The sequence below is a fragment of the Malania oleifera genome, chromosome 4 (genome assembly GCF_029873635.1).
Source record: "Malania oleifera isolate guangnan ecotype guangnan chromosome 4, ASM2987363v1, whole genome shotgun sequence".
NCBI lineage: Eukaryota > Viridiplantae > Streptophyta > Magnoliopsida > Santalales > Ximeniaceae > Malania > Malania oleifera.
The window spans coordinates 14591281-14663369 of NC_080420.1; the positions used below are offsets into that span (position 1 = coordinate 14591281).

The 72089-nt window shown below is 35.7% G+C and overlaps 2 protein-coding genes and 1 long non-coding RNA gene across 8 annotated transcripts; 1 reads left to right on the forward strand and 2 right to left on the reverse strand.

The window, feature by feature from the left end:
- Window positions 1–3936: 3936 nt before the first annotated feature.
- Window positions 3937–11951, forward strand: LOC131152751 (protein SUPPRESSOR OF K(+) TRANSPORT GROWTH DEFECT 1-like). Of its 3 annotated transcripts, XM_058104604.1 has the most exons (8): window positions 3937–5293; window positions 6573–6678; window positions 8543–8741; window positions 10084–10152; window positions 10293–10367; window positions 10503–10601; window positions 10722–10877; window positions 11279–11951. In XM_058104604.1, exons 1-8 carry the CDS (start codon window positions 4813–4815, stop codon window positions 11786–11788), a joined length of 1695 nt encoding a protein of 564 aa, XP_057960587.1. In that variant the 5' UTR covers window positions 3937–4812; the 3' UTR covers window positions 11789–11951. The 3 variants fall into 3 exon arrangements, 1 of the variants encoding a protein (XP_057960587.1); XR_009136094.1 differs by lacking the exons at window positions 10722–10877; window positions 11279–11951 and having other exon boundaries at window positions 3943–5293; window positions 8543–8737; window positions 10503–10564; XR_009136095.1 differs by lacking the exons at window positions 8543–8741; window positions 10722–10877; window positions 11279–11951 and having other exon boundaries at window positions 3943–5293; window positions 10503–10564.
- A 2338-nt stretch (window positions 11952–14289) lies between these two features.
- On the reverse strand, window positions 14290–36007 carry LOC131152752 (nifU-like protein 4, mitochondrial). 4 transcript variants are annotated; one of them, XM_058104608.1, is made up of 7 exons: window positions 35899–36007; window positions 35296–35649; window positions 34548–34709; window positions 30973–31148; window positions 16112–16215; window positions 15900–16011; window positions 14290–14558 (listed from the first exon to the last, which is right to left on the reverse strand). In XM_058104608.1, exons 2-7 carry the CDS (start codon window positions 35516–35518, stop codon window positions 14487–14489), a joined length of 849 nt encoding a protein of 282 aa, XP_057960591.1. In that variant the 5' UTR covers window positions 35519–35649; window positions 35899–36007; the 3' UTR covers window positions 14290–14486. The 4 variants fall into 4 exon arrangements, with proteins under 4 accessions (XP_057960591.1, XP_057960590.1, XP_057960589.1 ...); XM_058104607.1 differs by lacking the exon at window positions 35899–36007 and adding an exon at window positions 35775–35791; XM_058104606.1 differs by having other exon boundaries at window positions 14290–16011; window positions 35899–35999.
- Window positions 36008–40293: 4286 nt separating this feature from the next.
- Window positions 40294–41056, reverse strand: LOC131152753 (uncharacterized). Its single transcript, XR_009136096.1, has 2 exons — window positions 40976–41056; window positions 40294–40888 (listed from the first exon to the last, which is right to left on the reverse strand). It is a non-coding gene; the product is annotated as an uncharacterized LOC131152753 (long non-coding RNA).
- Between the last annotated feature and the right edge of the window lie 31033 nt (window positions 41057–72089).

The window sequence follows — 72089 nt, forward strand, 5'->3', positions numbered from 1 at the left end:
CAAGTAAACCTCAAAAAAAAAAAAAAAAAAAAGAAGAGGAAAGTTCTGAAGAATATTGTAACCTCCTTATAACCTCTTCTCTTTGTAGTTTGAATTTTGTTTTTTTGGAAAAAAAAATTTTTTCCTGCAAACTTTGCATGCTCTTCTCCTTAATTTTCTCTTTTTGCTTGAGTGTGTTGGTGTGTGAATTCCCATGATAGGATACATTTTAATCTGATACTTCGGCCTTACTCATAATTCTAAAGGGGCAATTAATTTAATACAATTATCTCAAGTTTGCTCGGTAAATTATTAAGACTTTTTGAGTTCGTATGCGTGTTATTATGTTCAATGTACTTGCTTTTGTCATTGTGTTTATCAAACTACTCTATAATAAATCTTACAATGGACCATATGGCTATATTTGTTTATTCTTTTGTGAATTTTGAGGTGAGAGAGGTTTCTATCCATGTAGGGTCTTTTATGTATTAAAAGACAAGATAAATAATAAAATACAAAATTGAACATTAATTTAATGATGGATTTCGAGAGTTATGTATGTGCATGACTTTGACAATCTTGATATAAAAGGGATTTATGTCCATCAATGACGCTAACTCTATGTGTGGTGAGGTTTTGAATTTGGATCTGCATTGGATTTGGATAAAATGTAATACAAAATTATATTAAAATTTATCCAAATTCATTAAAACTCACATCCAAATTTCGAAATCTATGCTCCCAAATGTAGAGTAAACATTTTTAATATTGATGAGTCTGGGAGCTATGCTTGTGCATGCTTATGTGATTCCTAATCTGATAATTTTTTTATGCATAGTTTTCAATATTTAAAAATATACATATATAATAAATAAAAAAAATCTGAGTATTGGTGCATTAAATTCAAAGGTTAATCAAGTATCATTCATGAAATGACTATATGTGGAATGCTCAGGCCTTCCTATTTCCTAAATTTAATTTGGTTTTGCATATCATGACTTATTAATTTCTTGGAATTAGGCATAACTAGTAGACTGATTAACTCGTAATAATTAATTAATGATTTATTTACGTCTAAGATAGTGTTAAACTTAATGAGCTAATCACCAATGCTGGTAATACTAGTAATGCTGGTAATGCTAAACTTAGTGAAAGGCAGGTCAGTGATCCAAGTATAGAGCATGAGTTATGAAGATTTGCTATCTGTGATATAATAATTTTGTAATAAATGTCTGTAACAAATTATTCATCAACAGAAAATTATTTTATTTTTAGCTTTCTGCTAGCCAGTCCTTATATATAGACGGCTGGACATATGTAATTGTAACTTTGCTAATTCTTTAGCTTCATTCATAATCGGAAAGGTATTCTGTTTTCTTTACAGTAAATGACAACTCTATTGACTTCAGAAACCACCTCCATCAAGCCGTGGCTTTCAGACCTATGATAGGGTTCTAAAATTCTTTGCTTTTGGAAGGCCTACGCATGAACATATAATATATCTATATAATAATTTGAATGGACGCCCCTTGTTATTCCTAGTTAGCCCACCCACGGATTAATTCTCATCTCCTACAGTCCTACTCCTTTGTACATAAATTGTGAAGTCTCTGGACTTGTCCAATCGTCCCCATTTGATTTCCTTCTCTCCTCTCCAATTATAATGAGAAAAGTCATTAACTTCTCTTTCTGCACATCCCAATTACTATTCTGGATATGGGCTTGGGGTGGACTCACTTCTTACCCATAATAATACTAATAATAATAATAATGACTAGTCCCCATGGGCATGGCACGGTAGACAAATATCAGCACGTAAGAAGGCGTATCGAAAATTCAATTTTAGGTAAATACACTCACAGAACTAGCGGTACCTATGGATGGTGAGAATTTATTCTGTAAGTCAGCGGAAACCGTGGATGGTGAGAGTTCGCTCTGTGAGCTAGGGAAAACCGTGGATGGTGAGAATTCGCTTTGTAAGCTAGCGGAGACCGTAGATGGTAATAGAAATGTGTCTCGGGAGTCGGGTTGGCCGAACGTCCAACTGATGCACGAAAACTGTGTTCGCATGCCGGACCTTACCTGATCAGCGAGACTTAGGAGGAGGACGTTAATCCGTAGGTTTGGTGTCGCATCAGGGAGTCCGAAGGGCTTGTTGGTTGTTAGAGTTCCTATGTAATAATAATAATAATGATAATAATAATAACTAAACGAATATATTTGGAGAGTGCCATTTTCTTCGCTTCCTCCCATGGAAAAATTATTGACAAAAATATGCTTGTATACAAATATTCCAAAGTTGGTAATATATGGAAAGCAAAAGGAATATCTTTGACTTACCTTTATTTGGAACATTAGCTTTGGAAAGGCCAACCAAGTGTCTTGTAAGATATTGCTTAGATTTAAAGCATAAACTAGCCAAATGGTGCTTGAAACCGCATGCTTAATTATGGAAATGACAATTATTAGCTCATGCCTTACGTGAACTAATGATCTTCAAAAATAACTTGATGATGATCTGGGAATAATTCTAAATATATTATATCATGTCAAATAGTGTGTTAACTCCCTTTATAAGGTGTCTCAAATCACTCATCTTAAGCACACAATACTTGTAAAGTATACAACTAGCCTATCTTTCTTCGATATTTATGTCAAGCCAAGCAAGGGCAGCACGGCAGGCTGTGGAAGCGGCGCCGCCACCACCCCTCCTCCGGCAAGAAAGAAGGTCTAGCTTGGAGGGGAGGTTAGAAACCATTAAGGAAGAGAACGAGTCAACGTCAAGGCACGAGCACCCTTGTTATTGCAATGGTTCGACACCGCCCATTGCCTTAAAAGCGACGTCGTTTGGGGATGACCATAGCCGAAGATGAACTCCGTCAACAATGATTCAGTGAGAAAAATTAATCGAAGTTACGTTTAAAATTTAGAGTTTGGATTTTGAAGTTGAATCAAACAGAAATTCAAGCAAAAGGTTCAAATTTCATGTTATCAGGTTTAAGTTTGGTATTGATTTGGTGTATTGTGTATGGCTATACGTACCTAGCCTCGATTCATATGTACTAATAATAAGTTGTAAAAGGTTTTTTTTTTTTTATTATGGGAAGAAGGTAATTATATTACTTACAAGGGAAGAAGCTTTCTTTCTTTCTGGGCTTATTTTTTATTTTGGCAAAGATTAAATAAACTAATAATAAGTTGGATTCATTTCCCTATTTTTCCCTTTCAAATAACATGCTATTAGTTGAAGTAATCTTTTCACTACAGCAAAAATTAGCAGTTCTAAAACAAGGATAAATATATTACATCACTATAGATATTATGCACAATATACCATTCTAGTGGTATCATAACTATGTTTAAATTCAAAGAAGTTACTTTATTTTTTTTCGAAGATAAAGAGAAAAATTTAAACTGTACAGAATTGATCGTCAAATTTATATTAAGGGTGCAATGATTAATGGAATATTGAAGATAGCTATAAATAACCTTATTTTAACTTGTAAAATTTTTGTTATAAATATATTTCAAGATTCTAATTAATTCATGCACGCACGTTTGACCATTCTAGACATATTCTCGTATCAATTTTAATGATCTTTAAACATTTTCAATAACCAACTCATCCTTTATCAGATATGACTCATGTAAAAAATATATATATATATATATTTTAAATAAAATTTTTTACATGTAGAAATGTTTGAAATAGGATGAGTTATTATTTTAACTTAAAAATAAAAAAATTCATATTAAGGCTTGTTTAAGTTTTTTTATTTTCAGGAATTTCATCAAAATTGAAATTAAATTTTAAATGATAGGGCTCTTATTGTTAAACTTGAGTGGATTAAAATGTAATTTAATAAAATTTTAGGGACGTGTTGTGCAATCTACCCATTAGTTTGAAGGTCAAGTGAAATCGTCTTTAAGATATACGAGTTCCTTATTCTTCTCGCTGTAACCGCCTTTGCAGCGCGTGATTGTGAGGATTGTTAAGACCCGGCCGAGAATTTCCAAGTCCGCATGTTTGCAAGAACTCAATGGGATTGTCTTCATCTTTACCTCCTGCGAGAAATTCTATCTCATGACATCGTGTTTTTTGCGCTGTAAGACATTACCACTCTTTAAGGTCGCCCGCAGAACGGTTGACGACTCTCCTCAGTATCTCCACCAACTTCTATCTGTGTGGCGTGTGTTCAGAGTTTTGAATCTTTTATGCAGGAGACAAACCAATTGCAGCTCCCGTCTCTTTTGATCTCAACTTCAGACGCCAATCCAAGGTCTATTCCCGTTATCCCTGAAATACTGTTTTTCCTTTGGGGGATTCTGTAGAGATTAGAGTTATTTTCGCAACTAGATAGCTTCATCAATCTCAGGGAACCATAGAAAAGGGCGTTCGGAAAACTGGGTACTATTGAGCTTTATGTATTCAAAACTACCCTGAAGTTTCAAGAAGTTGTTTTGTTGACTTAGCGCACGGATGTGTTCTATTTGAGTTATCAAGCAAAGAAAAAGTGATTCAATTGATTTGAACGGATTCTGGGTTGTTCCATTTGGTTGAATTGAGGGAGGCTTTGATGGTTTATGGTATGTACGTATTGTCAAATATGGAAAAATTATCGCAGTGATATGTTCTGGATGTTGGGACTTTTGTTTCTGTTTGAACCAACGAGAGTTTAGTGTTTGATTGTCTTCAAAATATATTCAATCTTGCAAGCAGTGGTAACAACGTGCTTTGAGTATTGGGTTTATGTAGCTGATTGACTAAGGAGTTTCGGTGTTTCAAAAAGGAAATTCGAAGCTTGATTTCTGTATGTTTTGTGTAATCGGAAAATGTCTTGCAATTATAAGGAGCATGCTGTAGTGTACGTGAAGCGGGCAATTAAGGAAGATGCTGCGGGCAATTACGGTAAGGCTTTGCCACTGTATGTGAAAGCATTAGAGAACTTCAGAATCCATTTGAGGTGTGAGAAGAATCCAAAGATTAAGAAGGCAATTACTCTTAAATTTATGGACTACTTGAGGAGGGCTGAGGAAATCCGGGCTGTTCTTAATGATAAAGGGCATAGGCCTGCCTCAAACAGGAATCCCACTGTTGCCACAAGGACAAAGTTCGTAGCCAAGACGAAGGATGGAGAAAAAAGGGAAGGCAAAGAGTATCCGAAGGAAACTAAGGACAAGGCTGAGCTTAATTCTGTAATTATTAAGGAAAAGCCAAATGTGAACTGGAGTGATGTTGCTGGGCTTGAGAGTGTCAAGCAAGTTCTTCAGGAGGCTGTTATCTTGCCTGTCATGTTCCCACAATTTTTTACAGGTTAGTTCCTTGATTAATGGTTGACTTCTGGCCTATAGCATCTGAATTTTGTTTCTGTGGTTGAACAAAATGTTAGTTAGCGGTGGAATGTGGAGAACATGAAAGTACTGTGTCATTCAATTTGCAACTTAAATGCAAGCAGTGTCTTTAATTTGTTTCCTTGAAGTTCTATATCTGTATCTTAACGTTGTGATTATTTTCTAATTAACATTTGTTTACACTTAACATGTGAGTGATTTTTGTGATCTGCTTATAGCCAAAATAAGTAGGGCTGTGCTAGAAAAGACATTGGATGTACATACACACATAGGCCCACATAATTAATGTCTAAATATAGTGGTAATTTATTTTTGGCTACATATTTTGTGCTGTTGGCAAACAAACTGAACTTGGATGGAAACCAAAATTAAAGACATTGCTAAGCTGCAGCAGTGGTGCAATTGTAAGGTGGAAACTGAGATGTTGGAAACATGAAAATGAGCATCTGCTAAAAATCTAGTGTGCTTTCCTTGAATTGTGGTCGTATAATTAGCTGGAGTGTTGCTGTGCAGGCTTTTCTGCAAAGATTATGCGATTGAATGACATTAAGTTCATGGGAGAGCTTCACCCTGGTGCTGGTGAATGAGAAATGGTTTAATGTTTTGTAACCTGACAAGCTTCTCTTCTAATTGAAAAAACCTTTACCAGGATACTTCAATTTCTGTTTTATCTCCAACAAAATCAACAACATTTATATCTCAAGTTTCATTGCAGGAGGGTTGGTGATCCTCAATCTTAGTTTCCATTATGTACTTTGCCTTTGGCCCTTGTACATACTGTCATCTGTTACTAGGTGCTATCGTGATGATTTTACAAGTCCTTTTTTTTTGCTGTGAGGGCATTTATGTGAAGGGAAGAAACTGGAAATTGCTATTGGTGCAGACAGATGGTTTTAAAACTACTGGTCAACCCATGGGATGCATGGTATGAACGATCTACAAGTGTTATAAACCTGTCCTGCAGTAATCTTTCATTCAAAAAGGAGTTGGCCATCTTGGTAGGAACAGATTTTTTCTTTGGAGTGATAAAAATATGATCTAAGAACCAGGTGTGGTAAGTGTTCTATAGGTTGTGACTGAATAAATTTGAAGGGGAAAAAGAAAAACCAATATGCATTGTCATGCCCTTCTCAATTTTACTCCCATGTGCAACTGTTCATTGAGAGCATTTTCTAAAATTAGGAATGTTATTATTCCATAGTGTCATCTGCAGTTTTATATGGTCCCTTATTCTTGTTCAGGGAAGAGGCGGCCATGGAGTGCTTTTTTATTATATGGTCCACCTGGAACTGGAAAGTCATACTTAGCCAAGGCTGTAGCTACAGAATCAGACTCTACCTTCTTCAGGTAACATGTCCATTAACAAAACAAATGATCTTCTTTTAATGACGTATCTTGCTCTTCACTGCACGTGTGGTGCAGCAATTTCTTTGGTTTGATTCTTGTTCTGGGAAGAGGTATTGCTGTATTGTTGTATACTACAACAGTTTATGGGGTTTGATAAGATTTGGTTATATTTGGGTTGTAGGCTCATAGACGCTGTCTTCCATGTGATATCTTATTCTAGTCAATTGGTTTTTTTTTTTTTCCTGGGTGTTTTTTGTCCTTATTTTGCACTATAATTTTCCTTTTTGCATTTATGTGTCTAATGCCTTATTTTTTTCCCTGTTGCAACATAAATGTTAATATAGAAGAAAATATCTGCTTGCATTCTATTTCAGGAGGCAATGGTAGTTCCCAATACTCATGCTTGATCAATATAACTTGTGCATCCTGCAACAAACTTTAGAAAAGATTCCATTCAATTGGAATGGAACCTTTTTATAAAGTTTTTTGTGGGATGCACAAGTTATACCCACAAATTGATCAAGCATGAGAATTGGGAACTCTATCTAATGTGAATGGAGAGGTCTTGATAAGGATATAACATAAGGGCGCTCACTTTGTAGTCTTTTCATTTTCTCTCTATACTTCATAAATAACCTTCGGAGGTTCTATTGTTTATGCCTCAACCCATTGTCCTGTTCTTTTTATGAAGGCCTGTGCCTCAATCAACTGACCTTTCATTGCTTGTGATTCTAGGTCTTCAGTGCACATGTCCCAGCCATCTTGAAGTTACAATTTGTTCTTTATTGACACTGCCCCTAATCTCTCACATTTGTAATCCTTTGTTTATTCTCTTGTAGTATCACTCTTCCATCATAACGTCTCATTTATAACAGTTCTTTGAATATGCTCTTTCTTAATTGCCCAACATCGTCATGTCTAGTCTTACTATTGCGTCATATAATTTCCCTTCCAGCTTAATTGGTATTTGATAACCACATTACTATTAGAGTGCTTCTTCGTTTTAACTCTGGCCTCTCTTGCTTTGAGCATATCCTTCTAAATCTCTAAGTAACAAAATAGTCATATTTAATATCATTTTATCATTCCTTGCCTACTAAATTTACGTATCTTTTTATATTCAATCTTAGTTATACTTTTCCTACAGACTTTAAGATTTTCCTCCTAAATTCTAGTTTGGTATTGACACCTACTCTAATATAATCAATTAGTATTATATCATTAGCTAATAACATTGGCTGCATGTCGTTCTTATCTTTAATATCTGATAACTAAATAACTTCACATGTAACTAATGTGAAGGATAAATAACTTAATGGCTTACCCTGGATGCACGCCACATCATTACTGAAGATGTGGTCCTCTGCTCAAGTTGTTCTCACACTAGTTACTACTACACGATACATGAGCAGGACTGCATCTACAGGGCCCAGTATGAGTTGATTTCTCATTTCACCTTAGTTGTCAAGTTTTGAGATTCACTTCTTATTTCATAGTTCTATTTATATGGTCTTGTAAAGCAGTGACAATGATATTGAGTCTATACCTCATGCAATACATCATTTCTTAAGCAGCATACAACAACAACAACAAAACCAAGCCTTAGTCCCACTAAGTGGGTTCGGCTATATGAATCCTTTTCCGCCAATATTTCTTAAGCAGCATAATTAAAAAAAATCATTTTCTTCAGTAGCCTGCTGTGCTTCCAATGATATCTAGTTGCAGATTTGTACACATCCCTCCATATTTTCCTCCTCTTAGAAATATTATTTGTTGATTTTAGAGTTAGGCTCATTTGTTTATTGTCCCTCATGTGGGTATCATTGATGAACAAATTGACAAATGCTGAATGCTGTTTTTACAGTGTTTCTTCATCAGACCTCGTTTCAAAATGGATGGGTGAAAGTGAAAAGCTAATTTCCAGTCTTTTTCAAATGGCTCGTGAAAATGCCCCTTCCATCATTTTTATTGATGAGATAGATTCTTTATGTGGCCAACGAGGTGAAGGCAATGAGAGTGAAGCATCCCGACGAATCAAAACAGAACTTCTTGTACAAATGCAGGTTCTTCTTATTCAGAGAAACTGGTTCAGAACACTCTATTTTTATTTACATAGACCCAAACAGTGTAATCATTATTAAAAATGACCTCTACTGTTGAGTTATTGTAGAGTTCTGTTGTATCTTCGAGAAAATGTTCTCCATAGTAAGATAGTTTTAGAATCCATTGAAAAACATATTTAATTAGATCGCTGAGTGTTTTAATCTTTTTGCAAATTACAACCCGGTAACATTGAAATTATGCAATTTAATGTTTTGTTTTTCAAACTCTGGTTCTGCTGTTCACTGTTTGTCATTTTTGCTCCTCTCTTAATTAAGATACTAAGTTTCTTGTTTCGCCGTACATATTTTATGCCATTCATTCCTAATAAATTCTTATCTAAGAGCAGTATATTCATTGTGGACATATTTGGCTTTTATCTGTTTTTCTCATACCAAATGTTTTTCTCTTGCCAATTATAGAGTAGTCTATATTTAAGGGCAACTGAATTGTTCATGAAAGCTGGTATAGTGCATTACCATGTTCTTGTAGGTCTCAAAATTTCTCTCTAAATGTGCTAAAAAAACTTCTCGGAAAGTGAAAACTCAAAAAAAAAGAAAAAAATCTAAGTATAGGTTGGCCAAGTTTCAAGGTATCCAATAAGGAGCAGAACTTGAATGCATATATGTGCTGCCAAATTCAACCATCAACTGAGCTTTGCAGCTGAGCTGGCTGGCATTTTTCCGTGTTTCTTGATTTAGATTTGTTTATGAGCCAATATGGCTGTCTCAAAGGTTCCATTTATTGGCACTTACAGCCTTTGTATAGTGGTTAGGCTCTTAATACTCCAAAGTACAGTGAACCTGCCTTGTTTGATAAGCTCTTAATTGGTGCTGAATCACCTCTAACTGAAAACTTTTGAGTTGTTGATTTGCTAAGAGGTCAATTCTGGGGCTCTGTTCCTCTATAAAAACTGAAAATTCTACAATGCTCTATATCCTCTCACTTATACCAAATCCTATCTGACATTCATATTTTAGCACAAGATAAATAATTCAGTATTCAGATGGTAGTGTTCTAGTTATATATTCAAACCTGGTTCACATATTTATAACTGCATTCAGAATTTGGCACAACATTTAATTTTATGAATGTTCCCTAGATATGTTCCCTAGATGACCTAAATTTCTCCTATCCTTATATTCTCAGTTGGATTTTCTCTTTCCTTTGTTTTTTATTGTTTTTCCCCCATCTAGGAAATTCTCAAGCTTTGTCTTTTTCTGAGAACTTTTATGTAAAGATTGATCAGTTCTTACTATTCTTTGTTCTAATTTTAACTGATGACTTTTCTCATTTACATTTCAGGGTGTTGGGAACAATGATCAGAAAGTTCTTGTTCTTGCGGCAACAAATACTCCCTATGCCTTAGATCAGGTGAAGAATCTGACCCATTGGATCTTGTAGAGTTTTTTATGGCCAATGTGAATAGTTAGTAGGAACTTACATTAAGTTGTTGGAAGAGCTAGTTGTTTCTGCATTTTGACACTAATGCAGAACAACCAAACAATTTACAGGCTATCAGACGGCGATTTGACAAGAGAATCTACATTCCTCTCCCAGATATGAAGGCAAGGCAGCACATGTTCAAGGTGCGATGGCTTTTAAATGACTCTTTTGATAATTACTGCAAGATGTCCCAGCTCTGAGCTTCATTGTCTTAGTCTTTTAGATATTTCTAAAACTTGGGCATTTGCTTGACACACTGACTTAATGGATATGAGCAGGTACATCTTGGAGATACTCCTCACAACTTGACTGATGGTGATTTTGAAGACTTAGCCTGCAAAACAAAAGGGTTCTCAGGATCAGATGTATCTGTTTGTGTAAGTTCAAGGGTTAAAATGAGATGCTCCTTCAATATCTTTTCTAGTACTTTTTCTAATAGCATGCCATACTTTTGAGTAATATGGGTGAGTGGTTACCTATTGCTTCTCATTTGACAGGTAAATGAAGTGCTATTTGAGCCTGTTCGTAAAACCAAAGATGCTATGTTTTTCATGAAGGATTCTAATGGAATGTGGGTTCCATGTGGACCTAATCAAAGAGGAGCTATTCAGATTACCATGCAGGAGCTTGATGCGCAAGGTCTCGCTTCAAAGGTATGCATGGAATGGAGTAGTATAGTACTTTGGAATGTGTTAAAATCCAGGATGTGATGCCAGAAAAGAACCCCATATTCAAGAAAATAGTGGGTTGTGCGCTGAGTTCAACTTGCATAGGGAGTTGTTCTGGAAAATAGTCTAGATGTTCTGCAATAATGATTGCAGGCAGAGAAAGGGAGATACAACATAACGATAACATTTTGTACCAAAACAAATGATTATTTAGAGGAGAGATTGTTCCTGATTCGCAAACATTTAGCAGGAGCCTCCTCTTGCTTGAATTTTTGAATGGGTCATTCCTGAATTCCAAGCATTTTGACAACAGCAGCATCTTTCTTTCTTTCATTTTCTTGATATTTAATTGGAAGTATTCTTATTGGTGTTTTACAACTTGGCAGGTCCTCCCACCGCCCGTGGCAAGAACTGATTTTGATAAGGTGCTTGCCAGACAGAAGCCAACTGTAAGCAAAGCAGACCTGGAGATTCATGAGAAATTCACCAAAGAGTTTGGGGAGAAGGCGGGCTGCTCCTCTGAATTGCCTGACCAGGAGGTTCATCAGATATCCAGCGAGGTGTTTGGGAAGAAGGCTGGCTGCTTTTCTGAATTGGCTTACTTGGAGATTCATGAGGGATTCACGAAGGAGTTTGGTGAGACATCTGATTGTTTTTCTGAATCGGCTGACCTGGAGGGTCTCGAGAGATTCACAAATGAGTTGGGTAAGACAGATTACTGCAATTTAGAATCAGAACCCGAGGTTTGCGAGAGATTCAAAAAGGAATTCAGTGAGAGGGCTGGCTGCTTGTCAGAATCAGAACATACAAATGATTATGGGAAAACAAGATTAATTTTGAATGCAGGGATTGCTATTTGTATTCTTATATCATCCATACCATTTTTCCTTCGATAAATATCCCTTCTGCGTTCTTGAGGTCATCCCCCCCCCCCCACCCAAACTCCTTTGGCCTTCTTACAGAGTAAAAAAGTTCTCACTTTTATTATCAGAACAGATGCTGTACCATATATGGCTATAGTTTTGCGCCTAATAATAGTTGATGCTTGTTTTCACTTAATGATAGTTTATAATGTTCATGAATATATTGTGCGTGTCAAAACCACTTAATTTTCTGTGCATAGAAGTTGCTAATGACTTCCCTCCACATTCTGAACAATGTGTGTTCTGAGATAGACTGTCGGATGTGAACTCTTATGGTGGGACTGATAAAGGAGCAAAGAAGAAATGCTCCCTGAAGGTCTAGGATTCAATCTACGAACCGTGTAAATGTTTGGGGGTCCTGGGGTTCCAACAGGCTCTTATTTCCGAGCTTTGTTGGCAAGCCCTTTCAAATGCTCCCAAGCTGTGGTTTGATCAGCAGTTAATGGGAAGTGTTGCTCTGAATTGTGCGTCAGTTTTGTTCCAAAAAGTTACTCATTGATTTGGAAAGGCATAGTTAATCCTAGTGATACAATTCTATGAACGTATGGGCTCAGCGGTCCATCTCAAGCATTAATGGTTCCATAGTAGAAATAAACATGAGTTTTGAATCAACAGACAGAGTTTGTTTAGTAGTGTAAAATAACTTTTTATTTTTATTTGAAGATTTTAAAATAATTATAGAAAATACAACTTGTTTTTTTAATTTTTTTTTTTTTCAAAAAAATTATACAAAAATAATGTGGAATCATGAATTTTGGGACTTGAATTTGGATTTTTGTAAATTTGAAAGAAAATACATAAATCACGCAAATCAAAGTTAAGATCCAAATTATATGCTTCCATACTTAAAGTAAAGAGTTAGAAATCAAGAAAATGATGAAAATATGTTTTTGTAATTATGTGAAAAGTTAGAAACCGAAACTAGAAACTATATTCACAAGCAAATGGTATCAAAAAAACTTTTATTATTGTCGATATGTTTGATAGAAATGCAGAAAAAACTAAAAAAAAGTAGTCAATCTGTTTTTTAATTTAAAATAAAAAATAAAAAAATAAAAATTAATTTCAATAACTAAAGAGTCCCTCAATTACTCCATGATCTCCAAGCACAAATCATTGAGTGAATTTAGAAGATTTATATTCTCCAATCACAAGGTCGTCGAACTGCAATGGTTTCTCCCAATAAAAGTCGAATGTTCTCATGTTCGGATTCTATTTTTTGGAACGAATTCTGTAAAGCTTAAAATATGTTTGAAGTCAACTTCAACTTTTAAAGTTGAATTTGTATAATTTAAATAAAATTTAATCAATTTAATATAAATTTACATTAATCTAAATTGGGTGCATTTTCAAAGCTCCCAAACATACATTAGACTGTTTAAAATTGTCTTGTGAAGGGTGGTTTGAAAGGCTGTTCCCCTTGGATGCACAGAGGGTTATACTTGACTTTTCGGACAGTCACATCCCTAATCAAAAAACAATGGTGAGACACTTTGAACATTACAGCCTCTCAATTTTAAAAAAGTGGATGATACTTTCACCAACGAAACTAGAACAGTGTATGAAATTGACCGTCCACACGTGCATTTTCTTCGGACGCGTTGAAGAAATGGAACAATCAGAGCAGACGGACTTCTTAAATTTCGGAATTAATGTCATGAGATGATTCAATTCATGGAGCAACCCAAAGAAATGAAAACAAAAAATCGAGTAATAAGGCAGGCAGAAACGAGTGAGAAATTAGAAGGACAGGCAAATGCTGCTCAGACGGCAAACTGTGCTGCGCAGAACAATGGAAAAATAATACAATTCCATTTGATTTGCGAATCGTCTAATCTATGATTTTAAAAACTTACCAAAACACATGCCGTTATAAACCAAATGGCAACAAATAATTTTTTTTAATCAATTCACAACATTGAACTGAATATGAATAGACCTTTTTATAATCAAAATTAAAAATAATCATCGTTTACCTGTTTAATGTTGTGGCTTAAAAAATCCTTTCAAACTGTGTATTCATCTCATAATATGTTTTATAAGCTCTCAAATACCTATATTATGACTATTTCTTCATGAACCAAAAACTATCCAACCAACCTAACAGGGCAAATAGCTGCAAACCCAAAAACAAGCAGGAAACTGAATTAAAATAAGTGTAAAAGGACTAACTTTCTATTGAGATTTAACAAAAAGGCATAAACCTCAAAAAGTTTCAAAAATCTCAAAGATTTTATAAACCTCTCCTCAAATTTGTCAAAAATAAATTTAATGCAGTTACAATTTTTTTAAGAGATATAAAGATCTAAAAAGATCAAATGTCAAGAGAAGTTTGTGGAATGCTTGAGAGATCTTAGGAAGGTGACGGAGGTCTATAGAATATCTAAAATCTCAAAACAGGTGCGTGTCTTTTTTTAAATCCTCAACAGAGCTCAGTTTCTTTTGCCCTGAAAACAATGTACCAGCCATAAATGTAGTGAGTAAAACTATCTATACCGATGAATTCTTCCTCTTGCATGTAAAATTGCAATTAGCTTACAAAGATGATTAATCATAAAACTTTACAAATACAAAATTTATACAATTCTATTTGCTTCTGTACAAGACGCACCAAAGGCCTGGTGGATCCTTTTATTTTTATCATTATGCCTTGCAAGAAAAACGAACAAAACTAATCAATCATCTGCCCAGTTAAAGCAGCCTCTTCATCTTCAGCATCTAGTTCTTGCTCTACACCTTTGACCTGCAAATGTAACCAAAGCAAATAGTGAAAAAATACAGGAACATGAGTTGTCACATCATAGATGGCGACTGTTGATAATTGATCTAATGCATAGTCTTTACGCTAGGAAGTGGAACACAGGCTTGGATATTTGCCATCTTGGCAACTTGGCACAAAGAAGCATAACAGATTGGAAAAGTTAAGGAGGCAAGTTTCGGACTCTAAACATAAAGGCCGCTTGGTGTCCCAACAGGACCCAAACCTGTCTGGTATTAAGCATGAGAATCCAAAATTTGATGGGAAACTAACATTTGGGGCTATTTTAGGTGGATAACCAAAGTTTAGAGTTTCTCCACCTGTTTGTGGCCCAAAAGAAACATATGATGCAGATAAAAGATTAATGGGACAGGGAAAGGACAAATTTGAGCCTTTATTAACAAAATGCCAACCAACAAATGGCTTAACATCTATTTGACAGATTACATGATCAACAAGGATGCAACGTAGTAACAAAGATGCAAAATGGAGGAAACAATGACGAGATGCCCAAGCATTCCAAGTTCCAACACTAGTGAATCAAGAATGATGCATCTTCCTGTAGTATGATCATCAATACAGCTGAATTCCCATAAAAACATAAAAGCATAAGAAAGGGAGCTGAAAACAGAAGTAACTTAAACAAATGCCACTAACAAAATCTTGGGCATATGCAGCCCAACAGTTACAACAGGAGTCAAAATTGACCATATTGTTGTATAGGAGGTACATTCTGACAAAAGTTGAGCTAACCAAATATTAACTCAATAATAGTTTTGCTCAAGTTCTATCCAATAGCTTCTTTATTGATCCACGAATAGATGACAATGGATCAAAAAACTAGAACCCTAAACCTAGCCAATACTAAGTAGATCCTCTAATGAAGGCTAACAAAATGACTCCTGCCCACACTGCAGCAATTTTTCAGGTAATATATTCCAAATGTTGAGTTGGTTTTTGCTTGCTTATGGGCTTTGGGAGTAGCCAATGCATTCACAGTTCCCTATCAGCATGTACTTGACGAGAGAAGTGTCAAAAAATAAATGCATAAATAAATAAAGTAAAACAATGAATAAACCCCATTTCTGGGAGATATACCAATAAACCATGCTCACATGACCAATATCACCATGTGCTTGATAAGAGGGGTGTCATAAAAAAATAAAACAATGAACAAAGCCCATATTTAGGAGATGTACCAATAAACCATGCTCACATGACCAATATACATGAGTTTTTTCAGGCCTCAATTTTTCTCTTCAATGTACCAGGTCCCAGACAGCAATGATAAATAAGCTCTAATAAATCCAGATAAATTGCTGTTACCTCAGGTACATAATGCATCAACATATTCTCAATGCCAGACTTCAAAGTGACAGATGAACTAGGGCAGCCACTACAGGCCCCTTGCATTCTTAGTTTGACTATTCCACTATCCCTGAAAAAATCAAACACACAAGACCCAATCAGGGGTAAAAATAGATTATTTACCCTCTCTACATTTAACAAATACTTCTCAAGATATGAACAAGACGCACGGATCAAATCCCCGGTACTCAATGTCCCCACCATCATCTTGCACTGCTGGTCGGATACGAGTTTCCAACAGTTCTTTTATCATAGCAACAGTTTCTGAATCATCCTGCATGGGCAAGCATGAAAAACAGTAGAATCGACAGGATATAGGACCATGAAATAACACGCAAAAAACAGGGGAAAAAGAAAACAACTTCCATAAAATCCTTGGTGTTTGCTGTTCCAATTGCTTAATTTCAGTTTTTACTTCTAGCTCTCTTTACTTATCCAATTTCTTCCTTTTAGATGATAGCATAAGACATCAATGCAATTTCTATTGAGAGTCATAGCAAATCCTAACAATATGAATAGCATAAATCTCATCATTTTCATCTTAATATTAGTCACATTATTTACTATTGCATATTAGCAATGAAGTACCAGTATTCGCTCCAAAAATGCACCTTGCTACAAAATATCCAGATTCATATATTACAATAAAATGTACAACAACAACAACAAAACCAAGCCTTAGTCCCACTAAGCGGGGTCGGCTATATGAATCCTTTTCTGTCAATTTATGCGATCATGGACCATTTCTTTTGATAGATTCAAAGATATTAAATCCTTACTCACTATCTCCTCCCAAGTTATTTTAGGTCTACCCCTACCCCTTCTACTGCCCCCCACAGTAACTAAGTCACTCTTCCTCACAGGTGCACTATAAGGCCTACGTTGCAAGTATCCATACCATCTGAGTCGTCCTTCCCTTATCTTATCTTCTATAGGAGCTACACCTAACTTACCACGAATATGTTCATTCCTTAATTTATCTTTCAATGTTATACCACTCATCCATCTAAGCATCCTCATCTCGGCAACTTTTACTTTTTTGGATATTATATTTCTTTGTCACCCAACATTCTGATCCATATAGCATAGCTGGTCTTATAGCTGTCCTATAAAACTTCCCTTTCAATTTTAAGGGTATTCTACGATCACATAGAACACTTGAAGAACTTCTCCATTTTACCCAACCTGCTTTAACTCTATGCATTACATCATCTTCAATTTCTCCTTCAGCTTGCATAATAGATCCAAGGTATCGAAATCTACAAGTGCTATATATTTCTTTATCATCAAGTTTAACTTTGTCTCCAATATTCCTCCTATCATTACTAAAATTACATTTCATATATTCTGTTTTATTTTTACTTATCTTAAAGCCTCTACATTCCAAAGCTTCTCTCCATAATTCTAAGTCAGCCTCTACTCCATCCTTAGTTTCGTCAATTAATACAATATCATCTGCAAACAACATACACCATGGAACCTCCTTTTGAATACTCTTAGTCAATTGGTCCATCACTAAAGCAAAAAGATAAGGACTCAAAGCAGATCCTTGATGTACACCTATGGTAATTGGAAATTCTCTAATTTCTCCATCTATAGTCTTTACACTAGTCATTACTCCATCGTACATATCCTTAATGACATCGGTATACCTACAACATACACCCTTTTTTTCTAAAACCCACCATAGAACTTCCCTAGGTATCCTATCATATGCTTTCTCAAGGTCAATAAATATCATATGCAAGTCCCTCTTCTTTTCCCTAAACCTTTCCATTAATCTTCTTAAAAGATAAATAGCTTCTGTGGTAGATCTCCCAGGCATAAAACCAAATTGATTTTCTGAGATCTTCGTTTCTAACCTTAATCTTTGTTCAACTACTATTTCCCATAGTTTCATCGTATGACTCATAAGTTTAATTCCACGATAGTTATTACAATTTTGAATATCTCCTTTATTTTTGTATATAGGTATTAAAGTGCTTTTCCTCTATTCATCTGGCATTTTCTTAGTTTTTACAATTGTATTAAATAAATTAGTTAACCATATAATTCCGTTATCACCCAAGCATTTCCAAACTTCAATTGGGATGTTATCTGGTCCCATAGCTTTCCCATTTTTCATCTTTTTTAGTGCAAACTTAACTTCGTTAATTCTAATTTTTCGAATAAATCTTATATTTTTAGTCTTTTCCTTATTTGACAATTCTAAATTTAAGTCTTCTATTTGGTTTTCGTTAAACAACATACTAAAGTAACTTCGCCATCTTTCTTTAATATCTTCGTCCTTAACCAAGACAATATCATCCTCACTTTTTATACATTTTACCTTTCCTAAGTCCTTGTTCTTCCTTTCTCTAACTTTAGCAAGTTTAAATATATCTCTTTCCCCTTCTTTTGTACCTAATCTATCATACAAACTATTAAATGATCTATATTTAGCTTCACTAACGGCCCTTTTTGCATCTTTTCTTACCTCCTTATATTTTTCAAAGTTATCGCTGTTTCTACATTTTTGCCACGTTTTATACCAAATTCTTTTTCTCTTTATGATTTTTTGTACATCTTTATCCCACCACCAACTTTCTTTGCTATATGAGAATCTTCCGCTTAATTCGCCTAAAATCTCTTTTGCTATCTTTTTAATAGAGCTAGCTAATCTATTCCAAAGAGTATTTGAATCTATCCCATCCTCTAAGGTCCAATCCCCATCTTTGATCATTTTATCTTTAAATTTTATTATATTTTCTCCTTTTAGGTTCCACCATCTAGTTCTCCTACACTGGTTTATTTTATCCTTTTTCTTCCATTTTTTAATGCATATATCTAACACTAAGACTCTATGTTGTATGGTTAGACTTTCACCTCGAATAACTTTACAATCCTTGCATGATACACGATCTACCCTCCTAGTTAAAAAAAATGTATTTGACTTCTATTTTGTCCACTTTTAAAGGTTATTAAGTGTTCTCTCTTCTTAAAGTAAGTATTCATTATACTAAAATCATATGACATAGCAAAGTCTAAGATCATCTCCCCAGACTCATTTTTGTCTCCATATCCATATCCTCTATGTATCCTTTCATAATTTTTATTATCTCTTCCAACGTGTCCATTCAGATCTCCTCCTATAAATATTTTCTCAGTCCCTGGTATGCCTTGTATAATACTATCCATATCTTCCCAAAATTATCTCTTAAGATTTTCTGCTAAGCCAACTTGAGGAGCATAAGCACTAATGATATTTATTATCTCTTGTCCTAATACCATTTTGATTTTTATAATTCTATCCCTTACTCTAGTTACATCCACAACGCTATCTTTTAAGTTTTTGTCTATAATAATGTCTACTCCATTCTTATATTTTTCTTTTCCAATGTACCAAAGTTTAAAACCTGATTTATCGATTTCTCTAACTTTCTCCCCCACCCACTTAGTTTCTTGAAGGCAAATTATATTAATTCTTCTTCTAATCATTGTATCCACAATTTCCATGCTTTTACCCGTAAGTGTCCCTATATTCCAAGTTGCTAATCTAATCCTAGTTTCCTGAACTAACGTCTTTACCTGCCCAAGTCCAGAATGATGCAGGAACCCTCGCATATTTGACACCGTACCCGGGCGCCGACATGGCGCGTCGCTTCGGGGCGACGACCTAGCCCACCCTCACCCACTTTTCGCTACACCCGAGTGGTTCAAGTGCAACGCGTCGCTCGTAGGGGACACCCCAGCAAATATTCGGTAAGGATTCATATCATAGTGATCTGACAAATTTTACACTGGCTGTCAGCTACCTAACGTAACCCTTCTCCTTAACCCGGGCTTGGGACCGGCTGTGTGTGAAAAAATTAGGACATTTAAGTGCATCATAGGCGGAGTATATTACAATAAAATGTACAATGCATTAATTGCTTAAAACATAACTATTAACACAAGTTATGTATGCCTAGAAGAAAACAAGAATGTTAAAACATTATAGCTGTATAATGTGATTGGCAGCAGCAGAAGGAAAAATATCTACACCAAAATGGAAGTTAATAAGACAATAGGAATAGTCGTAACATAAGTTTGGCTAGCATAAGGAATGTGAAGTAGGTGTATTCAAAGTTGCTTGGACATCAAGAAAGAAAATAAAGACTCAAATCAAGATCTAGTTTTCAATGAAAAGACGCAAGATTCATTCGTTAAATTTAAAAAATGACAAAAAAGTATGATTCAGTTGATGAAGTCTTACCATAGACTAAGGAAACCCATGAAGAATGGTTAAAGAGAAGCCAGGAAAAAATAGGGCCAGGTACATGGGCGAGAACTTGATAGCAGTAAATGTAAATATTGCAACTTGAAAGTAGCACCAACCAACGTGGCATTGAATGCATGGATTATATTAGGGATGTGGCTCATATTCAGAGCAGATCACATGTACCGAAGAAAGCTACGTGAAGTGAGGGACAACTACATGAGAAGAGATTTCAAGCAATACACAAAAGGACTCTCGGCACAAAACCGTCAACGGTTTCCGTCAGCACAGATTACGTGATTTGAATTCGGGGGCTTGTAGATTGGGCTTATCTGGAGGCTTTTCCTCCGAAGGGTTGCTACAGATGTAGTTTAGATATACTAGAACACTTATGTATGTATTAGATTGTTATATAAACATCATTATGTAACCCTAGATAAGATTAAGCTTCAAAGTTGTAAGCTTTGACATTGTTCATAGTGAAAACTAAGGTTGCTTCTCCCGTGGACGTATGCTATTGCCGAACCACATAAATCTTGTGTGTTCTAGTTGTGTTTTGATTCTTCTTAGTCTTGTTTGATTGCTTCTTAAATATATTTCATCATCAAGTGTTTGCAATGGTGGTTGTTGGTTCGTTCATGATTGATTGTGTGCTTCCGCTGCATATGTTCAAGTTGAATGGGAACTAGAATTTAAGTTGATTGGGAACTAGAATTCAAGTTGAACAGGAACTAGAATCAACAAGTGGTATCAGAGCATTTGTGTGTCACAGCAATTGGAATCTAAATTGAATACTTGTTGCTTGTTTCGTGGGAATCGGATCAACGAGTGGTATCAAAGCTATTGGTTCTACAATGGCTGGGGTCTCTTCGATTAAATTCGATGTGAACAACTTCGACGGAATTGGTAATTTCGGGCTTTGGTAACGAAAGGTTAAAGATCTACTAGTGCAATAAGGGGTGGTGAAGGCTTTGAACAAAAAGAAGCCGGACAACATGAACGAAGCAAGTTGGAAGGAGCTTGAAGCAAAGGCGGTTTCCACGATCCGACATTGTTTAGCCGATGACATTATGTACAACATCATGGATGAGGAATCGCCGGCTAAGATATGGTTGAAGCTTAAAGCCGGTACATGTCCAAGTCGCTTACGAACAAATTGTATCTTAAGCAAAACCTTTATGGGCTTAAGATGGTGGAGGGTTCGAACCTTCCTCAGTACATCAACACTTTTAATCAAATCATTAGCGATCTAAAGCACGTCGATGTGAAGTTCGAGGAAGAGGATAAGGCATTGATGCTACTAAATTCCCTACTAACGTCTCCTACATACGAAAACCTGGTTATGACACTAACTTGGAGAAAAGAAACCTTGGAGTTGGAGGACATCACGAGTGCGTTGCTAGGGTTCCACTAAAGGAAGAAGGCTAGTGACGAGGGTTCACATGTTGAAGGGCTCATGGCAAAGGAGAATCGGGATCGTGGGAGGAGCAGTTCCCGGAGTGGATCGAGCGGCCAAAGGGCTCGGTCTAAGTCCAGGAAGAAGAAGGACGTGCGGTGTTTTAAGTGCGGCAAAAGAGGGCACATAAAACTCGAGTGTCTGACGACGAATGCAGTTGAAAAAAGAGACTTTGAGAGCAGTGACGGTGATATGCTCTCAATTTCATAGAGGTCGGATGAGTTCGCAAATTCTTGGATTTCAGACTCTGCATGTTTGTATCATATGATGCCAGATAAGGACTGGTTCACTACGTACAGATTGATCAGTTCTGGTTCCATTCTGATGGAGAACGATGTTGCATGCAAAGTGGTCAGGATGGGAAATATCACAATCAAGATGTACGATGGTGTAGTGCGGACGTTGTGTGATTTGAGGCACATACCAAAGTTAAGGAAGAATCTGGTTTCATTAGACACATTGGATTGTAACGGATTCAGTTACAAGTATGAAGGTGGGGTAAGGAAGGTGAGCAAGGGAGTTTTGATAGTGATGAAGGGGAAGAGAGTGTCAGGTAATATTTACACACTGCTGGGTACGACGGTTGTAGGTGGAGCTACAGCCGTAGAGTCTGAGTCTGACAGTACATTTTTGTGGCATTTGCATCTATGGCATATGGGAAAGCGTGGGATGCAAGAACTTCACACAGAACCAGGTTCAGTTCATGACAGTCACGCATAAGACAGAAGGAGTACTAGACTACATTCATTCTGAGGTTTGGGGACCGGTGAGAATGACATCATGAGGGGGACATGTGTACTTCATGAATTTTATCGACGACTACTCACGAAAGGTCTAGGGGTATCTCATGCGGCACAAGTTAGAGATGTTTGTCAGGTGTAACTTGTGATTGAGGTGGAGTACCAGACCAGGAGAGAGTTTCTCAGGTCAGATATTGTTTCTAAGTACGCTAGTGTTCAGGAAGTTTTGTGAGCAGGGCATGGTGTATGCAAGGCTTGCAAAGGACTTCTTGGTGAAGTAAGTGAGTATGGTGTGTTTCTCTGTTAATCGATCGCCAAAGGAATCACTAGATAGGAGAGTTGCAGGAGAGGCTTGGGCTGGTTATGCGGTAAACGTTGGAGGTTTAGCCATGCACGTTTCTAGTGAGGTGGGATCTAGGCTTGGTGTGATGTCTAGACGGTGCATCTTTCTGGTATGTAAGAAAGATGAGTTCAAGCTAGGTGATCCAATGGCAAACAAGGTGACGACTGGTGGAGACATGATTTTAGGTGTTAAAGCCCTGGGGCGGCGTACTCAGGTAGATGAAACAGAGAAACAAAGAAACAGATGCCAAAAAATCGCAGTAGCAATGAGCGTGCGATTCAAGTGTAGTTAGAGACTCAGGGAAGACATGCAGGGAGTCCTACCTGAGAGATCAACCAGCGGTACAGGTGGAGTCAAAAGCTCAGGGTGGAGATGACACAGGGAGTTCTAACTCGGATGACCAGCAACCACATCAGAGCATAGTTGTAGAATGACCCAGACGCTTCGTCAGGCCACCCCCAAGATACGGTTTTGATGATCTGGTGTCTTATGCGCTTATCACCAATATCGGGGATCCTACTACCTATCAGGAGGTGATGCATAGTCAGGAGAAAGGTAGCTAGATAGGCACTATGGTGGAGGATATAGAGTTGTTGCATAAGAACCAAACGTGGGACTTGGTGGAGCTTCCATCTTGGAAGTGGGCAATTGGATGCAAGTGGGTATACATGAAAAAGGAAGTAGTTTCAAAAAAGAAAAGAAAGAAATATAAGGTTCACTTGGTAGCGAAGGGGTACAAGCAAAGGAAGGGGTACTTGCAGAGGAAGAGAGTAGATTATGATGAAATCTTCTCTCCTGTGGTTAGGCACACTTTCATCAGGGTAGTGTTGGGGTTGGTGGTACGAGCAGATAGACGTAAAGACAGCATTTCTCCATGGTGACCTGGAGGAGCTAATTTACATAACACAACCAAAAGGGTTCAACTAACTTGGACAAGAGCATTTAGTCTGCAAACTGAACAAGTTAATGTAAGAGCTAAAACAATCTCTGAGGTAGTGGTATGAGAGTTTTGACACCTATATGACCCAGATCGGCTATAGGAGATGTGAGTACAATTGTTGCATCTATGTGAGGAAACTTGAAGACAGGTCTCTTATTTTTCTGCTGCTATACGTAAACGATATGTTGATTGCTGCTAAAAACATGACCAAGCAAATCTGTTGAAAATTCTGTTGAGAATGGAAGTTTACATGAAGGTTTTGAGTGCTACCAAGAGTGTTCTTGGGTTGGAAATTCGCAAGAGTAAAGTTATAGGGAGATTGGGATTATCTCAGGATAACTTTGTAGCTGCGGGGAGATTAGTGTTATCTCAGGATGGCTGTGTGAACAAAATTACATGGAAATTGTGGTTATCTCAGGGTGGTTTTGGGGATTAGGTGTTGGTGAGGTTTAGCATGGTTAATGTTATACCTGTCATTGGTACACTGTTGGCGAATCTCCGCTCAGTACTCGAAGACAAACGGCGATGTTCGAGTTGTGTCAAATGTTTCCTATGCCAGTACAGTTGAGTACATTGGAGGGCAACGGAGGGTTCCGTCAGTTGTGAGGTTTTCAGATGGAGACTACATAGGGGACTTGGATGACAGGAGGCTTGCAACGAGGTACATTGTGGGAAGGCCTAATTGTTGGAAGTCTGGGGTACAGTCTCAAGGTGCACTAGTTACAACTGGATCGGAGTTCTTGGCAAAGGCTAAGGTTGCCAAGGTCGCATTGTGGTTTAGAGGATCATTCAAGGAGTTAGGTGTTCAGCTAGGTGCAGTTTCTGTTACCACAATCAAGTTCAAGCGTTATCTTGGACTTGGTTTATGTCTCCAAGTGTTAGAGGAGAGGCAGGTCTTGATCTACAAGGTCGGGTGGAGCAATGGTTATGCTTTCAGATTTTCAAGATGGTAAATATTCGCCAAGGTGGAGATTGTTAGGGATGTGACTCATATTAGGAGCGGATCACATGTACTGGAGAAAGCTATGTGAAGCTAGGGACAACTACATGAGAAGAGGTTTCAGGCAATACGCAGAAGGACTCTCACTCAGCACAAAACTGTCAACGATTTCCGTCGGCGCAGATTACGTGATTTGAATTCGGGGGCTTGTAGATTGGGCTTTTCTGGAGGCTTTTCCTCCTGAGGTTTGCTACAGATGTAGTTTAGATATACTAAAACACTTCTGTATGCATTAGATTGTTATATAAACATCATTATATAATCCTAGATATGATTAAGCTTTAAAGTTGTAAGCTTTGACATTGTTCATAGTGAAAACTGAGGTTGCTACTCCCATGGACATAGGTTATTGCCGAACGACGTAAATCTTGTGTGTTTTAGTTGTGTTTTGATTCTTCTTATTCTTGTTTGATTGCTTCTTAGGTATATTTCATCATCGAGTGTTTGCATTGGTGGTTGTTGGTTCGTTCGTGATTGATTGTGTGCTTCTGCTGCATGTGTTCAAGTTGAACGGGAACTAGAATTTAAGTTGATTGGAAACTAGAATTCAAGTTGAACATGAACTAGAATTCAAGTTGAACAGGAACTAGAATCAACAAGTGGTATCAGAGCATTTGTGTGTCACAGCAATTGAAATCTAAATCGGAAACTTGTTGCTCGTTTCATGGGGAATCAGATCAACAGATTACATAAATAAAAACCTCTAAAGGTTAGCAAAGACAAAAGAGTACAACAAATACAAGGCAACTAAAGGCTAAAAGTGTAAAGAAATGCAAATAATTCGGTTCATTTAAAGATATTGTGGTGTGTATCCAACAAATATATACTGATATGACAAAAACAAGTACTAAGCAATTAATTGCTTAATTTATTAATAAGAAATGCAAATCATAGGGTTCATATAAAGATAGTGGTAGATGTCTAAGAAATATACTGATATGACTAAGTTATAAGCAAATCTCATATCACTCATAATCATCGTCATTAGAGTTTGTTTTAAGTAGTGGTAGCGGGCAGCAAAGGTAACAGGGGAAGTGGGAGTAGCAAATGTTATATAATGGGAAAAGGGAGTAATGGTTGTGAATTATTTTCTACTTTCAAGCATACACAAACTTAGCTATACTAGCATATTTGCATGCTTCAAGCCTTTTAATCCTTCCTAAAATGATTTTTAATGTATTTTGGATTCTTAATTCAGCTCAATTCACTACTTAGTACGGGTAACAAATTTTACATTGGTTTCAAAATGTTATTGATAGAAAAATTACACACACACACACACACACACACACACACACACACACATATATATATATATATATATATATATATTCACTTCTCATTAATCAAGAGTGTGATAAATAAATTAATGAAACAAAATAAAATAGCTTATAATATAATGTGTACTTTTTTTTTTATATTCATTAGATGACGATAAAATGTACAAGCAAGAGAGGGTACGTCTCCTTAATAAAGTTTGATAATCCTCAGGAAAACCAAAAAAAAAAATTGCAAAAATAAACAATGACAAAAGAAACCTAAGACGCCCTAAGAAGAGTCATTAAAACATACAATATATTAAATCATCAATTTATTAAACAAGTTTGGTCATTCTATTAGTTATAAGTCATTAAAATCTAATAAAAATTTAGACCAACAAGTTATTCTTGTAATGTAAGATTTAAGATTACAATAGAGGTCCAGAGGATCATAAACCATCCTTCAAGAATATTTTGGGCCTTCATGTTTTTGAGAAGGTTTCTAGGCTAAGATTAATATGTTTAAGAGCGGTATTGTAGCTATCAATATGGCTGTTGAGATTGTTGGGAGCTATCTGTGGAGGTGGGGTGTAGTGTTTTGGGTTGGCCATTGTCCTATCTTGGAGTTCCTTTGATGGTGACCCTAGGTCTGCTAGTTTTTGGGATCCTATTGTGGAAAGCGTTTCTAAAAGATTGGATGGGTGGAAAGGTGCTCTTTTTTCTCTTGGTGGTAGAATTACTCTTCAGGCCTGCCTTTCTAGTGTCCCTTTATATTTCCTTTTGATTTTTAAGATTCTGATGAGGGCTGCTAATAAGATTGAGAAGATGAGGGATTTTTTTGTGGTTGGGGGTAGGGGGTAGTAGGGATCATCTGGTTAATTAGGGAGTGGTGGGTAAGTCTATAGGAGGATGGTTTGGGTATAGGAAATTTGGTGTCTAAAAACAGAGCCCTTTTGGCTAAATGACTTTGGCAATTTCTGCTAGAGAATTCCTCTCTGTGCTATTCGGTTGTTAAAAGTATGGATTAGATGAGAATGGGTGGGATACTAATTTGAGATTTAGATGTTCTTCAGAGAGTCCATGGAAAGCTATCTCTCAGAGGTATTCCCTCTTCATTCCCCATAAATTCTTGGTAGATAAGAGGTAGTAATATCTGGTTTTGGAAAGATCCTTGGTTGGGGAATGTAGTTTTGTCCACCTCTTTTCCACTTAGAATGTTTCAAGGCTTAAAGGACTGATCCAAGAAGAGCAAACAAAAAATAAGATACTAAAAATATAGTAATAGTAGAGTAACAAGAAATTTGGTCCACTCTAGGAAGTACTCCTTAAATAAGAGTAGGAAATGTGTCTTCCCAATCAGTGATAAACAGAAACCTATCAATTATAGTAGTCACTGATCTAGTAACCTCACCAAACCAAGTAAATCAGGCATTTAAGAGTGGGAATATCTCTCATATGACACTCCCTAATAAAATAATCAAAACCCGTCATACTAGAGGTAATTCTAGAGCTTCCCAATTTCTCATTAGTAGATCTTATGACATTAAAATTAACCCCCCAAAACAATGGGGAGAGCACAACCTGTAGACCGCAACTAATTCCTTCCACAAAAATCTCCTCAAACTGGGGATATTCAGTCCATAAACCAAGGTAAACCACAAAACACCCTGCTTTGCAATTCAATTTCAAGAAAGCATTCTGCTGAAGTTACCCTCTTATAATGAAGCAAGGGTCACGTTTTTTGAAAAATAAGTAGAAGACATGAATGCATTACAAAATAAGTATAGGGAGAAATAGGAAAAGAATAGCTATACATTGATGTCAGATGGGCGGTCCAGTGGAATGGGGTAGTCAATAATTTATTGCTTAATAGCCAAATGCCACTTCAAAAAGGAAAATAAAAACATAAATAAATAAATAAATAAATAAATAACTGTAGGCACTTCTTTATTTCAAAGAATACTCAATAGTTGTTTGGGTTGCTTGATTCCATGGCTAATGAGCATAGTTGTTAGTTAAGATTTGCGATTCAATTCATATGATTCGATTTAATTCCACACAAAATTGACACGAATCTAACTATCAAATCTAAAAACAACTAAATTGTTGCTAAATCCATTGATTCACCTCGTGATCTATCAAAACGATTTGAATCTATTGATTCACATGATTCTAGACCTATCTTGTCCTGATTCACACAATTCTAGACGTATCATAATCTGATTCACACGATTCTAGACCTAGACAGACCAGACTAGTTTAAAACCTCTTTTTTTATTTATGTTTTTTTTATTTACACAACTATCTTCCATTCATTGTCGACATCAGTTTTGTGCTAAAAAAAGAGGAGAAAATAAAACTTTAGGTCTTATGTTGCCTCCACAAAAACATTCTTTACTCTTGGAGTATAGTGTTCTATCATTGAGAAGAAGGGGCAGAACACCAATCGACTAGGTGACACTCATGATTTGTTGTGTTGTTGTTCAATTATTATCTTTTAAATGTTAATTTTTATATTTTTCATTCAAGAAAGAATGTGCATGAAATATTATTTTTTGTAATTGCTGATAAACGCCAAACGTTCAGTTTTTTTATCATTTTTTCCTGATTCCTTTCTTTAAACAGCATAAGATTCAATTTTTTAATTAATATTTCTCGACTCATTCCCGTACTTTTCATTTATTTAGGGAAAACATATACATGAAATAGCATTTTTTTTTATTGCCAAAATTTCAATGTATGATGCTATTTGATTGTTGCTCATATATATGTATGCCATTTATAATTGATTTTGGAAACTTGTACCCAATCTTGTGGTTTGATTCCATTCTCATTCTTGATTCCCAACATTGAGATGTCAATTCATGATTTGAATCTCAATTTGACAACTATGCTAATGAGCTAAAAAGAAGTAAAATATACTTCAAATTGTCATAGATAGTGCTTACTGCTTCAAGCCTATGTCATTGTTTGTGAGAGGCTGATATGCAAAAGACAAAGTCTCTATCTTGGTCCCATGTGCAGTCTATTGTATTGACTGATGTTACAACACAGAGCTGCTAGGGCATAAAATGAAATCAAGATATGGAACAATTCTTGAGTTGATAATTATGCCTGTTAACACCCAGCCCTCTCTTTCTTCTAACAACATTCCTATGCTTTCAACTATTGTCCATAGAAACTACAAGGTAGTAGGGTTAATTGCTCCTTTTACGTATATTATTAAGCTATAAAATAGTTTTCCTCCATCACTCCCTTCCACTCCTCCACCACTTTACTGGCCACATTTAACTCCATCACAACTTCACCCTCACACTCACATTCTTCACCCTTAGCACCACCACTTTTCATGAAGCCATCCAACTGTTTGGTGCAAATATTGCATGCACAAATTATGATAGTTTGTGTCATTTTTTTGTCAATCACATTAGCCTTCTTTCCAAGGACAAGCTCTTTAAGGACTTTAAAGATGCTCACAACAATGTCCAATTCCCCTGCTATAACTGTGGCCAACCACAAGGAGAAAGCAAAGTGTCAGGAGCACATGTGCAATGCTAGTTGCAGGAAGAAAGGAAGAAAAGCACCTAAAACTAGGGAAAGGCACTTGTAGCCTGTAGGTTTGTTTTGTTTATTAGCGTAGTCTACCCAGGAAGGCCCATTATCAATTTTTTCTCACACCTGCAGGGGAAAGAAGGGGGGAGGGGGGCATCCTCCTTTTTGTCTTTTATCCACTATCATTGTTATGCACTTAGTGTCATTTCTTCATATTGACACCCTTTTTGTATGTGCTGTCATGTTGTGTAGAATTTTTAAAATGGGCTAAAATTGTTTCAAACATTAGTAGGGAAAAAACTATCATACCACTTGCCAGGCTTCTTTTTTCCTGTCCATAAAAATCATTTGAGAATCCACACTTAAGAAAGACAAAGATCAGATAGCAAATAAATCACTTCAACCTAAGGCTGAAGGAGATCCCATACATTCCAATGGAACATCCTACAATGAAGCATGTTGAGATATGGGTGACCCGTCCTGTGATGAATTTCTAGTCCTTCTGTCTATAATGAGAGCAGTATTACCATCATCCTCACACTTCAAGCAGCAGTGTTGAAGCATACATGGTGATGGAGTACATTCAAATAGGCATATTACTAAGGTTAGGTATAGGTCAAAATGGATTGTGTCAAATGGTGTACTTACATATAAGGTTTTTAAACTATGTACTACAGCTTGATATACATTGTTGGCCCACAACCTAACAACTTAAGCTTTTAGGTAAAGTGGAAATCTAACATGGTACCAAAGCCAATTACCAAGAGGTCCTGGGTTCTGGTCTTGTTGTTCATTCCCTACAATGGGTGTTATTTATCCTTTGTTTATCTGTCCACGTGCTGTTTGGATGGACATGCAGGAGAGTGTCACAACTTGATATACATTGTTGGCACACAACCTAACAGCTTAACCTTTTAGGTAAAGTGGTAGTCTAACACTATGCTTGCAGCAAAATTTACAAATGAGTCAGGCTTCCTATCACAATAATCCAAAAGTGTATCTCATTTTGAAAAGATACAAGCAAATGGTAAAGCAACATAGAATAGCCTACTCTTTTTTTGAAGCAATACAAAATTTGAACTTTATATCATTTTACAAAGGACAAAAGACACTTATCTCCCTTGAGGTTTAACAAAAAGACAAGGACCTCCACTGAGGTTTTAAAATCCTATTGACCTTCCCTGAGATTTCCAAAATATCACAAACCTCTCCTGAGCTTTGCCAAAAGGCACAAACCTCCCCTCAAAAGACTTGTCTTATTGCAAAATACAATGAGAGAATTTGTATCTTTTTGACAAACTTCCAGAAAGGTCATTGGAATTCTTTAAATCTCAGGGGAGGTCCTTGGAATTTTGAAACCTTAGAGGAGGTTAATGTCTTTTTGCCAAACCCCAGGGAGGTCAGCTTCTTTTTGTCAAACCTCAAGGGAGGTCAGTTTCTTTTACGCTTTTATACGCAAGCTTCAACAAATTGCATATGCACAATCTAAAGTTTGAATAAACACCTCATGAATAGCTGTGTCCATGGAAGCTGCAGCATTTGAATCTAGAAACAGTGGCTTCCCTGAAGAATAGAAGTCCATGATTGCCGCAAAAACTTCAGGCTTTAGCAAATCCCAAGAAGCATCTTCTGACTTTGTTATAGTTATAAAATCTGACCCAAAGAAAACACGGCTAATTCCTGTGTCAACAAGAGGAGGGAAGGTTCTGAGTTTAGGAGAAAAAAAAAATGCAAAAATAATATTGAAAAGTTCTAAATCCAGACTGATAATTAGCAGCCCAAATAATAATTTTCAAAAAAGCATGAAAAATTCTAACCTAGATTGATAATTAGCATCAGGCATAATAGTTAGTAAAACGGATACAAAAAGAGATCCTCTTAACCAAAATGAAAAAAATATATATAAAAAGCCAGCCTATCCCACTGGATATAAAAAAACATCACTCCTGTAAGGCCACCAGCACACATCAGAGTGAGGGCTAAATAATGATATTTTCCCACAATAAAGAGGAATTCAGCTTTTCCCCTGTAAAGATACAAGCATTTTCTTCCAGCTATAAACCCCACAGAACTGTGAAAACTGCACATCCCCACAAAGCACCTGCATCCTTCCTTCTACCAAAAACAGAAAAGAAATTGACCAAAAAATTCTCCATCAAGTCTAGACAAACCCAACATTCTCCCAAAAGACCAAACAGCTTTTTCCAAATATTCCAAGAAAAAGGCACAGCGCAAAAACAGATGAAAATCTGTTTCTAATCTATAAAATGTAATTAATTTTTTTAAAGTCTCCTACTCTGCAACAGGTTGTAGATGTTAACTTATAAAGAACCAACCAAATAAAAGCCTTGATTTTTTAAGGAACTTTGGCCTTCCAAATAGTTTTATGGAGCAGATTGGACATATTAGCTCTAGTCCAAAGATCAAATAAAAATTTGCAAGAATAAACCCCCAAAGAATATAAAGACCAAGAAAAATTATCCCTCCAAAAGGAAGGAGGAAAATTCTCAAAACAATAGTAACATAGAAGAAAGCTCATCCACCTCCCTATCGTTTATAGTTCTACAAAAGTGGAAGACCAAACAAGATATATTAACATCAAAAATCAAAAATCAAAAAAGAAGAAATAACATCATTAAGCCTCAAAGTCAAGCAATAAAGACGGGGAAAAGATATGGACAAAGCTGTATTACCCACCCAGATATCCTCCCAAAACTAAATTTGAGAACCATTAGCCAGATCAGATTTAGCATGAGGAATGAAAAGGAGGTAAACATGAGAAATGCACCTCCATGGGCTTTTTGAAGAAGTTTAGTTCCCAAATTAGCGTCTGCACCCATCCACATGCAACACAAATTTACTTTAGTAAATATATGCCAAAGACAGGATCCCTATAAAGGAAACCACCATAACAATGTAGCTATAAGAACAGTGCTCAGACACCAACTTTACCAAGACCCAAACCCCCATCCGACTTAGACCTAAAGGTCCTATACACAATCTCCCACTAACCAAATGATCCATCTTCTCACCAACCCCAGGCCAAAGGAAAACTCTCATGATTTTCTGAAGCTTGGTAGCTATCCCCACCAGAATCCTAAAAATAGACAAATAATAATGAGGAATACTAGCAAGAGAAGCCTGCATTAATTACAATAATGTGACCCCGGGGGAAAAAACTCACTTTTCCACCCATCTTAGACAGCCTTTCCACTACCTACTGAAAAACCCACCCATTGACCTAGGATTACCACTAAAGGAAGGGTGTACAAAAAGAAAGAAAAACAAAAAAACAATAAAAAAAACAAAACAAAACAAAACCTGGACCAAAACCAAACTATTATATATTTTGCTTTGGTTCTTGGTTTTGGACTTTGATTTTTTTTTAAATTGGTTATTGATGCACATCAAGGCCCTACTTTAAGCCTTTATTTTTTCACTTTAATGGTTGATGAACTCATTAGGAGTATCCAAAATGAGCTCCCATAGTATATGTTGTTTGCAGATGATATTGTTTTGATTGTTGAAAGTAGAAGTGAAGACCACGTAGTATATCCCCAAATCTTCAAAGGATTGCAACCCATCCCTTATGGCAACCAAAGGAGAACACAGGGCTGATTGAATAGGGATACTCATTTTTGAAAAGTTATTGTTGAGTTGTTTCACTAGTTCCTTGCCTTTAACAAGTTAATAACTTGGATTTGTGCTAATTTGTAAAATACATATGCTTGTGCAAGGAGGATAAGTCACAAAATCTGTGAATTCTTGTTGCTAATACTACAAAGTGATTCTTTTATAGTTGAAATAAAATGAATTGTAGTTTAGTTTGTTTTATCAATTCTTTCTTGATTTGCTTCATTATTGTAAATATATTTATTAATAATTTTTTTTGTTGATTCAAAAAGAAGTTGTGCATTGATACTGGGAATATTAATGATGCATAAAAGGATGTCTATGTGTATCTTTTCAATCAAAAATTTTATAAAATAATGTGATTTACGAATTAAGCGAGCATTTCTTCTTTCTAATATCTGCCAAATCTTTTTTGGCCCTAAGCAGTTCTTCTAAATCTCCTAAACAGATTCTGACAAGTAATTTTTTTAAAATGCGAGAAACAAACATTCCTCTGTGGTGGAACAAAATATCTCTCATTTCCCCCTCGAATAGATTCTTCTTTTTGGTTTCTTAAGGAATATTGTTTTGTTCCTCTAAACAGTGCACTAATCCTTTGAATCCAGTACCAACAAGTATTAGGTTAATCACCTTCCCATCAACTTTGAAAGTATAAGGAACACCCATAAAGTTACTTGCCAAAATCAATGGTGATTTCCAACTCATTTCACATCCCACAATCATTTGCCCATATTGAGGAGAAAATAATCTTGAAGCAGTACATTTACTATAGGATACAGATTGTAATGATTGATGTCAATAAAATTTGATTAGGCTCATTAGGTACAGTTTTGGAAAATTGTATATATCCATGGGATAGATGCTGATAGCTACCTCATGTTTCAACACTCTCTAGGTGTATTTTTAAGATAAATAAACAAATTCTTTTAAGAAGAAAGAAATAGATCCCAAAGAGGACAACTTGTCCTTGAAAACAGGATAAAATACAGAAAACAAAACATATTAGTGAAGCAGCATCCTCCAATTCCTCTACACCTCTATAGAGAGTCAACCCACCAAAAGAAAAACACCATAGTGAGTCCTGGGATTTTCTCTTTGATTTTAATCATTGCAGATTATTTGAAATCTGAATATGTCCATCTAGACTGCCATATTATGTTTGAAAAGAAGGTTTATAATATGCTGAGCATGCAGGGTGCGAAGCATAATCAGGAAAGTAAGAAGAATCAACGTCATCGTGTAGATAGAAAACAAGAGAATTTTTCCTGTTCTCTATGGAGTTCTAATTTGGAAAACTGCTTCAAATATTTTCCCAGCCAGATAACAATAGTAATTACATATCAATAATACATACCACAGTAGCACATAAAAGCTACCCAAGAGCTTATAAATATTAGAAGTTCAAACAATCATAGCAGAACATTAACACATACAAGTTAGGCTTACCATCAATTCCGTAAAGAGCTTTTGCTAGAGGAGAATTCATTGCTGAACGAGCATTTGGAAAGTCTGCACTCCCAACTTCCATAACTGGCTTCCCAGGATAGAACATGAGAGATGAAGGATTAGGCGTGGATTGAGTCTGGATGAACATGGTCCTCCTCTGCCCTGGGCAAAGTAGCATCATAATACGAGTATAAGACTACTCAGATGACTATGTTTCCTAATGGGCAACCAACAAATTCAGTTCAACTGTACAGTTTGCTTCTCAACTAATCATTCCCCATTTTCCCTCCAAGTGTGACAAACTGAAGTTAATGGGAAAAAAAAAACAGCCGCATTGACAAAAATGGAATAATTATAACAACTTCCTCGCATAACAAATTTCTCGTTTTCTGCTTAATTAATCCACCAGCATACAAGAAATGATAAACGCAGCACTCTTCCTAGAAACACTAATAACACAAACTGTAGTTCCCCATTTGGCATTTCTTCAATAAACCTTCAACCGATTTACCATTGTCAACAATTTTTTTTCCAAACCAAAAACTTCGAATGCCTATGCAAAAATTCCCAAATTGATCAGATCCCACATCTACTCCTTTCCCAAGAAAATTATAAAAAAGAAAAGAAAAAAAATATTTCGATATTTAAGACGTGAACTTAATTCAATGCCATTCAAGTAGAGGGTTCAATTGTCAAGTGATGATGATAACAAGCAGAAACAATAACCAAGAGGAAGAAAGGAAAGAACCTCTGAAATAGGCCCATATTACGGAATCTGCTGAGGTAACGGGCGAAGATTTCAATGCGTTGAAAGCAGAGAACGTATTTTGGCTTCGTGACAGCGGAAACGGTGCTGAAGAATGAAATATGAAGCGGCGAGAAACCCTTAAAATGGCGTGTTTGTTATCGTTAAAAGGTTCCATAGCTCTACGGGTAAGAGCTCGGCCAATCAACCTTCCCAACCCCCTCATCCCTGATTTCTCTGCAACTCGCCTTCGTACTTTGATTCGAAGCTCCCTGTCCCTCTGCCTCTCTTCCGAACGGGGAGATTTGAGGGTAAAATCGACCGAAGGATGTCAGAATTAAAGAGAGCTCGCTTGGTCTGTCAAAAATAATAATAAATAAGATTAAAATGCATATGTATACATACATAATGATGCAGAAATCAATAATAATATAAATAAAGATGAGCAGAAAAATAAATGAAGAGTGAGAACAAATTATTACGTGATTCGGATATATCTACTCTATAAACGGATGGAATTAGAACTTCACTATTTAGAAGAAATTACAATACAAATCCAACCTCGTACAAAATATTTCTATTTTATCTTCTCTCCTTTGTGCTTACCTTCTTCTCTTCTGTTCTTATGCGGACAATTTCTCTATGCATGTATTCTCATCTTCTCTACGCACAACCTCTATTTCTCTGCGCGTTCGTCTTTTTTCTGCAAGTCTCTCACAATCTCTACTCCTCCTTATATATATATATATTTTTTTTTTTTCTTATATTATTCAAAGTGGCAGGTAGGCTTTGTCGGAGTATGTTGATAGCCACCTACCATCAATTATTTATAATACTCTCTCTTGACTGTCACTCAAATATTAACTCCTTCTGTTAAGATTTTCAAGATGCCTCATTCCGATAAGATGAACAAATTTCTTAAATGTTGTAGTAAGCAAAACTTTGGTGAATAAATCTGCTAAATTGTCATTTGATCGAATGTATTGAACATCAATATCACCATTCTTTTGGAGTTCTATATGGGGTACTTTACAAAAGCCTCCAAAAATTATGCTGGCACTTCCTCTAATGCTTATACTCACACTATATGTTTTCTATGTAAGAAGAAATGACACATTAAGTTCAAATGTCCACTAAAGAGGAAAAATGTGAAAATTAGATAAATTTGGAGAATAAAAGAATCAACTTCTTCTAGTGGACTCCAAAGTAGTAGGATTAGTCATTCTCTTTTAGAAATTAAGAAAGTCACTTAATCCAATTTTCGACAAGGATAATGAACTAATTGAAATAAAGAAAAGCTTATGAGATAATTGACAAATCACAAAATGTCATTGGTAGCCTCAAATCAAGAGAATCTCAATTGAACATGGCTTATCTTCAAAGAATAAGGAAGTCGTATGTCTCAAAAGGCAATGCTAAAAGGATGCTTGAAGCCTAATAATTTGATAAAACAAAAGAGGGAAGAATTTATGCTTGAGAGATAAAGGAAAATTTAAAAAGATGAGGACTTCAGACGACTGAGCTTGTAAACTCAGACGACTGAACATTGTAGCACTGAAGGCTTAGACGACTGAGCCTGGACCTCAGACGACTGAGGTGCTACTACCTATTCACTTTACTAATTCTAAAAATCTTCAAAAGACTAAACTAAATCTTCAGTCTTCAGAGGTCGCAGGAACTATTGATGACTATAACATTGAGACAAATAAAAATAAAAATGACATTGTTGGCCAAAATCATAGGATGATTAGTACAAGGCTTAACTTAGAAAGTATTAAAATTTGGAAAGTAATATGAATTTTGGGTATTCATATGAAATAAAAAAACAAAAATATGAAGCGCATTGAGCTTATTGCATAAGTATTTTTGATTAAGAAGGAGAGTTATTTGAGCAAAATGAAAGGTAGTTAAGCAAAATGAGAGATATTAAAGAATAAGAGATACTTGAGCAACATGAGAACAATTCGAGCAAAATTGTAGCACAATGCACAAATTATAATAATATGATCCATGCATATATGATGTGCTGATATGCCATAAGTACATGCTAAATGCTGATATTTTGATATGCATATGTGGTGAGATACTAATGATATGATAATATGAACTAAATACTAAGTTATGACTATACGAAAATGCTAACGTGTATGATATCTTGATATTGCCAAAGACATGATAATGACTTGACTCATATTGATGATTTATGACTCACTATACATTGCAAATTTGAGGATGAAATTATTGGGCATGATTATGAAGCATGAATCTTTATATGATATATGAGTATGAGATTAAATCTTGACCATATCAGTTTACATGCTAAATGATGGATCACTTGCATGATTGACTAATGGATAAACATGTTATGATAAATGCTAGCTTATGGACCTTGTATTGCAATCAAAATGTGAAATTTGCTTTGGTCCTTAGTACCTCTACATAATATTTATTTCGGTTTATCTTCTTGTTGATATAAAGAGGGAGAGAGATTTGAGTTGCAAACTTGATATCCATGAGTAGCACTGATATGATATTGGTATTATTCTGGATATTGATATCCATGAGCACTTACATGAAATTAATTGATATTTAAGCATGACATGATAAATTTAAAAGCACAATTGGTATCCTCATGAATACATAGTTTACAATTCACCAATGAAAGTCTGAATTTATTGAATATAAGATACATTTCATTCAGGGGGAGTTAGACTTGTTAAATAATGATATCATGATTTATGGAAATCATTGAAAATTATGATATACAATCTTTTGTATTTTTTTCATGCTACTTTGAGACTTTTTGTTAATCTTATTATGCATGATAAATGTAAAGTTTCTATTTTGAGCCTTCACTAGATCTATACTTTTACTTATGGTTCCTCATTGACTTAGTATTTATACGTATTTCTTGATATCTTATTCTTTTTGATTGATGTCAAAAGGGGAAAAAATTTTGAGCAAAAACTGAGCATGATACTGCATACTTAAGTTAATATATTGGCTTAACTATGAAAGTTCTTGATCTTGAATGATGTGATTTTGATATATAAGTATGATATTGAAATTAATATTGAAATTGATCTTGATATTGCAAATATTGTTAAGTTGATGCTTATTGTAAGGGGGAGTCTTTTTAAGGCTTACTCAATGTTTTGCTTCTTGTTTATCATCATTAAAAATGGGGAAATTGTTGGCCAAGACTTAAAATCTTATTTTGATGATAAGAAATCAGAGGAATTTAACATATTTGGTTAAGTGATGATATTTCATGATTCAAGTATGTGAATATAAGATCAAATGTTCACAAGGATCATTGAAAACTTATATTCTAAAGAAAGATGATCAAATGGAGCTTAAAAGACATAGATTCAAAGATGATCTAATAAAGTTTGAAGATCATGAGAGCATGAACGAGAACTTGCGAAAGTATATTGAAGCTTGACAAGATGGAGTTAAGGCAAAAATATCATGGAAGACTTCAAAGCTTTAGAGTTTTAAGCTTTTGCTGTGTATTTGATAAATCAACAAGAGGTTAAAGAATTCATAAAAAAAATTAAAATTTTAATAACTCAATTCACCCTCCCTTTCGGGACAACTCCTTAACTTTCACGTGGCACGCTTAGAACTGCGATTTGGAGAGTGATATGACGCAATCTTGACCGTCCAATCTGTGTTTTCTCTAGATAGATAGATCACTATCACGTCAGTGATTTGTGTTAAATTCCCATAACAAATCATGCGCTGCAACGTTTTGGGTGACGTCATACTGATGTCACCTTGCTACAGGAGATTAAAAAAAAAGAAAATAAAAATAGTGCCACGTGTCTCTATGGCTGGCTGACATGTGGCCAGCCACTTTGTCCAATCGGGCTGGTTGAACCAGTTTGCACCAGTTTGAATCGCCAGTTCATTTATTTAGTTTTAAAATTGATTTTTAATTTGATTTACCAATCAGTTTTAAATTGATTAATCAAACTTAAAACTAATTTGTTGATTAAACTGATTAATCAATTTTAATTTTTTCAATCAAATTTAAAAACCAATTAGTTTTTATTTTGATTTCCTAACTGAAATTATTTTGGGTGTGTGAATGCAGGTGCAAGCATGGAGAAGCTGGTAGACTGGATCCCTTTTTAAATTTTTTGTATATTCTTTTTTTCATTTTTCATGTAAAAATTTTGATTTTCCAATCTATTTTTTATTTTTCCTGTATTTTCTCATTGTATTAATGGGTTTGGATCAAGATTTTTGTTCAGAGAAAAGAAAGGAAAAAAAAAAGAGAAAAACTAGAGGAAAACTCATTTTCTATTGTGTTTTCTCTACATATCAAATACTATTTAAAAAAATTATTTTAATATGATTAAATTTTTTTAAAAAAAAATCAAATATGAAAATATTGTTCAATATTGATTTAGTATATTTTTATTTCTTACAATTTCCTTGATAACTAAATATGAAAAAAATAAAATATTTCGTTTTTTCTTTTCTTTAATATTTTTTAAATTACAATTCCGCTAGAGAAATTTCTTGGTACAGGGAGATATCAGTCTATCAGAATTCCCGAGGGTAAAGAGACGGTGGGCTGGAAAGGGAGATCAGCAAAAATTTGATGAGGGCAATTTTGTTGGGCCGGTCACAATTCAAAATGTGATGACTTCTTTTGGGCCTGATGGGCTGTTGGCATGGCCCCCCTATCCTATAAAGGCCCAAAAAGTGACAAGCCCGCAGTTCCTGGTCAAATCTGAATTAAGAGACGCATTGCAAATAGAGCAAATCTAATTCAGGTGCTTCTGCATCTATTTCCAAACAGTCTGAGGAGGCAGAGAAGATGCTTCTGCGTCTGTTTCCAAACAGTTTGAATGGGGTTCCTGTATTTGAAGATGGAGTTGCTTAGAAAAATGGTTTTTACATTACCATAAGCTTTTTTCCCATTTACTGTTGCATTTTGTTTTCTTTGTCCCTTCTGTTGAGCAGCTTGAACTAATGCACACAGAATCTGCGCACTGCTAAGAAGATCCACACAATTAATAATGCATATTATTACAGTAGCGGGTGCAGTATAATTCTGCCACAGAGCACAGCCATGCATTTTCTTCCTGCTGAGAAGAAACTTATTGCAAAATAAAAACCTATGGGGTACTTAGAAACATCAGATGGAACTGGCTTGAGTACCTAAATATTATGCAACTATATCATAAGGCTCCCATTTCCATTCTTTGTTAACTCGTAAATACCATCCTTGATGCTCATACCCATCTTTCGACAGAGGATAATTTGGAGAGAAGAGCCAAATTGTATCGTCTCCAAAAATAAAGTTGTAGCGGGTGTAATTCTCTTTTATTTTCCATGTCACACCTAAAGTGTTTGACGTACCCTTTTTCGTAACCTCAATCCTCAATCCCCAATCGCCATCATCATATGCTCTAACTTGTATATTTTGGCGATCATAGGAAAAGTACCAGGAGTCGTCCCAATTTTCGGTTACTTTGTCAATGATATTTGTGATTTGGTTTAAGTACCAGTTGTCCGATGAATATTTCAAGAATACCGTTTTCCCTGAAAAATTCATGACTTCGTACAACCAAATTCCCATCTGAAAAACATAAAGCACGTCGTTAGTGATTTTAGAATTTTGCATAAAAAATTAAAACAAATATTGACCATATATACTTGTAGGTACCTTAAAACCCCACTTAAAATAGATCTCTTCTTTTGAGTTCTTCCTTTTGTTTCTCTATTTTCTTCTTGATTTTCTATGTTCATTAGGGAAATACCGCTCCCTAATTTATAGATGTGTAATGCAGGGACAATGTTCTATCCAAAAAAGGAAGCATATTTTTTCATATTCTTACTTATCAAAAAGGAATTGTTCTCTTTCATATCTTGGGATTTGTTCTTCTTCTTTTTCCATGTAAGAATTTGCATGATAAGTATGAGCCTTTATTTTTGTAATTATTTATAAAAATGTACCCAAGCTTCTTAAACGTCTTTTTTGCTAGCTAATCCATTTTTCAAATGTAGTCAAGATTATTATCATTTTAAATGAACCCTTATAGTCGTTCGTTACTTTATTCTTTCTGTTTTTATGATTACATCCAAAAATGAATAGCATAAAAGGTAAGCAATGATAGATACCTCGCAAGAATAATAAATAAAATATTAAAGGGCAAAATTACAACATGAAATTTTTTATGTTTACAATTTAGACCCCAAAGTATTTGAAATTGCACAAGCACTCCCTAGGCTTTATACTTACCTATTACAACCTAGACACAACCAATACAAAGCACCTACAAATTTGGGCTGAAATTTACCTTTTTAAGGGGTGCTTAGCTCATATCTATATGATTTTTGGAGACACCAAGCATTATAACTAATAATAATGATAATTTTCGAAAGGAATCAAGAAAAAGGATTTTAAAATTGAACTATTTGGTTCTGCCAGAAGTCCAAAATAATTCAAGGGGAAGATTTCAACATGAAGGAAATTGGAAGGAAGGTATGAAGACTTTGTAATACATGGTAAATAGTATTGATCAAAATGGATATGTATAGTATACACTACTCCAGACAATGATAAGATACAGATCAACTTGGGCATACCCAGGGGCCAAGAGGTCAAATGAAATAGAACAATCGAAAGCAAAAACAAGCAATCCAAAACTCAATCAAAGGAGTATAATCCAAATTTATCATAAACAACTCTATAAGTGTGACTCTTAATGACCTTAAAAAACCCATTTGATTCAATTGATTTGCCTTCAAATTTCCTTTTATTCTTGAAATGTCAGAGGAAGTACATAGTAATAGCCAAGCAAATGTTCTTTCCAATGAAGCAGAAACCACTCAGGCAATGTAACACTTCATTATTGCACACATGAAGCAGAAACCACTCAGCCATTTGTGAACGTTGAAGAAGCTCGTTGAAATGGAAAAAAAGAGATTATGGCATTGTCAAAACATGAGGACATGAGATTATTTCATAAATGAATAAGGTTTTATTTGGTTCATAAAATAATTATTTCTTAAAATAAAATAAAATTTAAAGAGAAATTTGGAAACAATTTATTGTATGTTTCAATTTATTTTTTTTGCCTAACTTTTAATAAAAAAGAAATAGACATTCACTTGATAAAATTTAAAAATAATTATTTCTCATTTATTCCTTATTATGAATATATAAAAAGTTTTATTTTATTATTCAATATTTATGATAAAAATTATTTAATTTTTTTTTAGGAATTGACATTTCACAAGATAAGTATAAATTAAGATCGGACATTTCACCTTTCCTAATCAGCATCTCATCTTCCCACACCTGAACCTGAATCTGATTCTTTAACTTAGTGCATATGTGAAATTCATATAGGAATCTTGTTCCCAAGAAAAAAAGATAAATCTTTAATTGGTTGATGCACTTGAGACATTAATCACATATAGATGTGATGGGAGATGGCTAAGAATTAATTCTCTTCTTGGAAGGGTAGAAGACTATTATCCATTTGCATTAGCAATTCAATCAATTATAATAAATACTTGTCATATAAATATGTGTACAATGCTGTGAAGGGGATGAAGTTTTGATTTTGACTATTTTTATTCACTCTAAAAAAACGTCACGAGATCTAAAAGATAATTTCATCATTAAATTTTTTTTCCTAATTATAATAGAAAATAAAAATTTGCACATATGACACCTACATGTCACTCTATTTGTAACATATGAATTGTAATATTATATCATTCTTTTTGTAACATATGAAAATACGGATCACTTTTTCTCAATTAACTTTTACATCTTGGTCAAAAAATTAAATTTGTGTTCATATGTCAGAGCATAAATGTGTTATGACAACACAACCATATTATGAAACTTTTTATTTATTTATTTTTTTGGTGTTTTAAGATCAATTGAAACTTGTATAAAATAAATGTTCTCACAACAATGCTTTTTCACATATGAAAATATTTGACCATTTTGAGATGAAATACTATTTTGCTTTCATTGGAGTACGTCGCGACGTCTTGGACGGAATGAGGCGAATGAAAAATGTAATGTTTAATTTTCAAGAAAAATGGTGTTGTTAAAACTAAGAGAAGAAAGAGAGTTGTAAATAACTTCCTCTATTCTTGTATATATAAAACTGTATAAGGGCCATCATTTTATAGGTGACGGAGGCATGCTCACAAAGGTAAATCATTAATGACATTAATCTAATTATACAAATCATGCTCTAATTACACAAATCATGATGATTGACCAAATCATGGAGATTGGTCAATCAACTTAATTAAACAGATATGCTAACATCCCCCCTCAAACTCAAGGTGGTATCGAAGATGCCAACTGGAATTTGCAAACTAAAGCACGATGATGACCAGGTATATGAACCTTCGTGAAGATATCAGCCAAGTGATTAGCCGAAGGAACTGACAATAGGCAAAGTGTCCCCTCCTGAAGATGATGACGCGCAAAATGAAAGTCGATCTCGATGTGTTTGGTGCATTCATTAAAGACATTGTTATGAGTGATCTGGATAGCGCTATAATTGTCATAATAAAGTGAAGTGCTCGAGGGCTGAGGAATACCCATATCTTGGAGAAGCCAATGAAGCCAAAGAAGCTTAGAAATAGTATCAACAAGGGCTCGATACTAAGCCTTAGTGCTAGAGCGAGCAACAACAGTCTTCTTTTTGCTCCGCCAAGAGATAAAAGAGTCACCAAGTATAAAAAGGAAACCAGTGGTAGACCAGCGATCAGTAGGGTCCCTCGCCCAATCAGCATCAGAATAAACTTGCAACGTCAAGGATGAGTGAGAGGAAAAATAAAGCCCATGAAATAATGTTCCCTTCACATAACGTAAGATGCGAAGAACAACTACATAGTGAACAGAATGAGGAGCTGACATAAACTGGCTAACAAGGTGTACTGCATAGGCAATGTTTGGTCTAGTGACAGTGAGATAAATCAAGCTCCCAACAAGCTGTCGGTAATGTTGCGGCATCCAGGGTGCGCGTGTGCCCCGGGCGGCGAACTAAAAGTCATTTTAGAATTTTCATGGAAAAATCATGGAAAAAGTCGGAGTCGCCACTAACCTTTTAGTGTGGTTAGAACACGTAATTACTACCCCGTTAGGGGTAGAATAAGTCTATGTTACCAGAGTTGGGCTCGGGAGTTCGGTTACACTAGGGGAAGGTACAAGCACCCCCTACGCGCCCGTTCTTACGAACGGTACCTAATTAATTTGAAATTATCCCTAAGTTAAATCTAGTAAGTCTTTAAATTACCCTTTTTTGTGATTTTATAAATAAATATGAAAAATAAATAAATATATACATATATATTCCCTCAGAGCTTAGGGTACGTGATGCCCGAAGGCTCATACCCCCGCAATAAAATCATAGGGATAAAAAATTAAAAATATTTTAATAAAATACATTCCCATATTTTGAAAATAGTGTAGAAATTTTTAGTAGGAAAGTACTAGTATGAGAAGTTTTAATATATGATCATAGGATAATTAGCAATTACTAAAATATTTCAACAGTTAAAATAGGTAATAAAATACCATATATATTAAGATGCTACAAGAAGTAATACTCTATATATTAAAACACTTAAAATATCTCAATAAGTTATATATATGCTAATACTATAATAAATAGTCTCCTATATATTGAAATACTAAAAGTCACCGCCGATCAATTATTCATGCTAATATACAAAAGTTACCATAATAAGTAGTCCTCTATATGTATTAAAATGCTAAGAATATCAATAATAATAATAAAATACTCTAATACCATATATACTATGAAAAAATACCATAATAAACCATACCATATTAACTTACCAAATATAATGTAATTAAAGTTCTAATGTATTAAATACACAATATCACCAAAAATACTAAGACACTAAACATATAATATAGCTAAAATTCTAGAATACTAAATACAATTATAATTCTAAGATGCTATATATAATACAACTAAAATATTAACCTACTAAAGTCCTAACATGCTATACAATATGATTAAAATTCTAAACTACTAATGATATGATATAACTATGATTACACATGAACCTTAGATGTCAACATATATATGATTACCTACATTAGGAATACAAACAAATACAACAAAACCTAAACAGGGGAAGTTAATATTAAACTAAATCAACAATATACTCCTTTCAATAATAATAGTTAATATATACACAAACTCTAGAGAAATCAATATGCCACAAGAGGGGAACCCTAAAAATAAATATGGAAATAATTTTAATTTTATCAAAGAGTGTTCAATAATATAGAAATGCTAGAAATTGATATGCAATGATGTGGACAGAAATCAATGTACAATAATAAGACCAATAGTAATAGGAAAATAACTCAAACCCTAAAACAATACTTAAACATAAAATTATCAATCTTCTAAAAACATGAAAACTACCAAAGTCTTAAACAAACCTAGATATAAAATATGAAATGATTTAAATAATGAGTAACCATAACTAAAATCCTACACACGTTTAAATAACACAAAATAAACTAAAGGAAAATTTAAACCATATTAACATGATAAATCTAACCTCTACAAACCTAAATATTAACATAAAAAAAAAACTTAAAATAATACTAAAACAATACAAATCGTAAATCATACAATATAAATTAAAACTAGAAACTAGATGCTGAATAATACAAAATCACTTGCCAGCATCAGCCTAGAATTCTCACCCCTGAACTACAGCCACAATATAACAACAATAATGTGAATATACAATATTACATAATAATATAACAATAAATATATATGTATATGAGGATATAACAAACACAAATATAATGCCCAAAAATATTACCTTTGGAGTAGGAGCCGTGTGTGTGTCTGTGTCTGTGGGTATGGATGGTGTGTGTCTGTGTGTGCTCTGTTCATGTACAGCGTGTGTGTGTGGCTGGTTGTGTGTATGGTGTGTGTCTGCGTGTGCTATGTTTTTGTGTTTACTGTGTGTGTGTGTGTGTGTGAGAGAGCAAGGAGGCTTACCATGGAGGAGGCACGGCTGGGGAGATGATGGAGGCAGAGGCCTGAGCAACAAAAGTCGCAGAGGATCGCTGGAGACGCTGGCCTGAGCAGGGGCTGTGGGTGAGGCTCGCCGGAGGTTCGGGTTCAGTCTGGTATTGATGGAGAAAGCCGGTAATGGTTGAAGCTGCTGCTGCTATCGCCAGAGTCGCGACCCAAGGGGAAAGGAGATGGTGCTTGTGGTTGCCGACGAGATGACGTGCGTGAGGGCTTGGGTGGCTACCGGAGTTGGTGCAGCAGAGGAGTTGCAGAGGGGTCTGTGGCTAGTTCTGGAGCAGAAAGCGGAGGGCGAGGGAGTGGTGCTCTGATGGAGGCCGGAGTAGCCGCTGTTGCTGGATGTTTAGGAAGTTGTTGGTCCAGGGCCGCTGTGGTGCTCCGGCGGGAGATTGTGCAGGAACAGTGGGGCTGGTATGATGGTGGTGGCTCGGCCGGAAGATGGGGAAACAGGGGAAGAGCAGGGGGACTGAGAAACAGAGAGGGAGAGCAGAGGGTTTGAGAAAGAGAATGAGGTTTTTTTTTTGGTTTGTTTTTCTTTTTGGCCTCCCCTGCGCCCCCCCTGTGTGGGCGTGAAGATGAGAAGAAGAAGGAGCCCTTTTTTTTTTTTTGTTTTTTGATTTGGCTCTTCTCCCGTGTGTGCTGTGCGCAGCCTCCTTCAGAAGCCAAAAGAGACCCCCTTTTTAAAAAAAAATTTTAGAAACCCTAATTTCCTATTTCCTTTTTGGTTTATTGCATTTTATTACACATTTTTTTTTTATTTTTCCTTTGGAAATAATATAGATGAGTATAACTACTAATATGGTGATAATAATAATAATAATAATAATAATAAGGTAAAAATAAAAATAATAATAAAATAATAGTAATAAATAAATAATAATAATAATAGTAAAAATACTAATATTAAAAATAATGTCAATAATAATGAAAATAATAAATAATGATAATAATAATAATAAACAATATAAATAAAAATAAAAGTAATAATAATAATACTAATGAAAAATAATAATAATAATAATAATAATAATAATAATAATAATAATAATAATAAATAAAATAATACTAATAATAGTAATAAAAAATACTAATAATAATGATAATAAAAATTAAAAATAATAATGAAAAAAATAAATAATAATAATAATAAAATAGAAGTAAAAATAAGTAATAATAATAATACTAATGAAAAATAATAATAATAGTAATAATAATAATAATGAAAATAAGAGGGGACCCATTGTTCTATTTGGCTAGGGCAAAAATAGGGTGTCTACAGGTAACAAGTGGCATCGGGAAGGAGCTCCCCATCAGTAGGATGAAGTTTGATGTTGGGCTCCAGCTGACTATTAGCTATCTTACAATTTGTGAGACCAGCATGTGTGAGAAGATCAGAAGCATACTTGGCTTGGGTTAAAGAGTAGCAATCAGAGGTAGGGGACACTTTTAAGCCGAGGAAGTAGCTAAGAGAACCGAGGTCTTTCATCTCAAACTGCTGACACAGAAACTGCTTAAGCTCATGAATACCAGAAGTATCATCACCAGTAATGATCATATCATCAGTATAAAGTAGTAGAATAGTGACGCCGGTATCAGTGTGATGAGTAAAAAGAGCTGAATCATAGGGGCTAGAAGCAAGCCCAAGCTATGCAACAGTGGAGCTAAACTTGGCAAACCAAGCATGGGGAGCTTGCTTAAGCCTATATAGTGCATGTCGAAGATGAGAGACCTTACCAGGAGAATGAGGATACCCTGGAGGAGGCTGCATATATTCCTTCTCAACTATATCACCATGTAAGAAGGCATTCTTGACATCCATATGAAATAGAGGCCATCGTCAAGCAGAGGCAACAACCAAAAGGGAGTGAATGGTGGTTATATGAGCAACATGGGCAAATGTATCCTTATAATCAATGTCATACTCTTGATTAAAGTCCTTTGCCACCAAACGAGCTTTATGTCTTACTTCAAAACCGTCGGAGTTCATTTTCCTTTTATACACCCATTTGTTCCCAACTATAGTCTTTCCAAAAGGTAGGTCAACTAGGTCCCAAGTATGAGTTTTGTGAAGTGTGTCACGTTCTTCAGATATAGCTTGCTACCAAACAGGAATAGAACAAGCTTTGCGATAATTGCGAGGCTTGTGAAGAGAGTCAAGAGTAGAAAAATAGTGGTAATCACTAAGATAGGTAGGAAAGCCCTTACCCTACTAGAACAATGGACATCCAAATTAGAGGACTCAGGCGGAGTGGATGCGATGGCGTGATCATTAGACGGTCCAGGTTTGTGAGAGGTAGACGTGGAGTGATCACCTGATGAGCTGTCATGACCTGCATTAGAGGAAAAATTTGAAGAGGGATCTGTGGCAGGGTCAATGAAAATGGGAGAGTATGAGGGACAATCAGATGAAAGTGGAGATATACTAGTGAACATTTTGTGTTACTAAAACTAAACATGTTGAAAGACTCAAAGACGCTTGGCTATGTGGTCATAGCACTGATAACCCTTGTGTTCAATGCCATAACCAAGAAAGCAACAAAAACGAGAGCTAGGTTCAAGTTTTGTATGTTCATGAGGTGAGAGTAAAACAAAGCAAGTACAACCAAATACTTTAAGAAGAGAATAATCAGGTACCTTTCCATAGAGGACCTTATATGGAGATTTATTAGAAAGAGTAGGGGTTGGAACCTAATTAATAGTGTAAGCAGTAGTAAGAGCGATTTCTCCCCAAAAGGATTCTGGGAGGGATGTAGAGAAAAGTTGAGAGCGAGCAGTGTCAAGAATATGACAATGCTTACGTTCTGCACGACCATTCTGTTGGGAGGTGGATGGACAGTATTGATGGGACAAGGTGCCTGCCTCTTTAATTTATTCAATGAAAGGGGTAGAAGTATACTCCAGGGAATTATCGAACCGAAAAACTTTAATGGTGCGATCAAACTGAGTTTTTATCATCTGCTTAAAATCACAAAAAGCATTAACTAAGTAACCCAATGTGATCATGCAAAAGATAAATCTATGTATACTGAGAGTAATCATCGATAAAAATAACAAAGTAACGAGACCCGCCCTTAGTAGAGATAGGAGCAGGTCCCCAAATATTAGAATGAACCAAATCAAAAGGTGCAGAAGACAAAGAATTACTTTCATTAAAAGGTAAAACTTTTTGTTTCCCAAGTTGACAAGATATACAATCAAAATGTTCAAATTTAACATTTCCGAAGCAACCACTAGAAGCTAAAGTCTGAATACGAGACAAAGAGGTATGACCGAGATGAGAGTGCCACACACTAGAAGACACAATTGCAGTAAGAGACGGAGGAGAACAAGAACTAGGCAAATGCAGAGATGTGAGCTTGAAAATGTGACCAACTTTACCCCCGATTCCAACTAGTTGGCCCGTCTTCGGATCCTGTACATCATAACCTTTGTGAGAAAAGGTTAAGATAAAACCACTTTCAATAATTTGACCAACAGAAAGGAGATTTAGAGACAAGTTAGGCACAACATATGTGTTAGGTATAGAAAGAGTAGGAGTAGAAACATGACCAAGATGACTGACATACATATGTGAACCATCAGCAGTATAAATTAAGGGAACATGATTTAAAGACTTCCCATGGGTCACTAAAGAGGAATCATAGGTCATATGATTGCAACAGGCAGAGTTAATACACCAAGATATAGAGTTACCTATGGAGATTGATAAGGCAGTAGAAGTATGGGATAGAACCTGGGTGATAATTGCCTTAAGGTCAGCTATAGAAAGAGACGACAAAGAATGTGTAGAAGATGAATTAGAATCCGAGGAGCTGGTGGAGACAGCAGAAACAGGCTTGGAAGTATAAGATGCCTTAGTCTTAAGAGCATCCCTAACATCCTTAGCCTTCTTCTTAGAACAATCGGAAATACGGTGGCCGTCTTCCTTATAATAGTGGCATTGACCATTGAAACGATGCGTTTTAGAAGAAGCAATAGCTGTAGCAAGAGTAGCTGGAGTAGATGAGCTAGATGGAGCAGTAGCTAAGACCATATCGGTAGAATGAACCCGATGAGTCTGTTGTTGTGTCTCCTAAGAAAATAGCTCTGCAAGAGCAACCTCAAAATGTAGGAAAAGGAGATCAAAGTAACAAAGATGCTCGAGTATTCTCAAATTCATCCTGTATGTGCATCACAAAATATATGAATTGACGACGATCTCGATATGTAGAAAGAAGCTTAATCGACTGCTCATCAGAAAAAGTAGGGTGAGCTTGAGAAAGCTAATCCCAAATGCTACTAACCTGAGCATGAAACTCTGCAATAAACTATCCAGGTTCCTGACGCATATGGGAAAGCCTAGTTTCCAACTGAAACTTGAGAGCAACATCACTACCACAGCTGTATAGTTTTTCCAAAAAATCCCAAGTAAGTTTGGCATTCCAAACCTTAGGAAGTAGACTCTGAATAGAAGGAGCTGATGTATTTTTTAAATTAGGAAAGGATCTTACAGTGAGTACTTTCCTATTCATCAAGAGCCTCATCAAACTCCTCTGTGGATTGCTTGTCAGTTTTTGTGGGTTTTTGTTTTGTTCCGGTGACAAAATGCCATAATCTTCGACCAATTAGAAAAATTGACATTTGTTGGGCCCAAGCATTATAGTTAGAGCCATTTAAAAAAAATTTCTATAGGGCGAGCAACATCATTTAAATAAGCCATAACATAAAAAAAATGATAATGCTGATCGATTTATAGCAAAAGGAGGGCGTTGATGGAATGAGCACAAAAAACTTGTCAAAGAAAACCAACTTCACCGGAGCTCCGCTGGAAGTGGTGGTGGATGGTGGCTGGAAAATTTTTGGAAGGTCGTAGGAGATGATAGCGATTGGCGGTAGATGTGGTGGTGTTTGGCCACTGGTGACTGAGCTCGTGAGGCGTGCGGTGTCAAATCAGAATGATTTTTGCACCAAGCGAAAAAATCTGGAGCATCGGAATCAATTTATGGTATTGGAATACTAGTGGTGAGAGAGTGGCGGAACCAAAAGAAAGAAACCAACTAGCAGTCAAGAACCAAACTTGGCTCTAATACCATGTTAAAACTAAGAGAAGAAAGAAAGAGTTGTAAATAACTTATGTATTCTTGTATATATAAAATTGTACAAGGTTCATCCTTTTATAGGTGAAGGAGGCGAGCCCACAAAGGTAAATCATTAATGACATTAATTTTAATTACACAAATCATGCTCTAATTACACAAATCATAGAGATTGCTGTTGACTTTTTGGTCAAATTCCTGTTTTGATTAAAACAAACCACAGTATCTCATTTGTGTGCTTTGAGTACTTGAGCAGGTTTATGTTTTAGTTAGCACAGATGATGATGTAATGTGGAAGCTGTAAGGGAACCAGAATGAGCATACCCTGACGTATTCCGTGGAGTTGCAAAAGAGCAGCGCATGAAGATCGATTTGTGTTTCAAGTTGTATTATATTTTTATATTTCTCATTCAGGTCTGTATTAATTATGTATTGGTTTATAATAATCCGCATATCATGCATGGTAGGGATTATAAGCTCAAAGACCATAGAATAACCTTCGGGATCGGTCGACCGACGCCAAATTTTTGGGCTTAATTTAAAAAGCCTAGGCCATAGACTTAGGTCCCCAAGCACCTCATAACAAGTCCCCTATAACTTAGAAGTAACAATCATGTGAATAGGGGTGACTTTAAATGAAAATCTAGACTTAAATGCACAATTTGACTGGCCTTGGTCGACTGAACCAGAAGCTATATAAAAGCTTCGGCCGACCAAACTTGTTGGAGTCAACAGTTTGACTACTCGGTCTACCAAACCAGAATACATATAGACCTTTGGTTGATCGAACCTCCCTAAGGTCAAAAGTTTGACCATTTGGTCGACCGCCCTTAAAATGAACTTCAATGTCCTAGTCGACTGAATTGGCACGTGGGAAATCGCAACGCTCTGGTCGACCGAACCTCCTAGTTATAAAATGGCGTGGTCGATTGAACATTTAAATTTGGTCAACCGAACTTAGCCTAGTCGATTGAACCTCAAAGGTTCAAAAATTGCCTCAAGTTTGGTCGACCAACACCTCAGTTCAAAAACACCCTAGTTCGACTGAACTGAGCAATCTGGTCAACTGAACCTCTCAAGTTTCTCGAATTTTACCTAGGTTAAAATAGGATTATTTTTTATTAACCATATTTAATCTTTTCTAAAAATCCATCTATGTCCCCTAACGATCATTTTTTGAGTGTGTCTATAAATATGAGTTCATTTTCTTAATTAAGACTTAATTAAGGATTTAATTAGTAGATATTTTCTCTGAATTTTTTGAGACCCTTTCCTCATACTCCAAGCCAAAATACTCCTCCTTTACTTATTCCTTTGCAAAATCTTGTTGAGTGAGATTATCTTGAGAGTACCTACAATCCCTTACACAAGCTTATACTCTCATTGGCTTGATTGACTATTGATTTTGTTGAGAGTTAGGCCAAAAGGTTTTCCCCGGGATTTAATTTATAAATTTATTTTTGGGGAAACCTTATTTAGCTTGTGAGTCTTTGCATTTTGATTGCAAGACTCTTAGGCTTGTCTTGTGTTGTGAAGAAAATATCTTTTGAGAAGCTTGGTTTACAAAATATCTTTTGTGCTTAATATTTTCAAAAATCATTTTTGAGATATTTGATCATACTATTGGAAATCTTTGAAACCCTACTTGTGATTGAAATATATTTACATATTGTTTTCAAAGATAGATTGGTAAGACACTCTTGCACTTGATTGATTATTGACATTACCTAGAGTGCTATTACACATTGTTTGCACTGAGCTTATAGTTCCTATCTATTTGAGGTGCATTGATTATACTGTGCTGTATCGGTACAAATCTACTTGTGTTTGGAAGCATTAAAATTGTACGCAAATTTAAATTGTTTGTTTTATTTCAAGCATGGCCTGAGAGGGTTTGATATAACAGGTAAGGATCAATTGTTAGGGCCTTCTCCGCCCTGTAAGGAGAGTGTGTAAACGTTGAGGTCAGCCCTATAAATTTGACCTAGTTGTATACGGTGCTGCTCCACCCGTTAAGTAAGCATTTGTGGAATCCTTGGGCTTGCGATCTAAGGTGGGGACGTAGGCAATATTGGGCGAACCCCGATAACATATTGTGTGTGTACTTTATATTTTCACAATTTAATTTTTGCACTTTCATTTTCAGCACATGTATGTTGTATGCCTGATTCATTATATAATGGACATGTATTGATTGGGTTTACGATTATATAGATAGACCCTACATTGTGTGTTACTACTGCTGATTTGGATAAACCTACGAATAAATTTTTAATACCCAATTCACCCCCCTTCTTGGAAATACACCAATTCCAAAAATTGGTCAATCAACTTAATTAGGGAGATGTGCTCACAAGTGTAATGGAGTGTTGACTCTATGAGTCTGATCTCGTTTTGATTATGAAAAAACCAATGTTTCTTACATGTGCATTGAGTTTCTTGAACAAGTTCATACTTAGTACGAACTGATGGTAGGAACACAAGGAAGCCATACGGACCACAAAATCATGTTTCATATATGGCATCTGAAGAAACAAAACAATGAAGACCTCTCTGTTATTGTATTTGCATTCAATCTTATTGGGTCTGTAATATAATATGATCTGTAATAATGCATCTGCATGCATAATTAGGTTTTAATGCTTAAGAGGCCATAAACTGACTTTAGGTCCCTAAACACCACATAAAAAACCCCATTTAATTCACAAGTTATATCTATGCAAATAGGAGTGAATTTTAATAAAAATAGGATGTATCTTTAATTTTTAAAGGGATTCAGTTGACCGAACTTAGGGCGTTAAAAAAGCCTCAATCGACCGAATAGGTAAAAAGTCAATAAGTTGACTTGGATCGGGCGATTGGTCCAAAATGAACGCACTGTCCTAAGAGGGGGAGGGGGTGAATTGGCTTTTTAAAACTTTCTCTTTAGTTCTTTTAAAGTCCTTAACTTCTTTTTAATATTTAACCAATTCTTTGACTTGTTTATTTATTTTGTCAATCAAACAAGAATTTAATTTCTTTTAAACAATCACAATTAAACATTCAATCTTCAACCACACTTTGAAAGTAAAAACAATCAAACAATTAATCACAATTTCCAAACCAACACAACCACAATTCATTTACCAAATATAAGTTCACTGTAGCACTATTGGATTGATGACCACAATTCATTTACCAAATATAAGTTCACTGCAGCACTATTAGATTGATGAAATCATTCAAGATTTAAGACTCTTGGAATATAAAACAAATCTTTATACCATCCAATCACAATCAATATAATATATGTAACTTTCAGCTTTTGATGTTTTCAGCCCTGTGGTCAATGTGAGTTTTGAACAAATCCCTATATATATATATGAAATTTCTTCTTCAATATGATGTTCAATATATAATCCAATTACTCTTTCCAAACTTCAGAATTCAAATAAACTCTTAAGTTAATTTATCTTTGGGATGTTTAGCCAAGTAACGTACTCCCGTATGGTTTCCGCAAAGAATGGTTCAACCAACGTACTCCCTTTTGATTTCCGCAACCCAAATCAAAATCAAGATTTAAGGTTTACTTGATTTCCAAATATATGTAGTTTATATGATTTTAAATTTAAATCATCCACGCAATTTAAATATGTACTGAATATAAAGAATAGGGAAAGAGAGAGTGAGACGGAGATTTTTACAAGGTTCGACTTATACCTAGCCTACGTCCTCGTCTTTGGCAAACCACCAAAGGATTCACTAAACCTGTTCCTTTAACGGGCGGAACAATACCTTTACAACACTCCTTGGTTAAGGCTAGAGTCTGCCTTCTCCAAACGATATTCCCTCATCTAGTCACTCCTTAACCAGGCTAGAGCCCGCCTCTCTAAGCAATATCCCCTTGTTTAGCCAACGATCCAAACAATCCTTTGAATCATCAATCTACAAGAAATAAATCAAATAGATGCATACAAATAATGCTCACACAAAGAGCTGATCAGTACAATTTAGAAACTAATATACTTGAAATTTAAAATATCAAAAGAATGAAGCAAGAAACTCAATATAAATATCACCAGTTTACTTCTCTTTGATGAGGATCAAGAACTTAAATTAGATACTTCAGAGAAGTTGTAAAAGCTCAGAGATTTCTTAGAAATTTCGCAGCAATTTAGAGCTTTAAAACAAATAGCAAGAAGCTTTAAGTGAAAGAGATCTTGAAAGAATTTTCAATGCTTGGTGTTTTTTTTTCCCATAAACCATGTATATATAGGCTTCAAAAACACTTTCATTCATACTCCCCAAGTTTACTTGGAGTGCCCCCAAAGTTTTCAAAAACGATAGGGCGCAAGTCAATTAAATTTAAAAAAGAGAAGTTTGAAAAATCTGCCCATTGCCGTACTTCGGTTACCTGAAGTGCAACCTTAGCAGCTTGAAGTGGATTCAGGAGCCTGAAGACATAGGGTCAGGCGCTTGGAGACACACTGTCTGTTGTTATTTGCTTCAATAAAATCCTCAGTCGCCTGAGGGTAAAACCTCAGTCGCCTGGACAAAACAAAAATCAGATTCTTTCATTCTTTTTCAAAATATTTGATTTCCTTGCTTTCTTACTTTTGAAAAATATTTTTCGGGGTTTTAAAATAAAGTCTCTAAGTCCATCTTTATCCCCTAATGAGCTTCATTTCTTTCAAAATGACATTTTTAACTTTGAAGTACTTACATGAAGATTTCCTAACAATATGAACATTTCTTGTTCTTTGAAACTTCATGATCATCTTGAAGCTTTAAGTTCATTTCATCTTCAGATGTCTTTGTGCTTCCTGGTTTGATCACTTCATGATACACCATACACCTTTAAGCTTGTTGGTGATCTTGATTACGTGTCAAAACTACGTAATTGGGCACTTTAATCCGATCCTTACGGATTTTATTTTTAATTACGTCCAATATTTTAATAAAGTGCCGAATTTATCATTCTTGAGTTTTATTGTGCAATTTATGATTTTTTGGTAATTTTTTATCACATAAAAATTTTCGGGAACCAAAACCGGCACCTGTTCGTAATTCATGCATAACTTTTCCGTCTAAGTTCTGATCGAGATGATTCAAATTTATGGAGAAAGAGGAAAGGATTATCTATAACTTATGTGTTTTGAGTTTTGAGTGAAACAGGCTTCAAGAAGGTCAAAATGGGTAGTGATCGCAGAGAGTAAAAATGAAAAAAAAAAGAAGAAGAAAAAAAAAAATGTTTAGCTTTGATGTGACCCGGCCATGCATGGCTGGGTCGGATCCTCCAATTGGGTCTCGCGGGTCATAGGGTTTCATACCTCCACCCTTCTATTTATTCTTTTTTTCCCCTTTCTCTTCCCTGTTGGGCGCTACTCCCAGCCGATCATCTTCTCCCCTTCTTTATCTTCTCTTCTCTTTCTTCTTCCTCTTTTCTTTCCCTTAGCCTTCCTCTGCCATTTCTCTTGCTCATTATTTCATTTTCTTCCTCTTTTTTATTTTTTATATTTTCTCTCATTCTCTCCCTATTCTTTCTCTTAACTCTCTGTTCTTCTCCTATCTCCCGAGTTCCTCTCCTTCCTCCATCCCCTATTCCAGCCCGCAGCTGTGTTCCTCCACCTGAGCAGCTGCTGCAACCAGCTGAAGCCCGGGAGCTCTACCTCTACAGCAATACCAGAAGCCTCCTTCGGCCACAGCACCGCATGGCCTAGCCTCCACTGTGCAACTAGGGCAGCCGCGGTCCAGCAACTTCGCAGTTCTCCTCAGCCGCCCAACATGCCAACTCTAGCAGCACACATGCTCACTCCAGCCAATCTAGTAGATCCTCTACAGTATCAACCCATAAACCAGCTCCCTGCTGTCCTTCTCTCTCTCTCTCTCTCTCTCTCTCTCTCTCTCTCTCTCTCTCTCTCTCTCTTTTCTTTCATCTTTGGTTTTTGTTTTATTGTTATTATTTAAATGAAACATGTTAGAATTGGGTTTTGTTTTAAAGTTTCTTTTTTATTAATTCTATTTTTTTTTTTTTTGCAATTGAATATTGATTTAAGTATTGATTTAGAGTTGAGTTTTAATTAAAGATTGGAGCTTTAAATTTTTCCTGGGTTATTATTAGTAGATTTAATCTATTTATTTATTTTTATCATAATTAGAAGTAGTCTAGTTAGATTGTTTTTCTTTTGTCGTTAGGGGTTGGCTAATTTCTTAAAATGAAATATGTATGTGTATATATATATATATATATATATATATATATATATATATATATATATCTATAATTTCTTTAGGGTTTGAGGTCGTTGTCTTACTTAGATTGTTTACAGTTTAAGTATTAAAAGGTAAATTTTGGTTTGAGCTCTTATTTAGTTAAAGATTCGATTTTTCTTGCGCGTGCATGTGTTGGTTGAGCTTTCGTTGTGTGTTTTAATTCCGGGTTCAAAGTTGTCATTTTTAATTAGCGTGTACTTTGATGTTTCCTTAAGTAGATTAGAGTTTCCATTCTTACTCTTTAATTCGAAGCATGTTAGTTTTAGGACTTTAATTTATGTTTTTGTTTAAGTCTCTACAATTCTAAAATCCCCAAATCTGAATCAAGTTTAGTACAATTTTATTTTCAATTGGGAGAACGTGAAGTTTGAAATTAAACGCATTCCCTGAGGAGACGATCTAGCCTTTGGGTTAAGTATTACACGATGTAACTCCTATACTTGGGATAGCTTTCGAGCTGCTCATTTTTCAAGTGAGTCAAGTTTTTGGCGCCGTTGCCAGGAAATGTCGGTCTTAGTCTCAAATTAGCGTTTTTCTTGTAATTTTTTTTATTTTTATAAAAAAAAGAAAAAAAAAAGCAGAAAATAAAAACAGAAAAAATTGAGTTTTGAAAAAATGGTTGCACCTGCACTGCGCACAATAATGGACTTTTTGCAGCTTGAATATGCCACTGCATCCTCTTCCACTGTTTTGCCTAATGATGAGCTTAATTTCATGATGTAGCGCAGGATGACGTCATTGCTACCCGAGTTCTACGTGACGAAATTTGAGTGCCCCTATCAGCACTTAGCAGAGTTTGAATTAACTGACAATATGTTTTTCCCTTATGCTAGGACTGATGAATCTATTAGACTGAATTTATTTCTTGCTACTTTGCAGGATGGGGCACGGATATGGTTTCAGTCTTTGAGACCTCACTCTCTCACTAATTGGTCTGATATGGAGCATGAATTTTTACATGTGTTTTGTCCCTCACAAAAAAATCAATTTTTGCAGGGACAGATTCTTAATTTTGTGCAATAGGATGACCAGACATTTCGGACTTGCTGGGCGTGATTTAAGGATCTGCTAAGTACTTGCCCACATCACGGGTTTGATTCATGAAGGTTAGCTAATTATTTTTATACTGCTTTTACCCTTGATTGCAAGTATTTTGTCTAGACCATGTGCAGTGGAGAACTCTTCAGCAAGGATCCAGATTAGGTACTATCATTCTTCGATTACTTAGCTGACTGTGTACCACAGTGGAATACACGATATGATCAGGCACCTATAACTGCACACCCTATCAACACAATTAGTGGTAAAGAAGCATATGAGCCGACATACTATCCAGATGATCCTCCGCTTCAATACCAGCCACAATAGATCCCTCACAGTTGTACGCCATCAAAACTTCTTGAGGATAGCATAACACAGATGGCGAACATGCTCCAACAGTTCATGAAAACTCAAGTCAATCATAACAATGAATTACGGGACACCATTAATGCGATGAGCACGCAATTGGACATATTAGAACAAAAGGAATCACTCGCAGAACCTCAACCTAGTTCTCAAGAGTACCAGCAACAACAACAAACAAACGATGTTCTCTTTGAGACAGTAGAGACTGCCTCTATTTCGAGAAGCGAGAAAGAATTTCCCCAACCTGAGATGCTCATCGTCGGACAACCAATTGTCCCAGCACAGGAAGTTACGACTAAAATAGATGAATTCAAAGAAAAATTAGAGGAAACAGACCCAGAAGTGGAGCAATTAGTTGATGAGAAGACTGCTACTCATACGGAGTACCAACCTGTGGAACCTCACTCTTAGAGCTCAAGAACCGTGGAACCATCACTCCCAACTAAATTAGATGTAAAGGAGCCCAATGTGGAAGCAGACCCTTGTAATGGTGAGATGATATGTATACCCAATAAAGAGGGTGACCAGACTGGTGAAAGTCTCATGTTCAAAGAACCAGGTAAAATTTGTAAATTAATGCTTCTGAAGAACTACAGGTACTTGTTCCAATAACTTTCTCTGAAACGTTAGTTCGTAAAGGAGCAAGTTTCCTAGACACAATGTTGAATAAAGACCCTTTCTTGTCAACACACGAGGGTTGACCTGCACACATATTGTTTGGTATATTGATGCGAATTCATTCATTTGAGGCTGATTTTTGTGCAGGTATGAAGACTGATCCACTATGACGGCTTAAATTTGGAGAACCGCCGGTGCAATTTATAAACCTGTGGCCACCAGACGAAATTCCCCCTGAGCCTCCGCCAGACAATTGTGATGTTTTTCTTTCCATTCTTTTCCTTTTATTTTACCTTATTTTATTTCTAGTTAGTTTTCAGGTCTATTTTCTCGTAGTTCAGTCTTTCTTTTCCATTACCCCGTCACTTAAGTACGCTTTACTTTTCCCGTGCACAGTCCTTTCTATTTCCCCTATGCTTTCACATTGAGGACAATGTTCCACTTTAGTTTTTGGGGGGGGGGGGGAGGTGAGCATTCACATGTAACACTGTGCACGTACACGTACTGGGTTTTATATAAAAAAAAAATTAAAAAGAGAGAGAAAGAAAGGAGGAGCACTGAAGAATTACATTACATTATGACATGCTTAACACTGACTCATACCCTTCACATACTTGCGTATAACTTAAGAATGACACACTTGAGTTAATCATGCGTAGTTTCTCTTTATATGATTTCATGACTCCATGAAGAAGTGATTGGTAGTACATTCACGTTAATTTGGCTATATAATTTCTTGTATTTACACGGTATCTCACGAGGCTAAATAATTACATACACGTGATTCATTACACTTAGGGTTTCCTGTGAGCACTGAGAGAACACCCGTGACGACTATGACACCTTGTGAGGTATTGTTGAGCCAATTATTGTTCTTTTGAGTTTTTGATGTCAGCTCAGAGTTCATGAAACTCAACTTTCCTTTTTTTTTTTTTTTTGGATATCCTTTGTACACTAGTCTATGTTTTGATTTGCTAGCCTAGAGGTGACACCTAGTGGGGAGATAGAAACCTAGGTCTTGTAGCCTACTCAAAATGTGAACGCTGAGCCACCCCTAGAGATAGACTTAGTTCATGGACCACTATTCGAGCTCAATTTCCATTGATGGTATGAAGATAACGAAAGAAGTGTAAAAATTGTCCTGATTGATCAAGAAAGGACAGAAAATGAAGAATGAGTAGAAGAAAGAATAAGAAATAAACATGCGCATGAAATGAAATGCTAATGTCGGCTCCATATACATATCACAAAAAATTCAAGGACACGACACATATTTTCCACGTTCCACTCCATACACTTAGCGTTCGTTCCTTTTAATATATGGGATGTTTGATCGCGACACTCCTCCTCACATATGATGAGTGAACACATTTCTTTCTTTTTGAGTGTTTTTGAGGGTATACCAGTTAGGCCGAGTCTAAGCGACCGTTCTGTAGGTGTCTACTGGTATCCTAGGTGTACTGAGTCACACACATCACACACACCTCGAGAGCTTACCTGTTTATACTCGGACTTATATGACTGCATTAACTCTGAAATATGCCTCTGGTTAACTTCATGTGAGTATATTGCTCTTGAATGACATATAAACGATGAAATTTGCATGAGTGACGTGCTTTGGAGAATGTGAATTGATTATGAACGAGCCTGTGTGAAATTTAGTTATGTTCTTGTATGTGAAACGGAATGCTTGTGTCGCATGTGCATTAATTTCATGATCACTGGAGTTTGTAGTTGTAGGCACTGTGCTGAGATTCGTTCACGTCATTTGCTAGAGACTAGCAAAACGTTAGTTGGGGGGTGTGATTACGCGTCAAAACTGCGCAATTGGGCACTTTAATCCGGTCCTCACGACTTTTATTTTTAATTAAATGTCCAATTATATCCAATATTTTAATAAAGTGTCAAATTTATCATTCTTGAGTTTTATTGTGTAATTTATGAATTTTTGGTAATTTTTTATCACAGAAAAATTCCTGGGAACCAAAACCAGCACCTATTTGTAATTCGTGCATAACTTTTCCATCCAAGATCTTATAGAGATGATTCAAATTTATAGAGAAAGAGGAAATGATTATCTACAACTTCCGTGTTTTGAGTTTTGAGCAAAACAGGCTCCAAGAAGGTCAAATTGGGTAGTGATCACAGAGAGTAAAAATGAAAAAAAAAGAAGAAGAAAAAAAAAATATATATATATATATATATATATATATATATATATATATATGTTTAGCTTTGATATGACCCGGCCATGCATGGATGGGTCGGATCCTCCAATTGGGTCTTGCGGGCCATAGGGTTCCATGCCTCCACCCTTCTATTTATTTATTTTTTCCCCTTTCTCTTCCCTGGTGGGCATTGCCCCTAGCCGATCATCTTCTCCCCTTCTTCATCTTCTCTTCTCTTTCTTCTTCCTCTTTTCTTTCCCTTAGCCTTCCTCTGCCCTTTCTCCTGCTCATTATTTCGTTTTCTTCCTTCGTTTTTTTCTTTTCTCTCATTCTCTCACTGTTCTTTCTCTTAACTCTCTGTTCTTCTCCTATCTCCCAAGTTCCTCTCCTTCCTCCATCCCTATTCCAGCCCGCAGCTACATTCCTCCACCCGAGCAGCTACTGCATCCAGCTAAAGCCCGAGAGCTTTACCTCTACAGCAACACCAAAAGCCTCCTTCGGCCATAGCACTGCACGACAAAGCCTCCACTATGCAACCAGGGCAGTCACGGTCCAGCAGCTTTGCAGTTCTCCTCAACCGCCCAGCATGCAAACTCCAACAGCACACATGCTCACTCAAGCCAATCCAATAGATCCTTTGCAGTATCAACCCATGAACCAGCTCCCTGCTGTCCTTCTCTCTCTCTCTCTTTTCTTTCATCTTTGGTTTTTGTTTTATTGTTATTATTTAAATGATACATGTTAGAATTGGGTTTTGTTTTAAAGTTTCTTTTTTATTAATTCTGTTTTTTTTTTTTGCAATTGAATATTGATTTAAGTATTGATTTAGAGTTTTAATTAAAGATTGGAGCTCTAAATTTTTCCTAGGTTATTATTAGTAGATTTAATCTATTTTTTTTTTATCATAATTAGAAGTAGTCTGGTTGGATTGTTTTTATTTTGTCGTTAAGGGTTGGTTAATTTCTTAAAATGATATATATATATATATATATATATATATATATATATAATTTCTTTAGGGTTTGAGGTCGTTGTCTTAATTAGATCGTTTACAGTTTAAGTATTAAAAGGTAAATTTTGGTTCGAGCTCTTATTTAGTTAAAGATTCGATTTTTATTGCACGTGCGTGTGTTGGTTGAGCTTTCGTTGTGTGTTTTAATTCCGAGTTCAAAGTTGTCATTTAAATTAGCGCGTGTTTTGATGTTTCCTTCAGTAGATTAGAGTTTATATTCTTACTCTTTAATTTGAGGCATGTTAGTTTTAGGACTTGAATTTATGTTTTTGTTTAAGTCTCCACAATTATGAAATCCCTGAATCTGAATCGAGTTTAGTACAATTTTATTTTCGATTGGGAGAACGTGAAATTTGAAATTAAACGCATTCCCTAAGGAGACGATCTAGCCTTTGGGCTGAGTATTACATGACGTAACTCCTATACTTGGGATAGCTTCCGAACTACTCATTTTTCGAGTGAGTTAGATCTTTCGAACCTTTGTTGAGTTTGGCTTTTTCAGATTCCTGAAAACATCATTACTTGTACACATAATGTCATTAACCTTTTCTTCATTTGTTATCATCAAAACAAGAGGTGAAAGCCTTGTTAGGCTAACAATCTCCCCCTTTTTTATGACGACAAATAAGGAGCAAAAATTTTAAAAAAACTTGTAGAACGCTCCCCCTTACAATAAGCATAGATTCAGTAATATTTCCCAATATTTGCATTTGCATAGTTTATTTATATAGTCAATTTTCATATTGCATTTTTCAACATTCAGCATAGTATTTTTGTAAACTATTTCATATATTCAGTTCAGCATTTTATATAGTCAACATATAATGTTTTCAACATTCAGTTCAGCATTTTATATAGTCAACATATAATGTTTTCAACATTCAATTTCGTGTATATTCAATTCAGCTCAATATTCCATTCAACTCAAATATTCAATTCATATTTTTGCTCTCTAAACCATCTCTCTCCCTTTGACATCATACAAAAAGGGTTATGCAATTTTAATACAAAGACCAAAGAACCATGTGCATCTAGAGAACCATAAGTAGTACAACTCAAAAACACATCACTAAGATGTGACCTATAGTAGTACAATGCATCACAAAAAGAGTTGTTTTTAAGTTTACGTCTTAAAGCTAAGAAATGTCAATCATGATGTCCTTCCAATTTTAAAATATAATGCATGATATCAATTGATTAATGGAAAAATGATTATACACAAGTGATAAATCATAACACTCCCCCCGTCAATCAGCATACTTAATAATTTCTTTTAAGTCATAAGTTCAGAAGGTTCAAAGTTTCAGATTTAACATTAACATTAGAACTTATAGTGCATCAAACTTATAACAAAACATTTCATAGGTTCAGAGTTTCAGAGCTAGAAACAAATACATATAGAGACTTATAGTCTTTGCTTACACATACTTCCCCTTTTTACATCAACAAAAAAGCAAAATACATTCAGAATTTCAGCGTGTGTAACACCATCAAAAATTTATGTATCAGAGTTAGTGTCACTATCTTCAACAATTCCTTTTCCTTTGGATTGCTGTGAGCCTTCCTCATCATCATCATCATCTTCCTCTTCCTCGTCATTACCAGCTTCCTCTTCTTCTTCTTCATCTCCTTCTTTCTCTTCTTCAGATTCTTCAGCTGATGAATCATCACTATGGGGTATGGAGCTAGTGTCCATAGGATCACCGTGTGAGGAACTACCCCGAATCTTCTCAATGCGCATAAGACACTGATCTAAGGAGGAATAGTTATCCTATAGAGTTTTAAGACCCTCGCCTATATCTCGGCTAAAGGAGGTGAATTCATTATAGAACAGTGTGAACCATGAGGGAGCTTCAGAGGCTGAACCTTCTGGTTGATCCTGAGGTGAAGGAGGAGGTGCAACAGCTGCTCTTCGTTGTCTACCTCCTTTTAAGAGCCACTCCTGATTTCATTTTTCATATCCCATATGTTTGAGAGTGGTTGAGGTAAAGAGTTCATATCTGGTCCTTTTTATGAAAAAGTCTGATGAAGATGTGATATTCTGATTTGCAAAGATCATATTAAGAGCTCCCTCGTATGGAAGAGTGACTCGTTTTGCATCCATCTTTGCCCAAATCCATTTCATAATGAGACTAGCCAAATCAAGCTTCTTCCCTTTTAATAGACACTACAACACAAAACAATCGATATACGAGAGATGATCATATGATCTAGCTTGTGGAAAAATGTTATTTGTGATGATCTTTTGAAGGATTTGGGCTCTTAAGTTTAGTTGCTTATAGAGTGGCGGATGTCCAAAGTAGATAGGTTCATTCTCCGTGATTAGTGGCAAAAACTCTTATGGTGTGAACTCTTATTGAAGTATCCAAGATTGGGCAAATACAGGACATTCAAACTTTATTGGAGTAATTTGAAGAATGGGAGCCAACGATTGAGGAGTGAGAATTATTTTCCTACACTATGAATACACCCAAGATCAATTAATTCAATTACCAAGAATCAATTACAGCATTCATACTCTCTCAATTGCTCTCAAACACTCAAGGGCTCTCTCACTCTCAACTTGCACGAAAGTTACTGAGGCTTTGCTGACTCTCAATCTCTAGTATTGTGCCATAATTCTAAATTCTTTCATCCATTGAAAGAATCATTCGATGATATACTCTTGGCACTTCAATCTGAATTCCATATTTGAATTGCTTTGAAGTATATAGTTCTTAATTTGTACTAATAAGCTTTTTTGAGAACATCTCTTGTACACCTTGTTTCAAATCTTGTCTTGTAGATTCATTGACGGTTCAAGTGCTTGGATTGTTGGGCCAAACGAGGGAATATCATTTGGAGAGGTGGGCTCTAGCCTAATTAAGAAATGGTTGTAACGGTGTTGTTTCACCCAGCAAAGGAACTAGTATTGTGGAATCCTTTGGTAGTTTGCCAAAGGCGAGGACATAGGCTGGGGATAAGTCGAACCTCGTAAAAACTTGGCGTTCTTCTCTCTACTTTACTCTTTACTTTCTGCACTATATTTTTATTTGTTGAATGCATATTGCTGATTGCAGGGCTTAAGTAAAAAATTCAGGGAAGACTCTTAATTTTAGAAAGTACATTTTTAATTAACCTTTTGCGGAAACCCACAAGGGAGTTCATTAGTTAATTTGCGGAAATCTTAGTTAAGAGAGTACATTACAAATCAAAATCAAAATAGGGCTTGCATATAAACACAGGGCTGTTACCAAAAGCTGAAAGCATCAAGTTCTTGATTATCTTGATTGATTGATTTTAATATTGTGGTTGATTGGATTGTTTAAATTTCAGTATGTTGACCATAGTCAGGCGGCTGAACGTTTTAGTTCAAAACTTAATCAGGCCACCGAACATGTTTCGAGTGACTGAACTTATATTCGAGCAACTGAGTCCTTGTTCAGCCACTCGAACTAAAATGAACTATTTTGGTTCAGGCTACCGAGCATTGGGGCACTAAAAGACTCTTGAGATATAGCCAACCAACCCAATATTCGACCGACTAAACAGACTCAGAGTTTGGGGCAATTATTACGGTTTGGGCGACCGAACCGCCGTCTATATATACTTTTTGCCATGGAAACAGTGTCATTTTCTTCATTTTATTTCAGAAAAACTGAGAGGTTCTATCCTCCTGCTACCCCGATTTCCATTCCAAACCTATCTTACTTTAGAAAACATACTCCTAGTCATGTCAAGAGATCAAAGGTTCGTTGAGTCCAACATTACTCTTGAGCAATGGTTCATTTCTCCAGAGAGAAGAATCAAATACGAGAGGGTCTTCTAACTCAAGGATCCCATTCTTGGTAAAGTTCTAGATGTAGAATTCATGCAAACACACTTCAATAACGTGCTTGATATGTTTCGATATCAAGGGTGGTGTGAGTTCATCAGCTATCAGCCCAGGGGGATATACCCCATTCTTGTCAGGCTATTCTACGCCAACCTTGGATAAGACGACCAAGGATGGTTCTCCCGGGTCTTTGATACTGATATTAGTTTCGACGATGCATATCTGGCCGAGGCTTTCAACATCCAGAGAGGAGACTTTGACTGCTCCGACTCTATCTTGACTTGGATCAATGAGCAAGATTTCATTGTAAGTACTTTCATAAATTTGGTTATGTCACATCTTGTGGTCAATCTAAATCACACACCCAGCTATAGGTCGCTGTCTCTAGAGGCTAAAATTGTGCACCATCTTATCTCGTACAATATCCTGCCAAAGTCTGAGTGTAAAGATCACATCCCTTACTTAGATTGCTTCGTAATGTGGTGCCTATTTACAAGAAAGAAGTTGGATTTGCCTAGATTGATCCTAAAATGGATGTTTGTGAAGACAGTAGGAAAGATGATCATTCTACCATATGGAGGGATCCTGACTAAATTTTTTGTCAGAGAGAGAGTCACCAGGACTCCGTATGCTGTGTTGAAGAAGATTAAGAGCACAGACACATTCTCCGCCATTGCCCTGAAGCTGATGGGTTGTGAGCTGACTAGCAACATGTAGTTGCCTACCATACCCGAGAGAGGACCAGGGCCTCAAGAGATTCCTCAAGAGCAGCCCTATATGCTATCCAATGCAGAGCTCATGGCAGCTATCATTGGTCTCATTGCATCCTTTGGTGAGTTTAGGAATTCTATCTAGAGTGAGATCAGAGAGCAAGCCTCCTCATCCCAAGCGAGGAATTCCGCATTTTACTCCGCGTTCTCAGAATTCCAGTCTATGGTAAGGGCAAACTTCCACATCCCTGGTGAGCGCCTGAGGGAGATGAATGACGAGGATGATGGCGAGGAGCAGATGGAGGTGAGCGGCGATGAGGATGAGCATGATGATAGGGAGACCTAGAGGTGATCTTGGAGGTCAGTTGCTCTTATATTTTATCTATCCTATATTTTATTACATACATTTGGGGTCTGTAATAACTAAACAACTTTTACTTTTGCTTTTCGGTTATACACTCTCACCACACACACACACATAGATTATATGGTGATTGAATTTTTCTTACACTTATATATATGATGGTTTGATGGCTTGCATGCTTTTATATATATATATATATATATATGTTTGTTTGATTGATGCCTCCTGCATGGTGGATGTAGTTGATGTGTAATGCTTGCTGATAGAAATATTAGGTTCTCGCATGCCCAAAACTGGATGATATACTGTCTGCTTGAGTACTTTTTATATAGATTTATATGGGAAATGTCCTGTTTATAGACGGCATGTTACCAGATTTTCGTTTGACTTTTTCCTAAAATTTTCAAACTCATGCTAAAATATTGTAAACTGCTTTTGGATTTTAAATTACTTGCACTTGACTCAAATTAACTTGAAATATTTGTAGCTTGTGTATGTGTTTAAATGTTTTATAATAGGCAGGTATTCATGGGAAAAGTTGTATTTTTAGATGAAATACTGTCAAAATTTTCCAAATTCACTGCACACACATCCTCTGTTTTAGAAAAACTAAATATTTTTGAACTTAGGTTGTGTTTCTAGAACATTATCTTTTGTACATTATGAATATTTTCAATATGATCTATTCTAGTTTACTTAAATCTTTTTCTGGACTTAATTTCAATATTTTATGGCAAATTGTATCCCCAAAACAATAATTGGTATCAGATTTTTAAAAGTGGATTTCTTTTAAAGTCATATATGCATGAGCTAATTTTAAAGGATAATCGTGTGTCATGTTGTGTATGTTTAAAACATATGCGTCATATGCTCAAACTGTAAGATTTAAAAGAATGCACAATCTGAGGGGGAACCACTTCATTTAGAAATATATGACTCTGAAATATTAAATTTATCTCACTTCATTCATCACTAGAATTTATATCTTGTGGGAATACATAAATCTCAACAATAAATCAACAATTGGTATCAGTCATCTTGTACTGTATGATCATATTATGTCTTTGACTTGATGATTTGGGTGGATCAATACTAAACTATTTGAGTTGATTGGATGTAAATGGTTTTATATGACTATTGAACTCAAAACAGGTCACTTAGGTACAGATTTATTTGAGGAAATGCTTCTTTTTCAAACGGCTTGCTGCCAAAATTTTTAGAAATCTTCCCAATTTGCATCTTGTATCTAAATGACTACTACTCTTTGTTTGCCTTCATGTTATAATTCTTTATTCTTGGCCCATTTTTCTGTTGCCAAAAGGGGGAGAAGAGGTTAAATTAGGTACATTACATTAATAATTATTATTGAGCGTTCAAATCTTTTTGTGCATATAGTCAGGGGGGAGCCTTTCTTGGCTGTACCCACTTTTGCATAAAGTATTTGTCATTATAAAAAATGGGGAGATTGTTAACCTAATGGGTCATATCCCGTTTTGATAATGACAAATACTATAGTACTGATGGTTTGCCCTCAGATTGTATACATGTTCACTCTACGCATTAAATTGAAAAGAGTGTTATATTATGATGGCAAATGATGACCTCAAGGAAGAATGAAGAAGATTATGCTTATTTGTATTTGTATTTTTATATTCTTCATTCTGAGTTGTAATTCAATATGGACTCTAATATGGTCTGTAATAATTTGCATCATGCATGGTAGGACAGTATGCTCAAGTGGCCTTCGATAGACCTTAGGTTCCCACACTTAGTGCATAAGACCCTACTATAGTTCACAAGTAAGCAGGGGTAAAATTAAAATCAAGTAATGGACCTTAGGCAAAATTCTTAGAGGCTTCGGGTGACCGAACTAGGCAAGTCAAATTGCCTCGGTCTACCGAACTGTGGATTAATCAAAAAGTTGTACTTACTTCGGGCGACTGAACCCAAAAAGAACTCCATCGTCTTCGGTCAACCGAACGTCCACTCTTACCCTTTTCCATCATCCTCAGATGCCCAAACTCAGTTCATTTTACCCTCGGACGACCAAACTTGGAAGTTCGGTAAGCTAAACTCTTGTTCAGATGACCGAACCTTGGACATAATGGAAAATCACCTCGGTCAGCAAACCGAACCTACATTCAGGCACACGAACTTCAAAATTCACTTTTTCCAATTGTGTCTATTCGGGCGATCGAACCAATGGGCCGGTTGACCGAAACTCTTGGGTTGGCCAAATTTTTACCACAATTAATTAGCATAAAACATGGTTAATTTCTTAAACACATTTAAAACATTTTTAACAATTCCCTGTATGTCCCTAACGGTCATAACTTTGACCTCCTATATATATATGAGTTCATTTGCAAAAATTAAGAGAGTTTAGCATATTTGATTAGCCAAAATCCTCTGTATTTTCAAGATCATTTTTTTCATACTACAAAGCCCAAACACTCGTTGCTTGTTATTCCTTTGACAAATTCAACTTCCTTAGAATGTTATTGAGTGATTCATATTGCTAAAACTCTCTTTGTTATAGATTGCTTGTTCTTTTTGTTGAGAGTTGTTAGCTAGGTTTTTTCCCCCGATTTAATCAATAAATCTTTGTGTGGGAAAATCCTTGTAGCTGGTGAGTCTTACTTTGCATCTTTGTTGTAAGACTAATCAAGCTTGTCGTTTTTGATTTGCAAAATATTTTTTCACAAGCTTATATATTTTTCAATTATCTCTTGAGCTACTATTTTGAGAAAATCTTATTTGAGATATTTTGAATATTCTTGTTGGAACACTTTGAAACTTATTGTGATTGATTTACGCTGATATTTTGTTTCAAAGGTTGTTTGGAAATTCACTTTAGGATTTGATTGCATATCTATATCAAATTGAGTGTTTAGCATACGTGATTGGCATTGAGCATATTTACTATCATTTGTGTTTGCATATATATTATTTGGACTATATTGTGGTACACATCTGCTTGATTAGAAGTACTTTATTTGTACGCAAAAAAATTACTGATTATTGTATTCCAGGCTTGAGCCTAAAAAGGGAGACTTGCTCTTGTAAAAGTCCCAGACTGACTTCGATCCAGTTAGGAAAGCTAGATGCACCATCCTGGTAAGGTGTAATTGTAGGTTGAGGTCAACCCCGTTAATTGACCTGGTTGTAAACTATGCTGCTCCACCTGTAAAGTAAGCCTATAGTGGAATCCTTGTGCTTGTGAGTTAAGGCGGGGACGTAGGTGCTTTGGCCGAACCCCGATATCATATTCGGTATCAAGTTTACTTTTCCTGCATTATATTCTGCGTTGTGCTTGATTTAATTACCTTGCTGAATATATTGCAAATCTAATTAGCACGGTATTGCATTTGATTAGGAAATACTGGAATTGCGTTGTATGTTCTGAAAATTGTGTAATATATCATATTTGCAATTTCATATATATTTAGATTGTCCCTGAGTTTTGTAATACTGTTACTGGTTTAGTTGAATCTAGGAGGAAATTTTCTAATCTCCAATTCACCCCCTCTTGGGATTGCACCAAAGTCAACAATGAGATATGTAGCACACATGTATGTATGCACACATTGCTCACTTACTTTACATACATGTTTTATTTCGAATGGGATATGAGATATGATGAATCAGCGTAATTGTTTAAATTAGCGAAAATGTTTTAAATGTCCAATTTACCCCCCCCCCATCACACCAATTCCAATAGAAAATATTTTCAAAAGTCTCATTTCAATATGAAAAGTATAAAAGCTAAAGAGTTTTTGGAAAAAAAATGTTTTAAAAGCATATGTTTCGCACGATCAGGCGATTGATGCTTCATGATCACGCAACTGCCATTTTATACTGATAAAAATTAAACAGACAACATTGGATCGGTTCACTAACCTCATATGATTAGGCGACTAACCTCATTTTGTGTTTCAAAATACGCTAAAATTTAAGGGCCCAGGCGACTGACCTTCAGGATCAAGCGACTCACTTTTGTGATTTTAAATTTATAACAGCGAGAGAAAGTTTCCAAATTTGATTGCTTGGTTCTCAAACTTTAAGAAAACTTGGGAAATACTCGAAGTAACTTGAGCAACACGAAAAATTACTTTTTAACTCTATAAATACATGTTATTCACATGAATTAAAAAATAACTAGCAAGCACATACATAATACAAATTCAAGAGTCAATTACTAAAATTTTTTGAACTTATTGTTGTGCTATTGCTGACAAAGTCATGGTTTTTCTGATCTATTTACATTGAGAACTTAAATTCTAAATTAGAAAT

Excerpts from the sequence above, each read along its gene's own strand:
- LOC131152751 (XM_058104604.1), top strand. The coding sequence starts at position 4,813 with ATGTCTTGCAATTATAAGGAGCATGCTGTAGTGTACGTGAAGCGGGCA. Across the intron at positions 6,679-8,542 it reads TCAGACTCTACCTTCTTCAG|TGTTTCTTCATCAGACCTCG; the intron begins GTAACATGTCCA and ends CTGTTTTTACAG. Across the intron at positions 8,742-10,083 it reads AACTTCTTGTACAAATGCAG|GGTGTTGGGAACAATGATCA; the intron begins GTTCTTCTTATT and ends TTTACATTTCAG.
- LOC131152752 (XM_058104606.1), bottom strand. The coding sequence starts at position 35,518 with ATGAGGGGGTTGGGAAGGTTGATTGGCCGAGCTCTTACCCGTAGAGCT. Across the intron at positions 31,149-34,547 it reads AGCTCTTTACGGAATTGATG|GAATTAGCCGTGTTTTCTTT; the intron begins GTAAGCCTAACT and ends TTGTTGACACAG. Across the intron at positions 16,012-16,111 it reads GAGTACCGGGGATTTGATCC|GGATAGTGGAATAGTCAAAC; the intron begins GTGCGTCTTGTT and ends TGATTTTTTCAG.